The following is a 72,089-nucleotide window of genomic DNA, read 5'->3' as shown; positions in this document are numbered from 1 at the left end:
CCATTAGATCAAACTTCTTTAAAAGATCAAAAATATATTTAGTTTGACTAATGAATATTCCATCACTAACTTGCTTAACTTGTAAACCAAGAAAGTAAGTTAGTTCTCCCATCATACTCATTTCATACTTGCTTTGCATCAGTTCGGCAAACTTTTTACAAAGTTTCTCATCTGTAGAGCCAAAAATAATATCATCTACATAAATTTAAACAAGTATGTTAGAGCCATTCACATTTCTGAAAAATAAAGTTTTATCTACAGTACCTCTTGTGAAGTGACTTTCCAAAAGGAACTTTGATAAAGTGTCATACCAGGCTCTAGGTGCTTGCTTCAGTCCATTAAGTGCTTTAAGTAGATAATAGACATACTCTGGGAAATTTGGATCTTCAAAGCCAGGAGGTTGACTTACATACACTTCTTCCTCCAAATCTCCATTCAGAAAGGCACTTTTGACATCCATTTGATAGACTTTGAAATTGGCATGGGCTGCATAGGCTAAGAAGATTCTGATAGCTTCAAGTCTTGCAACAGGAGCAAATGTTTCATCAAAATCTATCCCTTTTTGCTGACAATAGCCTTTAGCAACCAATCTTGCTTTGTTCCTTACTACTATGCCATTTTCATCCATCTTGTTTCCGAATACCCATTTGGTGTCTATTGGATTCTTTCCTTTAGGCTTGGGTACCAGCTTCCATACTTTATTCCTTTCAAATTGGTTTAGCTCCTCTTGCATAGCTAAAATCCAATCAGGATCTAATAAGGCTTCTTCTACCTTCTTTGGTTCTTCCTTAGATAGGAAGCTGCTGTATAGACATTCTTCTTGAGTTGCTCTCCTGGTTTGAACTCTGGAAGAAACATCACCAATAATCAGTTCAAAGGGGTGATCTTTTGTCCATTTTCTTGGTTGAGGTAGATTAGCCCTAGATGAAGAGACCTCAATGTTGTCTTGATGTGTGATTGAGTTTTGATTGCTAGAAACTCCCCCTGAGTTTGTGGATCTTTGATTTGAGATTGGGGTGCTTTCTATGGGTGATCTGCCTTGACTTCCTGCTCCTTTTGATAAGCCGACGGATGGTGAATTTTGAGTATCGACGGATGAGGCAGGTTGTCTTCCGACGGATAATCCAGATTGCCTTCCGACAGATGAAGCATTATGTAACTCGACGGATGTTGAGTTTTGTGCTTCATTTGTAGTAGATTTTTCTGCATTATCCTTAGACACTTTTTCTTGATCACTCTCATCATCACTTTCATCACTGACCATCTCAACATTGTCGAATTTGAGGCTCTCATGGTAATCTCCATATTTTAGTCCTTCAATCTTTTTATCATCAAACACAACATGTATAGATTCAACAACAATGTTGGTTCTTAGATTGTAGACTCTATATGCTTTACCAACAGCATATCCAACAAAAATTCCTTCATCTGCTTTAGCATCAAACTTCCCATTTTGATCAGTTTGATTTCTCAGAATATAGCATTTACAGCCAAAGACATGAAGAAAGTTCAGAGTTGGCTTCTTGTTTTTGAACAATTGATAAGGTGTCTTGCATTTTCCTTGATTAATCAGAGAGATGTTCTGAGTGTAGCATGCAGTGTTGACAGCTTCAGCCCAGAAATATGTTGGTAATTTTGATTCTTCAAGCATTGTCCTTGCAGCTTCAATAAGAGATCTATTCTTTCTTTCCACTACTCCATTCTGTTGTGGAGTCCTTGCTGCTGAAAACTCATGCAAGATCCCATTTTCCTCACAGAATGCTCTCATGACATAGTTCTTGAACTCAGTTCCATTGTCACTCCTGATTCTTCTAACTTTGAAATCAGGATGATTGTTAACTTGCCTTATGTGATTGATGATGATTTCACTAGCTTCATCTTTGGACTTTAGGAAATAGGTCCAAGAGAACTTTGAGAAATCATCTACAATTACTAGGCAAAATCTTTTCTTTGAGATTGACAATACATTGACTGGTCCAAACAAATCCATGTGAAGCAGTTGCAGAGGTTCTTCAATTGCTGAATCAAGTTTCTTCCTGAAAGATGCTTTAATTTGCTTCCCTTTTTGGCAGGCATCACACAGTCCATCCTTTGTAAACTCCACCAGAGGAATGCCTCTAACCAGCTCTTTCTTTACCAGCTCATTCATGGTCTTGAAGTTCAAATGGGATAGCTTCTTGTGTCATAGCCAACTTTCATCTTGACTTGCTTTACTGAGAAGACAAGTTACAGATTCTGCTTTAGTTGAGTTGAAGTCAGCTAGATACACATTTCCTCTTCTCACACCAGTGAGAACCACTTTGTTGTTTTGATTATTAATCACAACACAGGTTTCTTTGTTGAAGGTTACTGAGTTGCCTTTATCACAAAGTTGGCTGATACTCAACAGATTGTGTTTGAGACCATCTACTAAGGCAACCTCTTCAATGATGACATTGTCCTTTGAAATCAAGCCATATCCCACAGTATAACCTTTGCTGTCATCTCCAAAAGTGATACTTGGGCCAGCTCTCTCTTCAAACTCTGTGAGCAGGGTAGAATCACCAGTCATGTGTCTTGAACAACCACTATCCAAGTACCAAAGATTCCTTCTGTTTCCCTGTACACATCAAAATCAAATCAAGTTGATTTTGGTACCCAAGTTTCCTTGGGTCCTGCCTTGTTAACTTTCTTCTTCTGTTTCTTAGGTCTTAACTCATTTGACTTAGGAATTTCAGATTCTTCCTTAGTCATTTGGGTTGGGCCTTTGAAACCACTAGATGCAACAGAATTATTATGCATGTTATGGCTAACAGGAAATGGCATGCTTGGTGCAAACATGTTATTCCAGTAAGGCATGCTAAATGGCATTTGAGACATATTGTATGCAGCATAATATGGATTAGGTGCAAATGGCATGTTAGCAAACTGTGCATTCATGTTCTGTGTAGGCATAGCATTAACAGGCATATGAGGCATGACATTCATGTTAGAGAATTGAGGCTGAACAGACATGGGAGTAGGCATGGCAAATTTGCAATTATCAGACAAATGATTTACACTACCACATTTGACACAGATTTTTCTAGGAGCATATTTGTCAGGTGTGTAGTTATTATGTTTGTTAATCCCTACTTTACCATTCCCATTGTTTTTCCTTTTAGTCTCTGTTTTTACCTCTATCTTCTCAAGTCTGTCACTCAACTGTTTGACAGTCATGTGACCAACATTAGCCTTCTTCCCTTTCTTGGCTTGACTTGACTCCCCTGAAACAAAGTTCTTGGAAACAGACCCATACTTTTCATTTAGCTTGGTTAATTTGGCTTTGCTAATGGGTTTGCTCACAGCCGACGGATTAGAATTTTTATCATTCGACGGATAACACATTTTGTTATCCGACGGATAGTCCTCATCATCCGTCGAGACATCTGTCAGCAATCCATCTACCAAAATAGGTTCTAGTTTCTCCTTATTCTTTTTCCAGGCTTCATCACAAAAGGACTCAATTCCTTGAACCTTGGTGATTTGAGCATGAACATCTCTGGATGTTTTCCATGCTTTAATCACCTCCTGTTCACGATCAAGCTGCTTCTTTGAAATTTCTTCCTTTTTCAAGGACTCAGTTAATTCCTCCTTAGCAATTCTACACTCAATTTTTAGTTTCTCAAACTCAACAAACTGAGACTCAAGCACATTATTCCTCTCACTCAAAAACAAGTTGTTTTCTTTGATTTTAGCATTTTCTTTAGTGAGGGACTTAAGTGTAACACGCAAATGATACAATTCTGTAGACATGTCATTTATTGCATCATTACACTCAGCTTTAGATAAATGTGCAAGGTTTGTAGTAATTACCTGATTGCTTGAGGAACTTGTCTCTGTTTCATCAGATTTGGCCATAAGGGCTAGATTGACATCTTCATCCAAACCATCAGCTGCTCAGTCATTCTCTTGTGTAATAAAAGCCCTTTCCTTCTGTTTGAGTAGATCAAAGTATTTTTGCTTATAATCCACAGACTCAAATCTCTTCTTACTGGAATCTGACTTTCTACACTCATTTGCAAAATGCCCTGCCAAGCCACATTTGAAACACTTGAATTTTGACTTATCCACCATGTTTCTATTTGGCTTGGCAGCTGCAAAGTTCTTCTTGAACTTGAGCTTGGCAAATCTTCTTGAAAGGAATGCTAGGTGCTCATCAATGTCCTCCATGTCATCTTGACTCAAAGAATCTTCACTTTCTGCAGCTAGCCCTTTACCCTTGCTTTCACAGGCCTTTGAAGTTGATTCCACAACTTCCATCTTCACTTCCTTCTCCTTTTCCAGTTCAGTCACTAGTGCAATGGATCCTCCTTTCTTCTTTCCTCTCTCCATTCTTTCATCTTGTTCTATTTCAAGCTCATAGGTCTTCAGAATGCCATACAGTCTCTCCAAAGTAAACTCCTTATAATCTTGAGAGTTTCTCAATGAGACTGTCATTGGTTTCCATTCCTTTGGAAGAGATCTGAGAAATTTCAGATTGGAGTCTTTAGTCTGATAGACTCTTCCATGTAATTTAAGAGCATTTAGTAGCTTTTGGAATCTACTAAAAATGTCAGTGAGTGACTCACTTTCTTCATTGTGAAAATGCTCATATTGCTGAATCAGGAGCTGCATTTTATTTTCTCTTACTTGCTCAGTACCATCACAGATTATCTGTATTGTGTCCCAAACTTCCTTGGCAGTCTTGCAGTTGATAATGTTATCAAACATATCTGCATCAACACCATTGAACAGAGTGTTCATGGCCTTTTTATCTTTCCTGACTTGTTCAAGATCAGGTTCAGATCATTCATGCCTTGGCTTTGGAACATATGGTTCATTTCCTGTTGCAGCTCTCATTGGAACATGAGGGCCTCTTTCTATGCAGTCCACATAGGCCTCATCTTGAGAAAGCATATGAAGATGCATCTTTACCTTCCAATGATGGTAATTATCTTTATCAAGAAAAGGAATCTTGACTCCAACATCTTTCTTGTTCATCCTGCTGTATTGTTTTGATCTTTAAACTCTTTGTAGATTAAGAGCCTGCTCTGATACCAATTGTTAGTCCCTTAACAATATAGCAAGAATTACAGAAGGGGGGTTGAATGGAATTCTTGAACTTTTTCTTGAAATAAAAATGTTCAAATCGATTATAGATATATTTGTTTTGATTAGCACAATGCGGAATATAAACTTTAATGAATCAAAACAAGAGTAATTAAAAATAAGAGTCTTTAAAAACTTTCTGGTGGATTTAAACAATTCCACCGGAGATATATTTAATATATCGAGAGGACTCTGTGTGCAGAAATGCTCACAGCTGCTTATACAAAATAGAACTACTAAGAACACAGGAAATGCTAAAGATAGTGCTTACAAAGATTTCTCTGTGTTTGTTTCTTAGCTCTCTTAGTTATTTTTCTATTTGCTACTCTCTTGGTTTATATATTACCAAGATTATAAAGTCAAAAGAACTGAATAAATATAAAATCTAACAGTCTTGATCTTTGCTGCTTTTCGTCCTCTATTACCCAGTTAATGGGCTTCCACAGTGTGTTTGTATCCAACTCGACGGCTGTGTGTCAGCTTTCACTGTTCAACTGATGTTTGAATCTTGATATGATCATCCGTCGAAGCTTTGTTAAGCATCCGTTAATAGCTATTTTGGCACTTGACTTCATTTCACTTATACAGAATTACAAGACATTGCTTATGTACAGTTAATCAACCTATTCTGCATATCTAGTTAAAGTCAACATGACTTATATACTACTACAGATTCTATACAAAGGTGCATACAACACTGTGCTACAAACTTATTATTACATAAGCTACTCACTCGATGGATAATAAGTTACTCATCCGTCGGGACTAAAACGAGTTATCTGTCGGGACTATAATTCTTATCCGTCGAGTGCTACATTATTTCACTAAGTAAAATTTACTTAGATGTTTTGTTTAGGTAATCATCAAGTACACAACATATTCACAACAAGAGCAGAGGTCAAAGAAAAGTTTAAGGACAATCTTCTGTTCAGAACAAGTCAAGTTTTGATGCTGTGAATGCTCAAAGACTGAAGTCAAGTGGTGATAAGCAAAGTCTGATGTCAAGTTCTGATATTCTGATTTAGTCAGGATCTGAAGACTCTAAGAGGTTTTTGCAAACTCTGAAGTTAAAGGGGAAGAAGACTACTGTTTATTACAAAGATCCTAAAATCCAAACACTTGATGAGGAGATAGCAAGAAGATTATTTCTGAAACACAATCCAAGAATGTATTTAGAAACTCTTAAAGAGGAAGAAGCTAGATTTGCCGCTGAAAAGACAAATCCTAAGTCTAAAGCTTCTGATGCAAAGAAACCTCCAAGGCCTAAGGAGAAAGGCATTGTGATCAAATAGAAATCAATCACTGAGGCATCTAAAGCCAAAAAAAAATCACAAATTGAGATTGATTCTAAATCAAAAGGAAACGAAAAGGTTGGTGAACCTTTAAAGAAAAAGAAAAATCTTCCATTCCAGTCTATCATACTACATTGCATGATGATGATTTGATAGAAGATGAAACTGTTCAAATTCTGAAAAGAAGAAAGATAAGTGAAGATTCTAAAACAACCTCTGACACTGCTCAAGTTGTTGTTTAGAATAAAGGACAACAAGCTACAGAAGAAACAACAAAATCTGATCAAGTTGATTTGGACAAAATGACAATTGCTGATAAGAAGAAGCTGTTATGGAAGAATGCTACTCCAGTTGAACCAAAATCCAATCTCATGATGAGTCAACTTGCTACATTTGGGTTGAGATCCAAGCAACCTAGAGATACAGCTGGATTAGGTTCTGACGAAGAGAAGATTCAAACAGGAGTAGAGGTTACTCTAAAAGATCCTTTCATATTGACAGACAAGCTATATGAACAAATTAAACAAAGACACCTTGACAAGGTGTTGTCTGCTCAAGTTATGATAGATGCTCATAATAAGGAGAATCTAAAAGAGAAATTGATCTTATTTCTCAATGATGGAAGGGCTTATAGATTAACTGATTCTGATGTATTAAAGAAGTCTATCAGAGAGCTTCAACATATTCATTATCTTCTGGAAGTAAAATATGATGTTACAAGAAGATGGTCAGAATATATTTTGAAGGCTATAAGAGATCTATTCAGAATTTTTGGTACAAAGACTTCTCATTACAGTCCAATGATTACTGAAAGTGATGGAAGAGAAATTCCTATGCTGAAGAATTCTCCTAAGGTAGAAGTTATTCTGAAAGGAAGATGCTTATGTTATAATGAAAACTCTTCACATCCTAAGGTTATCAGACTTGGTGATGGACTTGAAAGAACATCCATTCAAGCTCTCAGAACTGCCATTTATCAAATTGGTGATAGTAAAGAAGAAGAACTGATGCAGGTCAAAGCACAATTAGCTGAAGTTCTGAAGAAAGCTAAAGATAATCTTATAAGGGATTTTGTTAAGAATCATTATAGATTCAGATTGATTCAGTGATGCTGGTAAAGCTGGATGTTTTGTAAGTTATAATTATTTGTTTAGTCAAACTCTTATTGCATTTGAACTTAAATGTTTTTGACATCATCAAATCTATTAACTTGTACATTCTTGTAATAACCCCAATTTTTGAGAAATTTTGAAACCCTTATGAATAGTGTTTTTGCTGAACGAGAAAACTTTTCATGCCACGCTATGTAGGGGTTCTGTTATTGATCTTATGGGATATTATTAGTACTCTATGTGGTATATAAGTGTATGTAAAGATCGTCAGAATCCAATTCCGAACACTTTGATTTTTCCCGGAAATCCACAAGATACGGAGAGAATTGAGTATAAGGTAACAGGATAAAAAGGATTTAAATTAAAGGATTATAGGAGAGGATCATAGAAGGAATACAATATATTGAGAAAGGTTAAGGGAACCTAAGTAATAAGATCCCGGGTATGATCCCTCAAACGATAAACGAAAACGAAAGTTAAGCGAACCGTATAACAGATCAGCGGTCATTAGGCAAATGATTAGGAAGTTAATCAATGGGATTAGTGGGAATGATGTCATCCAACCAATAGAAAGAGGACAAGGAAGGGAGGATGACATCATGAGGATGACATAGGTATGACAAGAAAGGAAGGAGATGTGGTGACTTTTTAACCACACAAAACCAAGGGCAACTAGGTAATTCACTAAAGCAAACAAAAAAAATCAACCAACCAAAAGCAAATCAAGCCAAAACACAAAAATCTCTCTTCTTCTTCTTCATGCTCTCGGGTTTTTTCTTAAGAAATGGGAAGTCCAAGCTCCTCCACTTACTATTTAGCAAGGTAATTATCTAAGCTTCCCCATGGATAGTTACATACTTCCTATAAGTTTAAGCTTCTAATTCCAAGCCAATCTTTTTCTATAAATCATGAAAGAAGATGGTGAATAGTGTTTTCAAGAACTAAAATTTGTGTTCTTGAAGTTTTGTTTAGATTAAGCTTGGATAAGGGCTTTAAAGGTGATTCCAAGCCATTCTCTTGATTCTCCACTCTCCAAGGAAGGTATAAACTACAAACCCTAGCTTTAGTTTTGAGTAATTAGGATTGAATGTGTTTGATATAGCATATGTGAAGCATGATGCTTGATTGGTTGAGGTTTGGTTGAGTTTGTAGAGATTAGTTGGTTTTATTGCATTGTTGGAGTTGTAAATCTTGGTAATTAGTTAAAGAACCTAAGTAAAGCCTTTAGTTCATGTGAGGAATAAGTATAAATGGTTAATGTGGATTTGTTGGGGCTGTTATGATGTGGTTTGGAGGGATATTGGTTGTATGATTGATTTGGGGTTGATTTGTGGTTGGTATTGAATGGTTTAAAGTTTGGGAAATCGCGTAAATATAGCCGTCGTAACGTCCGATTTCCTGTAGACTGTTTTTGTGCATAACATTAGGACCCGAGAACCCCCTTTTAGATTATGACCACTGCCATGTTTAGATAGCTCATGTTACGAGCTTCATTTTGATATGTAGTTCGTTCGATTCCGATGCACGGTTTAGGAGAAACGACCGTTTCAAGTAACGGCGTTTCGCGAACGAAACTTTTCCCCTCGCCTTACTTTGAAACATAGATTAAAGACCAAAAAGGGTTAATTAATGTATGAAACATTTATGGTAAGTGTGTTAGGCAGTTGGTAAGACACTCGCGAAGGAATCGCTTTAAAACTCGTAAAGGTTAAATTATTAAAAATGGTGGAGCCGAGGGTACCCGAGTGGCTTAAGCGAATCAGTGAGCGCAAAACAAGCGTTAGAGTCTAAGTTAGTTAAAGTATAGATTTACAAGTGACTTTGGTTTAATTCCAACTTACTTGTTGTTTATAGGTTACCAGACTCGTCCCGAGCCATTCGTAACCCCAGTCGCTCAGGCAAGTTTTCTACCCGTTATACTGTTGTTGTGATGTAAATATATGTATATGCATTATCTTGTGATATTGCATGATTGTTATTAGCAAATTTTGCGATATATTGGAGCATGCTAATATGGTATATATGCATGTCTGTTTCGTAATCTGGTTATCTATCTGTTGATTTCAATGCTTATAGTTGCATAATACCTATACTAGAAATAAGCAAGTAGTTGCGTATACCCTTAGTATAGGGGATAAAAGGTGAACATATTTCTAAACCGGGAGTCGATGTTCCCGAGTATATATATATATATATATATATATTTTTATTTATTTATATATATATATGGATATAGTTTTTAAAACTATTAATCGAATAAGGTTTATTCGATAACTTTAACTTTATTTTATTATTGAATATTATTTCGAATATTATTCGAAGGCGTATGACTCCTTTACATTATTTATTGAATATTATTTGAATATTCATTTGAGGATGTATGACTCCTTTATTTTATTTAATGAATATTATTTATAATATTCATTCGAGGTATTATGACTCAGCTTATTTTATTTATTGAATATTATTTGAATATTCATTTGAGGATCTATGACTCCGATTATTTGCTGAGATATATTCTTTATTTTATTAAAGAATAAGGTGTCGATAATCAAACTTATTTTTGATTATTCAAATAAAGATATTACTTTCGTATAAGTATATCCTTGATTATTTGCTATTCATTTCAAGTATAAGTTTTAATACTTCTACTTCAATTATTTTATAAAGATTATTTTTTTATGGGAATATTATTTAAATAATAATATTCAGACATTTTCTAAATATTCTAGGGACTGATTTACTTCATTAAATCAGTTTTACTCCAAACACTCTTTAAAGTGTTTTTGAGTCTTTAAAATGATTTTCAAAAGTTAGAGCGGATCCCAAAACTATTTTTATATTTAAGATCTTCCTTTTAAAAAGGGGATTTAAATACTCGCTCAAAACCTGTGGCATGTCACTGTCATTCCTGAAGAGATCTGGAACTCAGTTCCATAAGAGGTTCACACAGACCTCTTATTCTTTTATATGAACTATCATCTCCATTGTGATCGTCTGGAAGAGGAAAGGAGAGAAGCTCTCCGTCAGCAGGAACGAATCATCCGTCTTGTAGTGCTCTTCGTCAGCAGCAATATGAGCTAGTCGATAAGTCTTCTTAGACTAGGACTAAAGTTGTTGATGTTAAGAATCTTAGAATAGGAATATCTTGTAATTTTTGCATATAATTGATAAATTTCATGAAATGTACTCATCTGATATATTAATGAAATTTCCTTTTATTGCAAGATTTGTTCTTTGTTTCTCAAATTATGTGACTGTGCATGTTTTAATTGCAATTTGTTAATCTTTACTTCATCGATTTTTAACTTTATCCTGTGATGAATGTTTTGATTTAATAATGGTCAATAATAAATTTTAATTTGAGGAAACAATTGAAGCACGAGTTCATGCATCTGAACCTGTGATAAATGAAGCTAAGAATGTTACTTCTCAGAAAGTAAAAGCAGCTTAAAGTTCTGATACTTTGAAAAGGAAATCTGTACATTCTGATCATGCTGAAGCAACTCTTTCATTGGCAAGGAGATTGAAGAAAATGAAGGCAAGGAGGTATTTGGCAAAAGCTATCTCAGAAGATACTGAAGAAGCTGAGGAAGGGGATCAGGAATCTCTGATCTCACAGGAACCGATTATCATTGAAGCCCTTCCAGCTCAAGCCAAAGAAACTGCTTCCAGTACAGTTGTTACTCCTCCTGTCTCTCCAATTAAAGCTACAGATGATGCTAAAGAACAAACTGATAATTCTGAAATAGATATGATCATTTGAATATACCTGAAGTTCTTTATCTGGAAGCTCCATCTACATCAAAGACACAAGCTCTGGAGATAAATTCTGCTGATCAGAATTTAGATAATGTTATTCCTGAATCTCCAGTTGCTTCACACACTGTTGAGCTATCAGAACACAATGAGTCTACCTCAAGTTCTGATGACAGTGTTTCTGCTGAGGCTCCAGTACCTATTCTGGGCAAGGAAGAATTAGTGAAGAAATTTGTTAAAAAGGAAGCACCTATTCCTTGGGAGGATACTCACAGAGGTGTTGAGTGGACCAAGAAGTGGAATCAATCTGATTTTATTCCATGTTCTAAAATTCTGACAGAGCATATTGCAAAAGCTGATGAGTTGCTCACAAATGCTGATTTCAAGACACAACTCAAGATCACAGCTCTGTCTACAAAACATCTTCAAGGTCTACATACTGCTACTCATGAAAAGGTTGATACACTCAGAGAACAAGCTGATAAGCTAGATCAAGTACTCAAGCTTGACAAAAACAGGTATATCAGACCTATTTCTGAAAAAGTTGCAGCCATTGAGAAAACTCAAGAGAAGCAACAGGCCCAAATTGCTGAGGTTCTGGTTAATCAAGCTTCTCAGAAAGGTCAATTGGATAAATCCAATCTTCAGTTGAACTTCTTCTTTCTCTCTTACTTCCTGATGATGCCAAAAAGGGGGAGAAGGTAGTTAAGTCCAAATGCTCACCTACTCAAGAACTGAAGAAAAAGGATGATGAAAGTGATGACCAGGGAAACTCAGAAAAGAGCTGTTAGTCCCTTAACAATATAGCAAGAATTACAGAAGGGGGGTTGAATGGAATTCTTGAACTTTTTCTTGAAATAAAAATGTTCAACTCGATTATAGATATATTTGTTTTGATTAGCACAATGCGGAATATAAACTTTAATGAATCAAAATAAGAGTAATTAAAAACAAGAGTCTTTAAAAACTTTCTGGTGGATTTAAACAATTCCACCAGAGATATATTTAATATATCGAGAGGACTCTGTGTGCAGAAATGCTCACAGCTGCTTATACAAAATAGAACTACTAAGAACACAGGAAATGCTAAAGATAGTGCTTACAAAGATTTCTCTGTGTTTGTTTCTTAGCTCTCTTAGTTATTTTTCTATTTGCTACTCTCTTTGTTTATATATTACCAAGATTACAAAGTCAAAAGAACTGAATAAATATAAAATCTAACAGTCTTGATCTTTGCTGCTTTTCATCCTCTATTACCCAGTTAATGGGCTTCCACAGTGTGTTTGTATCCAACTCGACGGCTGTGTGTCAGCTTTCACTGTTCAACTGATGTTTGAATCTTGATATGATCATCCGTCGAAGCTTTGTTAAGCATCCGTTGATAGCTGTTTTGGCACTTGACTTCATTTCACTTATACAGAATTACAAGACATTGCTTATGTACAGTTAATCAACCTATTCTGCATATCTAGTTAAAGTCAACATGACTTATATACTACTACAGATTCTATACAAAGGTGCATACAACACTGTGCTACAAACTTATTATTACATAAGCTACTCACTCGATGGATAATAAGTTACTCATCCGTCGGGACTAAAACGAGTTATCCGTCGGGACTATAATTCTTATCCGTCGAGTGCTACATTATTTCACTAAGTAAAATTTACTTAGATGTTTTGTTTAGGTAATCATCAAGTACACAACATATTCACAACAATCTCCCCCAATTTATGTCTACTGGAATTGTAGCCATAAATTAAGAGATACTTGATGATAACAAAACATCCTAAACATATATCTTTAAAGATAAGTAGATAAAACTGAGAGTGCTTCAATTTAAACAGGATATACAAGGTTTGGCTCACAGTCAGTTCAAGATGCTCCTCTAGCCTGAGCAGATTTTTCTAGTTTCTTGAAGGTCTGGATCTTCTTCCAAGCTTTCTGTTGTTTTCTTCAATTTGATTCTGGAGCTGTCTGTGGAATTCTAATTCATCAGATTCTGAGAGATCTAACATTTCTTACATTTCCAAGAGAGTCTCATTGCTAGAGATACTCAATTGGTCTTCTAATCTGAAGAATCTTCTCACACCCTTGTCATCCATGAATTCCATCAGCCAGTAGGGCCTTAGATGCACTCTTCTCCCTGTGTATGCGATGTTAAGAGTTTTGGGTAGTGCATCTTTGGCTCTAATACTCCTTAGCTCTTCAATCTTCTTCAATACTAATCTTCTTGCAGTTACATTAAACCCAAAGTTTTTCTTGAAGGATGAATAGACTTTGATCAACACAGCTTGGCTTTCTTGAAGTATCCTGTGAAGAGGCCACTGAATCTCTCTTCCTCCTTTGTACTTGAATACCAACCTTTCAGGTAGGTTTCTGTATGCATCAATTGCCCTTACCTCATCCAGCTCCTCCAGATAAAGGTTTAGGTCTGAGAATTCTTTGATGTCACACAAGTACAAGTAGTCTCCCTTGTTGATCTTGAGTTGAGCTTTGACTACTGCCTTGGATTTGAGAGGTGACAGCTTCACTTTCTTGACTGCCCTTGATTTTGTCCTTCTTGGCTTGGTGAGAATTGGCAAGTTGAAGTCAGGAATTGGTAATTTATCCCACTCTATTGGCTCATCCTTTGGCACAATAGGCTCTCCATGTATGTTCCTGTAGGGGTCCACCACCCTTATGTCTTCAAATACCACAGAGGGCTTTGATGCTTGAGTTTCAGCTTTAGTGGATTCCATTGGAAATTGATCTTCCAATTCCTTGTTAATAATATCCAACTTTCTTTTTGTTCTTTTAGCCAGTTCTTTCTTTCTTGGAGATTTCTTCTGTTCTTCAATCTTCTTCTTTGATTCAGTAGCTTGAGTTGGTTGAGAGGGAATTTGTTGAGAAGAGTTCACAGCCTGTAGCTTGGTCAAGATAGCAAACTGTTCTTTCTTTTGTTTAGACTTCTTTGCATCTAGAGCAGCTTGCCTCTTTTCCTGCTTCAATCTGACTTTTTCTTCTTCCTTTACATGAGCAAATTATGGATGTCCAGCTACCACACAAATTTCCTTCCCATTTCTGAATATCTTTGCAATTCTCTTTCTTGAGGCTGAATCAGCTGGATCTTTGTAGAGGAGAATAGATCTTGACAAAAGCTTCTTTTCATCAGGCTTGGGTGTCTCATACACAGTATACATAGGGTTCTTCAAAGATGACTTTGGATAGTTTGCCCTTGGTTTAAGAATTATCTCAGCCTTTTTAGTCTTGATACAGGAAGATTGTCCTTTCTCCAGATAGTTCATGCTCATCTCATTCACATTGATTGGCTTGACATGAGAGTGATGGATGGCTGACTGATCTGGTTCCTTGACTGATTGAAACTTTTTCTGTATTTCCTCATCAATCTTTTTCCAGTTGATCAGAGTCAACTCTTCTTTATCAGCATCTTTCAAATTTGCTGCTGCTGCATTTATAAGATCTATACCATCTGCAACTGGTGGCTTGGAGATAGTAATTGAAGGTACAATTACTTTGCTGATTTGAACTAAAATGTTCTCCCCCTCAGTTGGTCCTTTCTCCCTCTTACTTGATTCTCTCCCCCTTTTTGTTATCATCAAGTGGAGGAGTTAGGCCTTGTGCTTTAGCCAGTTGCATGAGAAGATTTGTCTGAGTCTGTTGATTTTGAAGAAGTAGAGCCACTGAATTCTCAATAACTTGAACTCTGGTCTCCAGCTTGGCTATCTTCTTGTCAGAATATGATTTTCTTCTCAACCTTAGTAATAGATCATGCATGGTACCATATGGCATTATTGAATCCAGCTTCTCAGAGTTGTATGTCTTTAAGTCAGCTATCTCCTTTTTCAATTCATCCACACTGATATTCTGTCTTGAGTGTTGGATCTTCATTAAATGCAAAGAGTCTAGATGAGCTTAAAGAACAGCCTTGGTACCAGCATCTGAAGCTTCTTGAAGGGCTTGCTGAATAGCTGTTACTTGTTTTACCAAAGACACCTCAAATTGTCCTGGTGTAAATTCCTTTTCCTATGCCCATTCAGGTAAACTTAAAGCAGAACTTGGGCCTTCAGCTCCCCCTAAGTCCATGCTACCATTCAAAGAACTAGAGTCATCATCATCAGAATTCACTCCAAATTCTTCAGATGGCTCTCCAGCTTGAGGAGGCATCCTGTTTACAGCAGCTTTATCTTTTTGAAGAGATTATGTGGTGTGCACTAAGTGCAAAGTCTGCTCTGTCTCCACATTGCCCTGAGCAGCCAACAATTGATAGGCTGAAACAGGGTGAGTAAAAGTGTCAGCATCCAAGGAAATGTTATCAATTACAACTTTGTAATGTTGCTGAAATTGTCTTTCCTTTTCAGCATCATCCACAATTATTGACTCACTAGCAATGGCTGGTTCCATCCTTACTTCTCCAGTACCTGCTTTTCTCTCATGTTCTTTCTTTTGTTGCATCAGGGTCTCACCCTGGCTCCCCACCCTCACACCCTCACCTTCACCTACTAAGGTGGGACTCCTCTCACTCACTTTTGCCAATCCTGAATGAATGGATTGCTGAGATTCACTCTTTTCCTCTCCTTTTGCCTGGAAGCAACCCAGCCTCTCACTCAATGCACTCTCCTCTCTCAGTCCTAAGAGTGATTGTATTACCACCAAATCTTCTGCACTTGAAATTATTGAAGTTTGAAGTTGTGCAGAGACACTCGACGGATAAGTGATATCCGTCGGGTGAGTGGTAAAGCTATCCGACGGATAACTGCTGTTAAGCTTATCCGTCGGGATACAATCACAACTCGACGGATGAGCAATATCCATCGAGAGAGTGGAAATGAATGAGGTGGGAAGAGAAACTATTGTTGACTCTGTGTTGATTGAAGTTATTTGAGGCACAGATGTCACAATAGAATCAGAAAGAATTGGCAAGTGATCCAACAAATCATCTAAAAGATGATGCTCACTTGCACTGGATTTTGGCTTCCCCAACAGAGTTAAAGAAGGGGAATCAGGAATTGAAGTGTTTATCATGTCCACTTCCAGTGAGTTGGTTGGTGAGTATTGTGTTTCAGTGGCTTCTATAATGAGAAATTTTGGCTGTGACTCCACATTTATTGGAGCCACATCAATATGAATTTGAGAAGGTGCAGGGACTGTGTCTTTAGCACCAGTTTGCACTAATTGTGTGCCCTGTGCATCCCCAGTTGTTTTGGATTTCTTCTTTCTAGTGTAAGTTTGGTGTGAGCTTGTGTCCCTAACCCTCTTGGCCTGTGCTCTTGGATGAGAGCTTTGTTCAATAGCCACATCCTTTTGGGAGGATGCAGCTAGAAGTGAGCTTCTGTCCTTTTTAAGCACTGCAGTTTGTTGGGAAACTGCAGTGTGGCTAGACTGGGATTCACTCATCTCTCCAAGCTTATCCTTGGGGTTTCTTTGATGTTCACCCCTTCCCTCACTTATCTTACCCTCCTTCACACTCCCCTCTTTGGCTTTGGTAGATTTTTCAACTGGTACCTTTTGAGAGATACCAGAGGGGGTTTTCTTTGATTTGGATTTGGGAGTTGCAGTTGTTTTGGCAGCTTTGACAGGCAACTGTTTGGTCATTTTCACAGTTGCCATAGTTATGCCTGAAGTCAAAGAAATAGAAGAGATTGGAATAGTTGAGGGTATGGATAAACTTACCTTACTTACCTGAGGTGTCAGCATTACAGGAAAATAGAACATTGGCACATCCTTGTGATGGTTGGCTCTGTTCAAGTCTGCAATGATTCTTCTCTCTTGAACCCAACAAGCTAATTTGTTGTTTGGGTTCTCAAGTTCAATCTCTTGACAAAGATGGTTAGCCAAAAGCATAAAAAATCTAGCATAGTAAATATTCTTTCCTCTTTTGGCTAAGTCACCTAATTTAAAACCTAACTCATACACAACAAGGTCACTGAAATTATAATATTTGTCTGTAACTAGCATGTATAGCATGTTAAGCATGGAAATGTTCACAGAATCAAAATTACTGATTTTTCCAGAAAAGACTTTAGTTACTACATCACACAAGTAACTCCATTCCTTCCTAAGACCTAGTCTTCTAATTTCACTTAGTTTTGCAGTAGGAAGTGCATAATGAATGGAATTAAGCATATTGACAATATCAGTGTCAGTGTGTAGTGCAGTTACATTATCATCAGGAATCTTGAAACATGCTTTTATTACATCACTATTGATACAGAAATCATTACCTTTGATGGTCAGAGTGATGGTTTTGTCAGTAAAGTTGTAGATTGTTGTTGTCCACATTTCCTCAACAACTTCACAATAGATTGTGGGTGATTCCGGCATAGCAAAACTTAACTTGTAGTTCTTCACGAAGTCCATTATCTTATGATAGTCTTCAGATTGCTGAATCCCTTTATTGACCAAGGCAGTGAAGTTGTTCTTCTCATAGATGAACCCAGTCTGTGACATGATCTTTACTACGGGTGCCATTGTTAGAGAAGAAAAGCTTGAAGAGAAAGAGGATTTTTGCTTGAGAGAGAATGAAATAACACAGTTGAATTTGAGAATGATAAAAGAAAATGATTAGAATGAAATAGGCTTTTATACTTTGCTTAGACTCAACGGATGAAAATAATAAAGAGAAGTAAATTACCCAATAGAAATTGCCTAAAACGACCGTTTTAAAATAAGCTTTAAAAATTCCACCCATTATCCGTCGTGTAATTCTTATAAACTGTAAGTATACTCGATGGATAATGTTCAGGGAATTAACGGTTCAGATTTAGATACTTCGACGGATGAGGATAAAATGTTATCCGTCGAGCTTTAAAATATTTCAGAAAAGTAATTGATTTTTATTTACAATTTGTATATCGACGGATGACTCAACCCGATGGATAATGGTCATCCGTCGAGATACAAATTTTGACTTAGCCAAAATTTCATCCAAGACTAAAAATCAACTAAATTTCTGGCTTCTTTTCAAATTGCAAGAATAATACAGATAAATTCAAGAGTAATTAAGCATACCTAACTCACTTACCAACCTAGAAAAGGTGGATTCATCCAGTGGCTTGGTAAAAATATCTGCAAGTTGCTTCTCACTTAGAACAAAATGTAACTCTATAGTACCATTCATTACATGTTCCCTTATGAAATGGTACTTGATATCTATATGCTTTGTCCTTGAATGTTGCACTGGATTTTCAGTGATGGCAATTGCACTTGTGTTGTCACAGAAAATAGGAATCCTTTCAACTTGCAAACCATAGTCTAGCAATTGATTTTTCATCCATAAAATCTGTGCACAGCAACTGCCAGCAGCAATATATTCAGCTTCAGCTGTGGAAGTAGAAACTGAATTTTGCTTTTTACTGAACCAGGACACAAGCTTGTCTCCTAAAAATTGACAGGTTCCTGTTGTACTTTTTCTATCAATTCTGCAACCTGCATAATCTGCATCTGAATAACCAGTTAGATCAAAACCAGAATCTCTAGGATACCAAATGCCAAGGTTTGGTGTTCCTTTGAGATATCTGAAAATTCTTTTAATAGCTATCAAATGAGACTCTCTAGGATCAGCCTGAAATCTAGCACACAAACATGTAGCAAACATTATATCTGGCCTACTGGCTGTTAAGTACAGAAGTGAGCCAACCATGCCTCTATAACTTGAAATGTCCACAGACTTTTCAGTAGTGTTTAGTTCAAGCTTAGTTGCAGTGGCCATGGGAGTTTTTGCAGATGTGCAATCCATTAGATCAAACTTCTTTAAAAGATCAAAAATATATTTAGTTTGACTAATGAATATTCCATCACTAACTTGCTTAACTTGTAAACCAAGAAAGTAAGTTAGTTCTCCCATCATACTCATTTCATACTTGCTTTGCATCAGTTCGGCAAACTTTTTACAAAGTTTCTCATCTGTAGAGCCAAAAATAATATCATCTACATAAATTTAAACAAGTATGTTAGAGCCATTCACATTTCTGAAAAATAAAGTTTTATCTACAGTACCTCTTGTGAAGTGACTTTCCAAAAGGAACTTTGATAAAGTGTCATACCAGGCTCTAGGTGCTTGCTTCAGTCCATTAAGTGCTTTAAGTAGATAATAGACATACTCTGGGAAATTTGGATCTTCAAAGCCAGGAGGTTGACTTACATACACTTCTTCCTCCAAATCTCCATTCAGAAAGGCACTTTTGACATCCATTTGATAGACTTTGAAATTGGCATGGGCTGCATAGGCTAAGAAGATTCTGATAGCTTCAAGTCTTGCAACAGGAGCAAATGTTTCATCAAAATCTATCCCTTTTTGCTGACAATAGCCTTTAGCAACCAATCTTGCTTTGTTCCTTACTACTATGCCATTTTCATCCATCTTGTTTCCGAATACCCATTTGGTGTCTATTGGATTCTTTCCTTTAGGCTTGGGTACCAGCTTCCATACTTTATTCCTTTCAAATTGGTTTAGCTCCTCTTGCATAGCTAAAATCCAATCAGGATCTAATAAGGCTTCTTCTACCTTCTTTGGTTCTTCCTTAGATAGGAAGCTGCTGTATAGACATTCTTCTTGAGTTGCTCTCCTGGTTTGAACTCTGGAAGAAACATCACCAATAATCAGTTCAAAGGGGTGATCTTTTATCCATTTTCTTGGTTGAGGTAGATTAGCCCTAGATGAAGAGACCTCAATGTTGTCTTGATGTGTGATTGAGTTTTGATTGCTAGAAACTCCCCCTGAGTTTGTGGATCTTTGATTTGAGATTGGGGTGCTTTCTATGGGTGATCTGCCTTGACTTCCTGCTCCTTTTGATAAGCCGACGGATGGTGAATTTTGAGTATCGACGGATGAGGCAGGTTGTCTTCCGACGGATAATCCAGATTGCCTTCCGACAGATGAAGCATTATGTAACTCGACGGATGTTGAGTTTTGTGCTTCATTTGTAGTAGATTTTTCTGCATTATCCTTAGACACTTTTTCTTGATCACTCTCATCATCACTTTCATCACTGACCATCTCAACATTGTCGAATTTGAGGCTCTCATGGTAATCTCCATATTTTAGTCCTTCAATCTTTTTATCATCAAACACAACATGTATAGATTCAACAACAATGTTGGTTCTTAGATTGTAGACTCTATATGCTTTACCAACAGCATATCCAACAAAAATTCCTTCATCTGCTTTAGCATCAAACTTCCCATTTTGATCAGTTTGATTTCTCAGAATATAGCATTTACAGCCAAAGACATGAAGAAAGTTCAGAGTTGGCTTCTTGTTTTTGAACAATTGATAAGGTGTCTTGCATTTTCCTTGATTAATCAGAGAGATGTTCTGAGTGTAGCATGCAGTGTTGACAGCTTCAGCCCAGAAATATGTTGGTAATTTTGATTCTTCAAGCATTGTCCTTGCAGCTTCAATAAGAGATCTATTCTTTCTTTCCACTACTCCATTCTGTTGTGGAGTCCTTGCTGCTGAAAACTCATGCAAGATCCCATTTTCCTCACAGAATGCTCTCATGACATAGTTCTTGAACTCAGTTCCATTGTCACTCCTGATTCTTCTAACTTTGAAATCAGGATGATTGTTAACTTGCCTTATGTGATTGATGATGATTTCACTAGCTTCATCTTTGGACTTTAGGAAATAGGTCCAAGAGAACTTTGAGAAATCATCTACAATTACTAGGCAAAATCTTTTCTTTGAGATTGACAATACATTGACTGGTCCAAACAAATCCATGTGAAGCAGTTGCAGAGGTTCTTCAATTGCTGAATCAAGTTTCTTCCTGAAAGATGCTTTAATTTGCTTCCCTTTTTGGCAGGCATCACACAGTCCATCCTTTGTAAACTCCACCAGAGGAATGCCTCTAACCAGCTCTTTCTTTACCAGCTCATTCATGGTCTTGAAGTTCAAATGGGATAGCTTCTTGTGTCATAGCCAACTTTCATCTTGACTTGCTTTACTGAGAAGACAAGTTACAGATTCTGCTTTAGTTGAGTTGAAGTCAGCTAGATACACATTTCCTCTTCTCACACCAGTGAGAACCACTTTGTTGTTTTGATTATTAATCACAACACAGGTTTCTTTGTTGAAGGTTACTGAGTTGCCTTTATCACAAAGTTGGCTGATACTCAACAGATTGTGTTTGAGACCATCTACTAAGGCAACCTCTTCAATGATGACATTGTCCTTTGAAATCAAGCCATATCCCACAGTATAACCTTTGCTGTCATCTCCAAAAGTGATACTTGGGCCAGCTCTCTCTTCAAACTCTGTGAGCAGGGTAGAATCACCAGTCATGTGTCTTGAACAACCACTATCCAAGTACCAAAGATTCCTTCTGTTTCCCTGTACACATCAAAATCAAATCAAGTTGATTTTGGTACCCAAGTTTCCTTGGGTCCTGCCTTGTTAACTTTCTTCTTCTGTTTCTTAGGTCTTAACTCATTTGACTTAGGAATTTCAGATTCTTCCTTAGTCATTTGGGTTGGGCCTTTGAAACCACTAGATGCAACAGAATTATTATGCATGTTATGGCTAACAGGAAATGGCATGCTTGGTGCAAACATGTTATTCCAGTAAGGCATGCTAAATGGCATTTGAGACATATTGTATACAGCATAATATGGATTAGGTGCAAATGGCATGTTAGCAAACTGTGCATTCATGTTCTGTGTAGGCATAGCATTAACAGGCATATGAGGCATGACATTCATGTTAGAGAATTGAGGCTGAACAGACATGGGAGTAGGCATGGCAAATTTGCAATTATCAGACAAATGATTTACACTACCACATTTGACACAGATTTTTCTAGGAGCATATTTGTCAGGTGTGTAGTTATTATGTTTGTTAATCCCTACTTTACCATTCCCATTGTTTTTCCTTTTAGTCTCTGTTTTTACCTCTATCTTCTCAAGTCTGTCACTCAACTGTTTGACAGTCATGTGACCAACATTAGCCTTCTTCCCTTTCTTGGCTTGACTTGACTCCCCTGAAACAAAGTTCTTGGAAACAGACCCATACTTTTCATTTAGCTTGGTTAATTTGGCTTTGCTAATGGGTTTGCTCACAGCCGACGGATTAGAATTTTTATCATTCGACGGATAACACATTTTGTTATCCGACGGATAGTCCTCATCATCCGTCGAGACATCTGTCAGCAATCCATCTACCAAAATAGGTTCTAGTTTCTCCTTATTCTTTTTCCAGGCTTCATCACAAAAGGACTCAATTCCTTGAACCTTGGTGATTTGAGCATGAACATCTCTGGCATGCTTTAATCACCTCCTGTTCACGATCAAGCTGCTTCTTTAAAATTTCTTCCTTTTTCAAGGACTCAGTTAATTCCTCCTTAGCAATTCTACACTCAATTTTTAGTTTCTCAAACTCAACAAACTGAGACTCAAGCACATTATTCCTCTCACTCAAAAACAAGTTGTTTTCTTTGATTTTAGCATTTTCTTTAGTGAGGGACTTAAGTGTAACACGCAAATGATACAATTCTGTAGACATGTCATTTATTGCATCATTACACTCAGCTTTAGATAAATGTGCAAGGTTTGTAGTAATTACCTGATTGCTTGAGGAACTTGTCTCTGTTTCATCAGATTTGGCCATAAGGGCTAGATTGACATAGCTGACATCCTCATCTTCATCCAAACCATCAGCTGCTCAGTCATTCTCTTGTGTAATAAAAGCCCTTTCCTTCTGTTTGAGTAGATCAAAGTATTTTTGCTTATAATCCACAGACTCAAATCTCTTCTTACTGGAATCTGACTTTCTACACTCATTTGCAAAATGCCCTGCCAAGCCACATTTGAAACACTTGAATTTTGACTTATCCACCATGTTTCTATTTGGCTTGGCAGCTGCAAAGTTCTTCTTGAACTTGAGCTTGGCAAATCTTCTTGAAAGGAATGCTAGGTGCTCATCAATGTCCTCCATGTCATCTTGACTCAAAGAATCTTCACTTTCTGCAGCTAGCCCTTTACCCTTGCTTTCACAGGCCTTTGAAGTTGATTCCACAACTTCCATCTTCACTTCCTTCTCCTTTTCCAGTTCAGCCACTAGTGCAATGGATCCTCCTTTCTTCTTTCCTCTCTCCATTCTTTCATCTTGTTCTATTTCAAGCTCATAGGTCTTCAGAATGCCATACAGTCTCTCCAAAGTAAACTCCTTATAATCTTGAGAGTTTCTCAATGAGACTGTCATTGGTTTCCATTCCTTTGGAAGAGATCTGAGAAATTTCAGATTGGAGTCTTTAGTCTGATAGACTCTTCCATGTAATTTAAGAGCATTTAGTAGCTTTTGGAATCTACTAAAAATGTCAGTGAGTGACTCACTTTCTTCATTGTGAAAATGCTCATATTGCTGAATCAGGAGCTGCATTTTATTTTCTCTTACTTGCTCAGTACCATCACAGATTATCTGTATTGTGTCCCAAACTTCCTTGGCAGTCTTGCAGTTGATAATGTTATCAAACATATCTGCATCAACACCATTGAACAGAGTGTTCATGGCCTTTTTATCTTTCCTGACTTGTTCAAGATCAGGTTCAGATCATTCATGCCTTGGCTTTGGAACATATGGTTCATTTCCTGTTGCAGCTCTCATTGGAACATGAGGGCCTCTTTCTATGCAGTCCACATAGGCCTCATCTTGAGAAAGCATATGAAGATGCATCTTTATCTTCCAATGATGGTAATTATCTTTATCAAGAAAAGGAATCTTGACTCCAACATCTTTCTTGTTCATCCTGCTGTATTGTTTTGATCTTTAAACTCTTTGTAGATTAAGAGCCTGCTCTGATACCAATTGTTAGTCCCTTAACAATATAGCAAGAATTACAGAAGGGGGGTTGAATGGAATTCTTGAACTTTTTCTTGAAATAAAAATGTTCAAATCGATTATAGATATATTTGTTTTGATTAGCACAATGCGGAATATAAACTTTAATGAATCAAAACAAGAGTAATTAAAAATAAGAGTCTTTAAAAACTTTCTGGTGGATTTAAACAATTCCACCGGAGATATATTTAATATATCGAGAGGACTCTGTGTGCAGAAATGCTCACAGCTGCTTATACAAAATAGAACTACTAAGAACACAGGAAATGCTAAAGATAGTGCTTACAAAGATTTCTCTGTGTTTGTTTCTTAGCTCTCTTAGTTATTTTTCTATTTACTACTCTCTTGGTTTATATATTACCAAGATTATAAAGTCAAAAGAACTGAATAAATATAAAATCTAACAGTCTTGATCTTTGCTGCTTTTCGTCCTCTATTACCCAGTTAATGGGCTTCCACAGTGTGTTTGTATCCAACTCGACGGCTGTGTGTCAGCTTTCACTGTTCAACTGATGTTTGAATCTTGATATGATCATCCGTCGAAGCTTTGTTAAGCATCCGTTAATAGCTATTTTGGCACTTGACTTCATTTCACTTATACAGAATTACAAGACATTGCTTATGTACAGTTAATCAACCTATTCTGCATATCTAGTTAAAGTCAACATGACTTATATACTACTACAGATTCTATACAAAGGTGCATACAACACTGTGCTACAAACTTATTATTACATAAGCTACTCACTCGATGGATAATAAGTTACTCATCCGTCGGGACTAAAACGAGTTATCTGTCGGGACTATAATTCTTATCCGTCGAGTGCTACATTATTTCACTAAGTAAAATTTACTTAGATGTTTTGTTTAGGTAATCATCAAGTACACAACATATTCACAACAAGAGCAGAGGTCAAAGAAAAGTTTAAGGACAATCTTCTGTTCAGAACAAGTCAAGTTTTGATGCTGTGAATGCTCAAAGACTGAAGTCAAGTGGTGATAAGCAAAGTCTGATGTCAAGTTCTGATATTCTGATTTAGTCAGGATCTGAAGACTCTAAGAGGTTTTTGCAAACTCTGAAGTTAAAGGGGAAGAAGACTACTGTTTATTACAAAGATCCTAAAATCCAAACACTTGATGAGGAGATAGCAAGAAGATTATTTCTGAAACACAATCCAAGAATGTATTTAGAAACTCTTAAAGAGGAAGAAGCTAGATTTGCCGCTGAAAAGACAAATCCTAAGTCTAAAGCTTCTGATGCAAAGAAACCTCCAAGGCCTAAGGAGAAAGGCATTGTGATCAAATAGAAATCAATCACTGAGGCATCTAAAGCCAAAAAAAATCACAAATTGAGATTGATTCTAAATCAAAAGGAAACGAAAAGGTTGGTGAACCTTTAAAGAAAAAGAAAAATCTTCCATTCCAGTCTATCATACTACATTGCATGATGATGATTTGATAGAAGATGAAACTGTTCAAATTCTGAAAAGAAGAAAGATAAGTGAAGATTCTAAAACAACCTCTGACACTGCTCAAGTTGTTGTTTAGAATAAAGGACAACAAGCTACAGAAGAAACAACAAAATCTGATCAAGTTGATTTGGACAAAATGACAATTGCTGATAAGAAGAAGCTGTTATGGAAGAATGCTACTCCAGTTGAACCAAAATCCAATCTCATGATGAGTCAACTTGCTACATTTGGGTTGAGATCCAAGCAACCTAGAGATACAGCTGGATTAGGTTCTGACGAAGAGAAGATTCAAACAGGAGTAGAGGTTACTCTAAAAGATCCTTTCATATTGACAGACAAGCTATATGAACAAATTAAACAAAGACACCTTGACAAGGTGTTGTCTGCTCAAGTTATGATAGATGCTCATAATAAGGAGAATCTAAAAGAGAAATTGATCTTATTTCTCAATGATGGAAGGGCTTATAGATTAACTGATTCTGATGTATTAAAGAAGTCTATCAGAGAGCTTCAACATATTCATTATCTTCTGGAAGTAAAATATGATGTTACAAGAAGATGGTCAGAATATATTTTGAAGGCTATAAGAGATCTATTCAGAATTTTTGGTACAAAGACTTCTCATTACAGTCCAATGATTACTGAAAGTGATGGAAGAGAAATTCCTATGCTGAAGAATTCTCCTAAGGTAGAAGTTATTCTGAAAGGAAGATGCTTATGTTATAATGAAAACTCTTCACATCCTAAGGTTATCAGACTTGGTGATGGACTTGAAAGAACATCCATTCAAGCTCTCAGAACTGCCATTTATCAAATTGGTGATAGTAAAGAAGAAGAACTGATGCAGGTCAAAGCACAATTAGCTGAAGTTCTGAAGAAAGCTAAAGATAATCTTATAAGGGATTTTGTTAAGAATCATTATAGATTCAGATTGATTCAGTGATGCTGGTAAAGCTGGATGTTTTGTAAGTTATAATTATTTGTTTAGTCAAACTCTTATTGCATTTGAACTTAAATGTTTTTGACATCATCAAATCTATTAACTTGTACATTCTTGTAATAACCCCAATTTTTGAGAAATTTTGAAACCCTTATGAATAGTGTTTTTGCTGAACGAGAAAACTTTTCATGCCACGCTATGTAGGGGTTCTGTTATTGATCTTATGGGATATTATTAGTACTCTATGTGGTATATAAGTGTATGTAAAGATCGTCAGAATCCAATTCCGAACACTTTGATTTTTCCCGGAAATCCACAAGATACGGAGAGAATTGAGTATAAGGTAACAGGATAAAAAGGATTTAAATTAAAGGATTATAGGAGAGGATCATAGAAGGAATACAATATATTGAGAAAGGTTAAGGGAACCTAAGTAATAAGATCCCGGGTATGATCCCTCAAACGATAAACGAAAACGAAAGTTAAGCGAACCGTATAACAGATCAGCGGTCATTAGGCAAATGATTAGGAAGTTAATCAATGGGATTAGTGGGAATGATGTCATCCAACCAATAGAAAGAGGACAAGGAAGGGAGGATGACATCATGAGGATGACATAGGTATGACAAGAAAGGAAGGAGATGTGGTGACTTTTTAACCACACAAAACCAAGGGCAACTAGGTAATTCACTAAAGCAAACAAAAAAAATCAACCAACCAAAAGCAAATCAAGCCAAAACACAAAAATCTCTCTTCTTCTTCTTCATGCTCTCGGGTTTTTTCTTAAGAAATGGGAAGTCCAAGCTCCTCCACTTACTATTTAGCAAGGTAATTATCTAAGCTTCCCCATGGATAGTTACATACTTCCTATAAGTTTAAGCTTCTAATTCCAAGCCAATCTTTTTCTATAAATCATGAAAGAAGATGGTGAATAGTGTTTTCAAGAACTAAAATTTGTGTTCTTGAAGTTTTGTTTAGATTAAGCTTGGATAAGGGCTTTAAAGGTGATTCCAAGCCATTCTCTTGATTCTCCACTCTCCAAGGAAGGTATAAACTACAAACCCTAGCTTTAGTTTTGAGTAATTAGGATTGAATGTGTTTGATATAGCATATGTGAAGCATGATGCTTGATTGGTTGAGGTTTGGTTGAGTTTGTAGAGATTAGTTGGTTTTATTGCATTGTTGGAGTTGTAAATCTTGGTAATTAGTTAAAGAACCTAAGTAAAGCCTTTAGTTCATGTGAGGAATAAGTATAAATGGTTAATGTGGATTTGTTGGGGCTGTTATGATGTGGTTTGGAGGGATATTGGTTGTATGATTGATTTGGGGTTGATTTGTGGTTGGTATTGAATGGTTTAAAGTTTGGGAAATCGCGTAAACATAGCCGTCGTAACGTCCGATTTCCTGTAGACTGTTTTTGTGCATAACATTAGGACCCGAGAACCCCCTTTTAGATTATGACCACTGCCATGTTTAGATAGCTCATGTTACGAGCTTCATTTTGATATGTAGTTCGTTCGATTCCGATGCACGGTTTAGGAGAAACGACCGTTTCAAGTAACGGCGTTTCGCGAACGAAACTTTTCCCCTCGCCTTACTTTGAAACATAGATTAAAGACCAAAAAGGGTTAATTAATGTATGAAACATTTATGGTAAGTGTGTTAGGCAGTTGGTAAGACACTCGCGAAGGAATCGCTTTAAAACTCGTAAAGGTTAAATTATTAAAAATGGTGGAGCCGAGGGTACCCGAGTGGCTTAAGCGAATCAGTGAGCGCAAAACAAGCGTTAGAGTCTAAGTTAGTTAAAGTATAGATTTACAAGTGACTTTGGTTTAATTCCAACTTACTTGTTGTTTATAGGTTACCAGACTCGTCCCGAGCCATTCGTAACCCCAGTCGCTCAGGCAAGTTTTCTACCCGTTATACTGTTGTTGTGATGTAAATATATGTATATGCATTATCTTGTGATATTGCATGATTGTTATTAGCAAATTTTGCGATATATTGGAGCATGCTAATATGGTATATATGCATGTCTGTTTCGTAATCTGGTTATCTATCTGTTGATTTCAATGCTTATAGTTGCATAATACCTATACTAGAAATAAGCAAGTAGTTGCGTATACCCTTAGTATAGGGGATAAAAGGTGAACATATTTCTAAACCGGGAGTCGATGTTCCCGAGTATATATATATATATATATATATATATTTTTATTTATTTATATATATATATGGATATAGTTTTTAAAACTATTAATCGAATAAGGTTTATTCGATAACTTTAACTTTATTTTATTATTGAATATTATTTCGAATATTATTCGAAGGCGTATGACTCCTTTACATTATTTATTGAATATTATTTGAATATTCATTTGAGGATGTATGACTCCTTTATTTTATTTAATGAATATTATTTATAATATTCATTCGAGGTATTATGACTCAGCTTATTTTATTTATTGAATATTATTTGAATATTCATTTGAGGATCTATGACTCCGATTATTTGCTGAGATATATTCTTTATTTTATTAAAGAATAAGGTGTCGATAATCAAACTTATTTTTGATTATTCAAATAAAGATATTACTTTCGTATAAGTATATCCTTGATTATTTGCTATTCATTTCAAGTATAAGTTTTAATACTTCTACTTCAATTATTTTATAAAGATTATTTTTTTATGGGAATATTATTTAAATAATAATATTCAGACATTTTCTAAATATTCTAGGGACTGATTTACTTCATTAAATCAGTTTTACTCCAAACACTCTTTAAAGTGTTTTTGAGTCTTTAAAATGATTTTCAAAAGTTAGAGCGGATCCCAAAACTATTTTTATATTTAAGATCTTCCTTTTAAAAAGGGGATTTAAATACTCGCTCAAAACCTGGGGGATCCGGCTCGGTGGTGTGTTTTATATTCGCAACAAGGTTGCTGTCTTGGTAAAAGAGTTTTTGATTACTTACCCAATATTCGGGAAGTAAAATTCTTGGAACAAGTTAATCCATTAACAGGCATCGCCTGGGAAATATCGGTGAGTTTTCCTTTCCAACTAGGTACGACTTCTTGGTGGAGACGTATCAACAAGTTTCTACTTGGGGAAAGGGGAAACGAGCTTTACGTTTCAGAGTCATGGATTTCATCTGAACTAGGAGTGGCGTAAGTGGTCGAGTAGCGCCGGCCCAGCCTTATTATATTGGCCCAAATGGCCTGGAAGTTCCGCTAAGGCGGTCCATTCCTTAGGAGTTCAGTGTTCGGTTGACAAGTAAATCCGACAGGTTCTCCTCTACATGTAGAAAATGGTGGGGTTGTACTACTACGACTGATCATCGTAAGTGGTCTTCCTGGCGCGGCAAACTCCCGTAATGAGTTCATCATCCAATTGGATAATTTCTGCAACACTACCCAGAGCACTTCGATAGAAAGGCTACGGTTGGGCGATTGTTGAGTGTTGGCAGGGTCAAGTTTTCAAAATGATGTTTACATCAAATGAAGTATCTCATAACTTCATTTTATTTTGATGATATTTTAAAGGTTGAATCTATTCAAGTATTATCTTGTAGTCTCATCTATGTGATGAACTTTTGAACTAATTATAACTTGAACGGTGGTAGTTCAAGTAGTATTTGGAAAAGATATAAGTATATTGGAGTATCTGGTAACTTCATCTTTTAAACTTATATCTAGTAAATGATTATCTTATGCATGATAAAGATTTTCAGAATAATGTTGAGACAAGGTTAAATATATGAGATCACCTTGCAACAATATTTTTATACAGTTATACACTGGAACTCTGTGTGTATTATGCATGGAAGAGGACTTCCAATATTTTGAAAAGTATATATGAATATATATATATACACTGAATATTTTGCGACTTCATCGCATTAAGATATCAACTTGGTTCATTTCTTTTGACCAAGACTTTCATGAGTACTATGAGAAGACTCATATATTGTTAATCATTATACATATTATTTTGGTGGGCTTGCTGCTCACCCTTGCTTTATTTCTTCATCACACAACAACAGTTAGGAAAGATGGCCAGACTCCAGCAGACCCAGCGCAAGTGCGTGGGAAGCGTCCTGCGTCTTCCCGTTGATGTTGTAGCTGCTATAGCTGCAGAGGTAGATCTATTGTAGATCAGATCATCTACTTTCGAGAATCAATTATGTATAATTATAACTTGTGGCAGATAATGGCAATTAACTGTAAATTTATCAAGTAATCATTTTGGGTTGTAATAACTTTTAAATTGTGGATTCAAAGACTTGTACTTATTTAAATTTCATCTCTGAGACTATAACGGGTTGTGGTGTGTGTTAGTGTGGGGTCACAGCATAAGGTTATTTATTAATTAAGTGAAGTGATATTGTGGAAAGAAAGACCGTGACGACCCGGATCCCCGACCCCGGATCTGGGGGTGTTACAATTCTTGCATAATTTACAAGTTGAGGGAGATTGTTGAATATATTTGAGATGTCATGTCTAATATGTTTCATGTTTAGTTCTCAGAACTTAACTAACAGGAAATATCAGTACTTACTGGAATCAGGACTTATCGGAAGTCAGAACTTAAGGATATCAGAACTTAGATTATCAGAAGATAATATCAGAAGATGGATATCAGAACTTAAGTACAGGAGGACTTATAGTTAAGGAAAGAAGCTGATTTACAAGAAAGAAGATCGAGACTAATACAAGAAGAAGATATGCAAGGAAAGAGTTCGAGGACTAGAAGAATTATAAGATATATGGTTGATATATTTTAGGAGACAGAATTATATTCCATATCAACTAGAAGTTATCTTGTAACTGTGTTTCTATATAAACACAGACATAGGTTTACTCTAAAAGAGTTATGATCATCGAGAAGATCATATAATTATAATCTAGCAGCTCTCATGATATTTGTTCATCACTGAGAGAGAACAGTTCCATTGTAACAGAGTTTGTTATATCGAATACATCTGTTTTCTGTTACTTGTGCTTTAAATCGATTTGATTGTATTCTACGATGTATTCAACCCCCTTCTACAGTGTTGTGTGACCTAACAAACTGGATCCTCCCCCATGATCCATGTTGTCTCCATCAGTATTTTCTGATGCTCCCCCTGTAGTTATGCTCTCTGAGACTTCAGAATATGAATTTGATTTTTCAGAAATTGAAGAATCAGAGCTTCCAGAATTATCAGACTTTGGCTCATCAGAACTAGATGAATTAAAACTTGAAGAGCCAGTGACAGGTTCTGATGCTTCTCGAGAGTCTTGAGATGTGGTAGGATCTTCAGCTTGCTCCCCCTGGACAGGTGCATTTTCCTTTGGAGTTGTTACCACAGTTTCAATGACATCAGAACTTAATCCATCAGAACTTACAGGAACAGAATTTTCAGAATCAGAATTTAAATCTTCATTCTCAAATCTCAGCTGATCATGATCATCAAAATCTTCAAGTCCAGTAATCTTCTTATCATCAAAAGAGACATTGATAGATTCCATGACAACTCTTGTTCTTAAATTGTAGACTCTGAAGGCTTTTGTGGAAAGTGGATATCCAACAAAAATTCCTTCAACAGTTTTTGGATCAAATTTTGACAGCTGCTCAGTATGAGTCTTAAGAACAAAGCACTTGCAACCAAATACATGAAAGTATTTCAGATTTGGCTTCTTCTTCTTCACCATCTCATATGGTGTTTTTCCATGCTTGTTTATGAGTTGTATTTTGTGTAAAACAAGCAGTCTACACAGCTTCAGCCCAAAAATAGGTTGGTAGCTTTGCTTCATCAAGCATTGTTCTTGCAGCTTCAATGAGAGTTCTGTTCTTTCTTTCTACAACTCCATTTTGCTGTGGAGTTCCCGGTGCAGAAAATTCATGTTTAATTCCATGATCTTTGCAGAACTCTTCCATGATTTAATTCTTGAACTCAGTGCCATTATCACTCCTTATGATTTTAACAGAATCTTTGATCAATTTATCCAGCTGTCTGACATGATCAGTTAGGGTAGATACAATTTCAGTCTTCTTGTGCAAGAAGTACACCCATGTGTACCTTGTGAACTCATCCACTATAACCATAGCATATTTCTTCTTTGCAATAGACATGACATTGACTGGACCAAATAGATCAACATACAGTAGGTGATAAGGCTCAAGAATTGATGACTCAGTTTTGCTCTTGAAAGAAGATTTTCTTTGTTTTGCCTTCGGACATGAATCACAAAGGCCATCAAGAGAAAATACTATTTTTGGCAGTCCTCTCACAAGATCTTTCTTTACAAGCTCATTTATATTGTTAAAATTTAAATCAGAGAGTTTTTTGTGTCAATTCCATCTTTCTTTAATTGATGCTCTACTCAACAGACAAAATGCAGAACCATCAGTACTTGTTGAAAGTATGTCTTCATAAATATTATCATGCCTATATCCTTTCAGAACCACTTCGCCTGTTGAATTACTTATAACTTCACAGTGTTCTTCAAAGAAATCCACATAATAACCTCTATCATAGATTTGACTTATACTCAACAGATTGTGTTTAAGTCCCGAGACTAGAGCTACTGATTCAATGATGACATTCCCAAGATTGATCTTGCCATATCCCAGAGTTTTCCCAATGTTGCCATCTCCATAAGAAACTCCTGGGCCAGCTTTCTCCACAAAGTCTGATAGCAGGGCTTTATTTCCAGTCATATGTCCTGAACATCCACTGTCCAGAACTAGGATGTTCTTCATGTTGCCCTGTAATCACAAAGACCACTAAAGGTTAGTTTTAAGGACCCAGACTTGCTTGGATCCTTTGGCCTTTTTAAGTTTGTTAACATTTACAGCGGATTTAACATCAGAGTTTATGCTAACAATTTTCTTATCAGTATTAACATTTTCAGACTTTACATCATGCTTTACACTAGAAGGAATTAAAGTAATTTTCTTCAAAGACGGTTTTATCTGATAATAATCATAGTACAAACTATGATATTCCTTACAAGTATAAATAGAATGCCACACACTACCACAATGAAAATAAGGATTTTGTGGCTTAAACCTAACAGACTGACTCTTAACTCCTGACTTAGAAGGTAATGAGTTTATATTCTTATTCTTCTTGCAAAAAGAAGCAAGATGGTTAGTATTTCCACAGTTATAGTATTTCTTTCTAGGAGCATTAGGAACAGGCATATAATTATTGCTTTTATTCACACCTTCCTTTCCATTCCTATTTTTCCTAGCTTCCTTTACCTTGTTTACACTGGTAATCTCTTTCAGCTTATGTTTAAGCTGCTTTTTTTTATTAAGCCTACGTTAACTTCAGTTGGTTTATCCTGTTCTAATTTGTCAGAAGTTGACTCTGCTATCACTTCTGTCTCAACATCTTTCATCTTTTCAGAATCAGACATTACAGTTTCAGTTACAAATTTAACAGGATTTACCTTTATCTTAGTAGTCTGTTTAACAATAATTGGCTTAACTTGTTCAAGTCCTTTTTCACTTTTTTCATCTCCATAACCTAAGCCCTCTTTCCAGTTTCCACTACTTAGTATATCCTGAGTTGCTCTGCCACAGTTAGTCCAAGTCCTGATAATCTCTCTCTCCTTTTCTAACTCAATTTTTAGAGATTTATTCATTTTTAGCACTTCATCTCTAACAGAGAAAGCATCATCTCTATCCTTCTGAGTTTGATTGAACATAACTAACTCTTTTTCTAAATAATCATTCCTCTTTTTAAAATCAAGATTTTCATAAGTTAATCTTTCACATGTTAAAGTTTGATCTCTATAACTAATAAACATGGTTTTAAGATATAATCTCAACTCAGTAATATCATCAGTATGAAAGGCATAAGTTGTTTGAGGTACCTTTAACTCAGCAACATCAGAACTGCTATCAGCATTTGCCATCAAGGTATAGTTCTCCTCATCTTCAAAATCTGAGGTGTCTGTCCAACTTTTCTTCTTTGTGACAAGTTCCTTGCCTTTGTCACTCTTTCCTTTCTTACAGTCAGAAGATATGTGGCCTTTCTCACCACAGTTGTAGCATTTGACATTTGAGTAATCTCCTCTGTCAGAATTTCCTCCTTTGCCTTCAAATTTTCTGAAACCCTTCCTATCAGAACTTCTTCCTTTCCTGGAAAACTTCTTTCCCCTTCTGAATTTCCTGTAGGCTATCTTTGTGATACCCTTCACCATAAGAGCACACAGCTTCATCATCTCTTCATCATCATCTACTTCAGGTAGACTTTCAGTTTCTGAATCATCATCATTAGGACTTGATGATTCTGAATTAGACTTTATGATAAGAGCATTTCCTTTTCATTTCTTTGAGACAGCCACTTTGGGGGATTTCTCCTCAGCATTAAGAGCAACTTTTCTTGACTTTCTCCCATGTATCTTGCTTCTTTGATCCATCTCAAGTTCATAAATCTTGAGCATTCCATAAATTTCATCAAGAATAGTTTCATCAAGAGCATAGTTATCTCTTATAATAGTAGCTTTCAAATCCCAACTTTCAGGAAGAGCTAAAAGGAATTTTAGATTTGAATCTTCAATGTCATATTCCTTGTCCACCAGTGACAGATCATTTAATAGTTTGATAAACCCGTCATATAAGTCAGTTAATGACTCATCACTTTTTGAGTCAAAGTGCTCGTACTCTTGAGTGAGTATAGTCCTCCTGTTTTTCTTGATTGCATCAGTTCCCTGACACATTGTCTCCAAATCATCCCATATCTCCTTTGCAGTTTGCATTGAATTACCCTCTTTGACATGACATTATTAATGGCACTATGCAGCAAATGCCTTACCTTTGCATCCTTGGCAATATATGAGATATCTTCAGCTGTGTATTCACTTTTCTCCTTTGGTATGGTCTTTGCTGGCTGATCTGCAACTACAACAGAAAGCTTGGTTGGCTTATGCAGTCCTTCATAAATTCTGTCAAGATATTCTGGATTTGTAGCTTCCAGAAACATATCCATCTTCACTTTCCATATGGGTTACTCAGACGGTCTCAGCATGGGAACCCCGATAGTCTCATATCGACTATGGGTTTGAGTCTTTGGAGTTTTTTCAGTTTTAGCGGGCTTGGTTGGATTTTCTGCTTCTTCAGACATGATTGTTTTGGATCTTTACTGTATGTGTGTTAACAGATAAGCTCCGATACCACTTGTTAGGTCACACAACACTGTAGAAGGGGGTTGAATATAGTGTAAAATATAATCAAATCGATTTAAAGCAATAGTAACAGATGTATTCGATATAACAAATTATGTTACAATGGAACTATTCTCTCTCAGTGATGAACAAATATCACGAGAGCTGCTAGGTTACAATATATGATCTTCTCGATGATCGTAACTCTTATAGAGTAAACCTATGTCTGTGTTTAAATAGACACACAGTTACAAGATAACTTCTAGTTGATATGGAATATAATTCTGTCTCCTAAAATATATCAACCAGATATCTTATATAATTCTTCTAGTCCTCGAACTCTTTCCATGCATATCTTATTCCGTATTAGTTTCGATCTTCTTTCCCGTAAATCAGCTTCCTTCCTTAACTGTTAGTCCTCCAGTACTTAAGTTCTGATATCCATCTTCTGATATTATCTTCTGATAATCTAAGTCCTGATATCCTTAAGTCCTGACTTCCAGTAAGTCCCGATTTCCGTAAGAACTGATATTTTCTGTTAGTTAAGATCTAAAAACTAAACATGAAATATATTAGACATGACATCTCAAATATATCCAACACATAAAATGAGGATGGTATTTGTTGCTTCTACACCAAGACATCTAAAGAAAAAAGTAAGTTGTGGCATAAAAAACTTTCTCACCTGAATTATAAGACAATCAATACTCTAGTTAAAAAGGAGTTAGTGAGAGACATTCCAAATCTGGAGTTTGCTCAAAATAAGGTCTGTGAGGCTTGTCAAAAAGAAAAAAATGAAGAAATCAAATCACAAGAGTAAAACTGTGAATTCCGTAAGTGCACCTTTGTAACTTATTCACGTGGACTTATTTGGATCGATAAATGTCTTATCAATTTCAAGAAAGAAGTATGCACTTTGTGATGGTGGATGACTACTCAAGGTACACATTGGTAGAATTTATGCATTCTAAGGATGAGTCTTCACACATCATAATTGAACTAATCAAGAAGATTGAGAAGCAGGATAAAGATCAGGAATGTGTAAAAAGATTGAGGAGTGACAATGACACATAATTCAGAAATGCAACCTTAACTGATTTCTGCAAAGACAAAGGCATTATTCAAGAATTCTCAGCTACTAGAACACCTCAGCAAAATGGGGTAGTTGAGAGAAAGAACATAACACTAGTAGATGCTACTAGAACAATGTTGCAAGATGCCAAATTTCCAACAAGTTTTTGGGAAGAAGCTGTCAACACTGCATGTTACACTCAAAACAGATATCTCATTAACAAGAATCTTAGCAAATCACCCTACTCAATCTTATCAAAAAGAAAGCCTACTGTAAAGCATCTTCCTGTGTTTGGAAGCAAGTGTTATGTTCTAAAGGACAACTCTGAATATGTGGGAAAACTTGACTCTAAGGTTTTTGAAGCAATTTTATGGGATATTCATTGGAGAGAACTTCCTACAGAGTCTATGTGATTGAATATAAGAAAATTATGGAAAGCACATATGTGACTTTTGATGATTACAAATCTTCACGCTTGGAATGACTTGATGAAAATGAAGATGAGGCCCTTAAATTTGAATATCTCAATATAGATTGTGATTCTGAAGATGAAGCTGAAGTCAATACAAGCAACCAGATGGATGAAGAGTCAACTGAATAAGTGAATCATAAAAATCGAAAGAAGAAGAAAAATAGAAATGGAAAGATTGGGATAAACAAAAGCAATAACTTTGCATTTATTGCAGATGCTCATAGAAAATAGTGTCAAAAGTGTGGCTCTACAAATCATCTAACTCACCTTTATAAAAAGGTTGTTAGTGAGCCAATATTAGGAGCATGTAAATATAATAAAGAAAAAATTGAAGATCCCTATTCCTTCTGTGATAAGTTTGATTGCATTCCTTGCAACATGAAAGTAATGGAAAGATTGGGATAAACAAAAGCAATAACTTTTCATTTGTTGCAGATGCTCCTAGGAAACAGTGTCAAAAATGTGGCTCTACAAATCATCTAACTCACCTTTGTAAAAATATTGTTAGTGAGCCAAGATTAGGAGCAAATATAATGAAGAAAAAACTGAAGATCTCTATTCCTTCTGTGATAAGTTTGATTGTATTCCCTGCAACATGAAAGTAATGACAAGTTGCCACAAGCTGAGAGTAGACCTCAAAGAAATCAATTTTGGGTCTATAGCCAAAAAGGAACATGCAAATCAAATAATGAACACCATTCTTTTTGAATCAACTCATTCTAATTCTGCACATTCTGTTAACAAGAAAAAAATACCCAACACTGCTTGGATAGCTAAAAACACTTAATCCTCATTGTGTTCAGGGCAAAGTGTAGAAAGTCATATGGATCATAGACAGTGGATGCTCAAGACATATGATAGGTGAAATGGCCCCGCTATCACAATTTCAGGAAATGGCTGACCCATTAGTGACTTTTAGAGACAACAATAAAGGTTTCACCATGGGAATGGTCCTTTCTATTTGATGATCAAAAACCTTCTGGCTCAAATCCAAGTCAATCCTACAAAGCAACTGGCAGCAAAGAAAAGAAGCAGGATAAGAAGAAAGGAGATGATAAGAAAAGAGGTGATGTGAGGAGAAGGAAGAAGAAGAAGGATGGTTCGGAACCAAAGCAAAATATCCAGTCAATTCAAATCAAAAATGCTCAAACCACTAAACCTATAAGCTCAAACATTCAATTATCCTTGATCTCAAATCCCAAGTTCTTGCACAAACCAACTGCAAATACCCTACTCAAAATACCAATCACATCAAGCTAATCCACCTTGAAGAAAAACACAAACCTACCCTCATTCAAGTCACCAGTCAAAACTCATTACAAATTTGTTCGAAGAAAACCAAAAAAACTGCAAGTTACTGAAAGGGCTATCTGGAATTGTTATGATCAATTTGATTTTCTGCCACTAAATTGGTGCATCATAGATGAAGAATACTTTCAACAGTTGGATGAAGAAATAGTAAGAGTCTGGGTTGTATCTTACATAAAGTCATGATATATTATGAAGATGGTACCTTCACTCTACTTGGCAGCAATTTAATGGACACACTTTCAACCACAAAATTCAAAAGAGCGATCAGCTTGATGAAGGATAAGGATACTATTACAAGGGCTTGGAAGGCTGTATTATGTGTATGGGTGAGAGAAAGGGATGAAATAAATGCAAGAGCAAAGGCTGAAAAGGAAGAAAAATATAGAAGATATGTAGAACTTTCAAGAATTGAACAAAGATCAAATGAGCTCAAGGCAAAGGTGTTGAGCAGACTTTCTAAGGATGAACACTTTCTGAATATAAAAGTTGGCAGATATCAAGATTTAGAGCTAGTTACCTGAATGGTTATTCATTAGATGAGTGGCTCAAGCTTGTGAAAGCTCTAAGAGGTACTGAAATTATAGAGGAACTTCAAGTGTTAGTAAATCTTAAATACCTCATTAGAAAGGAACCAGGATATGAGGATTTCATGTAATGAATGTACCTGTCAAACTCATGTAATCAATTTATGTATAAAAAGTTGTACTTATATTTCTGTCAATTTTTATGTAATATATATTGCTTCATTGTAACTTGGAGTTAGTCTTGTTATCATGTATGAATTTGTGTTAAACAATCTTCTCACAAATTGGGGGATATTATTGTGCAAGCATTCCTGTACTATAACAAGACTTAGTCAAATTGACAACTCTAAGAATTAGTTATGTAATAATCTAAATTTGTATTAATTGAGTCTGTAAAAAGGTCAAAGATTAGACTGGAGTATTTTTCTGTAAACAGTCTCAAGCCTAAGAATAAACTCTGAAAGAAGATAAAGAAGATCATGCGTCAGAGAAATTATGAAGAAGCTTGGAGTTGAATAAATCTGTTTTGGGAAAAATATTCTAAGTCAAGATATCTACAAGTCACAGATCAAGTCATATATAGAAGTCATTTGAGAACTCCAGAATGACTTATCGATAAGTACAAATTGGCCTATCGAGAAGTCGCATAGATATCAACAAGTCAAATGAAAATATGAAGATTGAAGATATCGACAAGTCACTTTGCATATAGAGAACTCAAAGATATCGACAAGTTAAAATGAAGACATGAAGATTGGAGATATCGACAAGTCAAATATTTCATTAGAGATCTCAGAGATATTGATAAGTCAATATGCCTATAGAGATCTCAGAGATATCGACAAGTCATTTTTACATGCAGAGTTTTGAAGACCTCGACAAGTCAAAGTTACCTCGAGAACTTAGAGACCTCGACAAGTCAAAGTTATCTCGAGAACTCAGAGACCTCGACAAGTCAAAACACTTGTACAGAACTAAGTGATCTCGATAAACCATTATACTTATCAAGATGTCAGTTTTCTATAACAACAACTGGAGATCTCGATATGAAGCTTAAGTACAGAATGCAAACAAGTTAAATATTCAAGATTATCAATCAACAAATGATCTAATCACTTAGATTGAAAAGTCTACAAAAGCAGCTTGAAGAGTACAAGATCAAAGGCCAAGATTAACTGACAAAGGAAAGTTACAGATTCATAGGATTTGCAAAGATACACTAAGCCAGAAATGGAAAGCTTTAGAGATAACATAAAGTAGGTTTTAGTACATTATATTGCATATTGTGTAAACATGTGTTCACTAATCTATAAAGTAAACACTGGTCCTTTGCTTTTAAATTGTATCAAACAAATTTAATTTTTCTTTTAACTCTCTCAAGGAAGAAGCTGAGTTCTTTACTTACAAAGAACCCAGGATTTATAGCAAAACACTAGCTTGATTTTAATAAAAATTAAGTGAGTTTTGAAATATTGTGTGCACTATTTTAATTTCAGTTAACGTAATATTACTGCATTTCTAATCTGCTTCGTTCACCAAGTAACAATTATTTTAAAACCCTTAAATATAACCAAAACACATTCACCCCACTGTGTTGTATTCATTACCTAAAAACTGTGGTGCATGAAAACCAGGTTGCATCTATTGTAGTTAACTGCTCCATTAGAGGCCAAGTGGAATTTCTGAGGATGATGTCAATGTGGCTTTGGGCATCCCTACTGACAAAATGATGGAGGTTCCAACTCAAGAAGAGCTAACTGAGTTCATGGACTTCATCAACTACAGTGAAAAGATCAACTTAGCAAGCCTGAACAAGAAGAACTTGAGGAGGGAATGGTCCTTTCTGTTTGATTCCATTATGAGGGCCTTCACTTGTAGAAAGACATGGTATGACAACATATCAAGTGTTGTCCAGAAGCTGTTGTTCTCAATGGCCCACAACAGACACCTCAATGTAGGTCATCTCATCATGGAGGAGCTGAGCACCAGGCTCATAATGCCCTTGACATCAAGAGGTAAGGAATTTTTTTTCCTAGATTTATAATGTCTGCTTTAAATCATAAAGTGCATGACATTCATACGCTTAATAGTATAGATAGAACTAAAATAGGTAACTATAAACAAGTGTCCAAAGTTCTATTCGGTTCACTCATTACAAAGAACAAGGTACCTGTAAGTCTTAGAACCACTCCATTTATGTTGGAGAGATTCAAGACTTACCCTTACCCTATGCCTAAAATGAGGTCTCAAATTGAATCTAGTGCAGTAATGGTCCTTGTCCCTATGGAAATACAAACATAGGAACACCAATAGGGGCCTTCCCATACTGAGACCCTTTCTTCTTTACCTATAGCATCTAGGAAATCAACCACTTCACCCTCTAAAAAGGGTGAAGTGAGTAAAAAGAAAAGAACAGACACCATTAACTGTAATAAATGAGAGTGGTGAGGATCAAACAGAATCAGAGTCAATCTTGGTCAAGAAACCAAAGAAGGCAAAATAAACTGAGTCGGCCACTCAAGCTACCTCTGCATCCTCCCAAAAGGATGTAGTTGAAAAAGAGGGATCAAAACAGACTCTAGGGGAATCCTTTCAACATGGTGTCTCTATGGAAAATAGCACTCTCCCTAGTACACCATGTAAAGAGTCTGCACCAACACTTGAACAAATTCAAGTGTATGAAAGAAAAAATAAGGATGGAACATACAAAGAGAGCACATCTTTTGAAGCTCCCTCATCTGTTCAGGGGGAGCTGCCAACACTCAATTATGAAATTCAAAATCTAATCTCTTAAATTTCTTCTTCATTCAATCAAACACTTGAATCTGATTCTCAAGTATTGCCAACATCTTGTGACATGGTTCATGAAACTGTGCTCATCACCCAAGACCCAATTTAGTTGGTGAGAGGCTACATGCTGGGGTAGACCTTGATTACATTAACACAAACACATGGGTTTCATCAGTTTTTGCTGAAGACCCTGTGGTAGTTTCAAATACACCCTCATGTGTAAATCAACCTTCACATGTTGTAAGGTTTGAGGGTAGTACTCTTGAGGGGTATCTATCTAAATCCTCTCCAATTCAATTGGAGGTTCCTCTTGAAAGAACAACTCCCCTAAAAATCCTAGCTGAAATTGCTCTCACATTTGAAGCTAGGAGTTCAATTTTCAATGATCCTACTATGGGGAAGAAAAGTACATCACATTTAAGTGATAGTGCTTTGAAAGAAGTACAAGGGTTTGAGGCTAAGGTACATGACCGTAACCTAGTCAACTCCCCTCCAATTCCAATGGAGATTCCCACCACAAGTGGAGAACAACAAACTATCATAACCACATGTTAACCTGTGAGTCAAACTGTGACATCTGTCAAGGGTGGTTCTATTGAGTCTCTACCCTCCACCTCAAATCCAAATGACCAACCATCTACCTCTAACCCTTCTCGACAAGCCAAATTCACTTATAGAGAACTCAGAGATCTCGACAAGTCAAAGACACTTATAGAGAACTAAGAGATCTCGATAAGCCATTATACTTATCGAGATGTCAGTTCTCTATACATCAAACTGGAGATCTCGACATGAACCTCAAGTATAGAATGCAGACAAGTTAAATATTCAAGATTATCAATCAAAAAACGATCTAATCACTTAGATTGAAAAGTCAACAAAAAATAGCTTGAAGTGTGTAAGATCAAAGGCCAAGATTAACTGACAAAGGAAAGTCACAGACCTACACGATTTGCAAAGATACATTAAGCCCGAAATGGAAAGTTTTAGAGATAACTTAAAGTAGGGTTTAGTACATCTTATTACATGTTGTGTAAACCTCTGTTTTACTAATCTATAAAGTAAATAATAGTCCTTTGTTTTTAGTTGTAACAAAACAGATCTAGTTTTTTCTTATACTCTCTCAAGGAAGAAGCTGAGTTCCTTATTTACAAAGAACCCAAGATTTGTTGCAAAACACTAGCTTTATTTTAATAAAAAATTAAGTGAGTTTTGAAATATTGTGTGCACTATTTTATTTCAGCTAACATAATATTATTACATTTCTAATCTGCTTTGTTAACCAAGTAACAAACATTTCAAAAAGACTTAAAAATATCCAAAACACATTCAAACCCCCCTCTATGTTGTATTCATTACCTAACAGCCACTTATAATTTAAACCCAACAGATATACGATAACTTGGCTTAAGTTTACCCACAAACATTATTGTTATCTAAGTTATAGTTAAACTTAAACATTTGGTTAATTTTCTTTTCTGAGGGTGGAGGGCCAGACGTAGAAAATTTTGTCATAGCATGTACTGAGGTGACGTTATGTTGGGTGTAGAGCTTACAATTTGGTATATATGACACGATAGAACGATACGAGAATGACACAAAATAAATGGATTTGTGTTTGACAATTCGGTACATGAACACGAAAGTATACGACACGATGAAATACGAAATCTAAACGAATACGAATATGTGTTTACCCTTGGGTACATGACATGATACGAAAGCACACGAAATAAAAAAATTATTAATAAATATTTAAATATATATAAGAAATTATATATTCATTTATATAAATATACATATTTTTTAATATTATATGTATATATACATATATATTTATAAAAATATATTCAAAAATATACAATTATATGTAAATATATATTTTTAATATATTTATATATATAATTATATCCAAAAATATAATATTTTTATATATTTATTCTTTTATTCATTCATTTATTTATTTTTATACACGAAATGTACACGAAACGTACACGAAATAATTGGTCACGAATATCTATTTACCCTTCAGTACACGAATGCTAAACGAGTCGGATATGTGTTTACTCTTTAATACACGAAATACAAAAGTACACGACACAAAAGTATACGAACTGAGTCGTGCCTGGGGTGTACGAGTAGTTCAACGGAACAGGACCCTCAAATTTTGAGGGGCACATTTATATATACAAATATATATTATACTTTGTCTAGAAAAATTAAAAATAGGCATAACTTTTTTTTAATAAAAGTAATGTACAAATAAAAAAAAGATCGGAAAATAGTAAAGGTAAGAAATTAAAATTATTATATTGAGCAAAATTATAAGAAATTATCTATGAAATATGAATTTTTTTGGTAAGTAATTTATATTATTGGTTTTAATAATAAAATACAACGGCGAACAATAATTTTCATTTATAAAATTTGTACACTATATCATATTTCAATAATTCTTTTTAGGGGATTATTTAATTTAAATTATATATATGTAATTAATGTTTATTGAAAAACTTTAATTCAAAAATTAAATTAATTAATTGATGTTCATATATAAATTTAAATAAGTTTACTATTTATGTAGTTAAATATTTTTTTTAATTTTTAGTTTAATAAAATTATGTTAAAAATATAGTTTTTAAATATTTCTATTATTTTTTACTTCAAAATTCTCTGGTTAGGGCACATTTTTTTGATTTTGTACCGAACACCGAGGCACGGCTCTGTATACGAACGACATTATATCTTATACTAAATGTTTAAATAAAGTTATTATATCTTTATTTTTTCAAAAACAAATACTTTGTTTGGATATAATAGGAAATAAATGAGATATGATAGAAATAACTTTTTTTTGTTAATAAATGTAAGGACATAATAGAAATTACGAATTACACGAAATTTGATGTAAAAATTTTATCAAGTGTATTTTTGACACCAAATTTGGTGTGCACTATTTATTTGATGTAATTTGGCACTATTATAATATTTGGTTGAAGTTAATTTTATACCAAAACTTGCACTATTATAATGTTATAATGTTGGGTTGACAAGACTTTGAAATAGACTTTTCATAAATTTTTATACTGGTTTACAATTTTTTATTTTACATCATGCGCTTCAATTTTTTTAACTCGATCGAACCCAATATTAGGACGATTATCATAACTATACCCTGAATTTGTAATATTTGGATGGCCATGTCGAAGACGCCTCAGGTTATTTTTGTTCATAATCTAACCAAAATTTAACCTATTTGCATGATTGCAAATGGTTGCTTTCAAAATGCCCCTCCCATATGTGCAATGGACCGAGTTGAGCCAATTAAGACTCGAAATCAAACCCGATTATGATGATTGAACTCGAGTTCGAGTAGAGTGCGAGACATCCTCTTAAGCTAAAAATTGTATTTGTTGAATAAAGCAATTTTTTTTCTTTTGCTATTTACACTTAGTTATTCTCAAACTCCATACATTTAGGGTTTATTTCTTTAATTTGTAAATTTTGTATATTTTTCTATGATTTTATTCATATACTACAAAAATTAACAAAACTCATGATTTTTTTTATTAATATGTATCTTGGGTTGTTCGTGAGCCTTAACTTATAAAATATGTTTGCTAGATGTTCATAAAATATTTACTAAATTGTTACTTTTTCTTAATTACTTATATACAAATAAAAGCTTTACCTCATATAAAAACAGAACTGGAATTCAAATTTGAGAAAATTTTAAGAAAAATAATAAACAATTAAGAATGTAATTAAATTTAAGTTAGACAAGCCCCAGTAGATTTGGTTTGCCCCTTGGGCCTTAAACTGGGGACAAGCTCATTACATTGTAAGAGTTGGTCCTTCAAATATGTAAGGGCTTGGCCCATATCTATCTAACATATAATCAAACATAATGAAATGTAGTATAATGATATTTTTGTTGAGTGGAGTACTATTTATTTTATGATATTCATGTCAGTACAAAATGACACGAACAATTAATGAACGGTGTCATTTCTATTCATATTTAATATCAAATTTATAATCATATAAGAAAAAACAAGAATAAGAAAGTATAGTAACTATATATAGAAACTTACTTTTGCATTTATTATATTTTTAATCAAGAAATTGCTCTTCAAAAGATTATAACACGTGTAGTAAATGTATGAACAGATGATGATTCACTCTTTTTTTCTTAATAAAACACAACCGTTTAAAGCTGTCCAAATTTTAAAGTTAACATGTAACAAAAGAACAAGAACAAATGAATTGTGATACCATTTCCTCCGTGTGTGTTTATGTCATTAATAGAATGAAGCATCCATCTGCTTGAATTGTGTAGCAACATTTTTGATACAACATTAAGTTTAGAGCTTTATTACAACCCTGATTCTTGACAAACTCATGGGCTTCCCTTTGGACATAATAGCTGGTTTACAGCTAGTGTTGGCCCTGTACATTAGTTGTAACATTGTTGGTTCTGTCTCAAAATCAACCATCAGGACACTTCCTGGTTTCTCTGGTGATCTGCCTTTCAATCTTGAAACTGGGTAATTTCTTGTTTTCTACTGCATCTGCATGTGTTATTTGTACTTGTACATGTGTGATTTTTAATTTATGTTATGTTTTTTTTTTTTTGCAGATATGTGAAAGTTGACAGATTGAATGATGTGAATCTGTTTTACTATTTTATTGAGTCTGAAAAGGACCCTGTAAATGACCCTCTTGTGCTTTGGTTTTGTGGAGGCCCTGGTTGCTCTGGTTTTTCAGGCCTTGTTTACGATACTGGTAATCAATTCAATTATATTTGATATTTCCCTACTACTTTTAATTTTCTAATAAGACACAATTTGTAAATTTATTAACTATTTAGTGTATAGGTGATTTGGGAAAAAATTAATTTAAGATGGTGAAAATGAAGTCCAGTGAATTCGAGAGCACAAAAAAATTATAAATTTGTCGAAAGTGAATGCAATGTATGGTTTGTAACATTTGCAGGTCCATTAAGATATGATTTTACTGGTTACAATGGAGGCTTACCGTCACTCACCCTGAACCCCTACTCATGGACCAAGGTGCTATTGCTAGCTGCTACTATCAACTTAATTACCTGGTCTTTTCTCTTACGTTTTTTGTTACTATAGAGTTTGTTTTGAACATCAGATTGCGAGTTATATAATGGATTATAAAGTGACATGAAACACCTAATTTGTCACTGATCGTAGTTTAGATAAATTTATATGTCTAGACTTGATGATTATTCTTGCTGTAACCTAATCTAATTTCGTAGTGCGTGATTTTTTAATCTGAGCAGGTTGCAAACATGCTCTATTTAGATACACCAGCAGGCACTGGATTTTCTTATGCAACTTCAGAGCCCCACAACTCTGATACAAAAACGGCAAGGGATACTGCCAATTTTCTGATAGAGGCAAGCTAAATAATCTATAGATAACAGTGATATATTATCAAACTTTCAGTAAAACAATTTCTAAAAATTGAACATGTTCGTGTACTATACAGGTGTTTTCAGATGTTCTTTGTATTCTATTGACTATTAATGTAAAATGACTATGTTTGATAATTTGACATACATCTGTAAATGATAATATATTTAGTGACATATGTTTGTATGCTAATGCGTGAGCCAATTTTATCCATAATCTGAATGTGAAAAGTCTGTAATGTTTGCAGTGGCTACTGGATCATCCAAGATTTTTAAGAAACCCCCTTTATGTTGCTGGTGACTCCTATGCTGGAAAACTTGTACCACTGGTTGTTCATGAACTAGCGAAAGGTGTTTTAAGCTAGCGAGTAATTTATGATAGTAAAAGTTTCAAATTTTAGTTGTGCAACAAGTTAATAAAGTTTCATAATGCTCATATTGCAGGTGATGAATCATGTGATATGCCATCCCATTCTCTACAGCTCCAGGTACATAATCTATTATCTATCTAATCTACCTTTTCTATTTCCTTGTTTATAAGAAGAGCTTGATAAATAAGGGTATTGACAAGTACGAAACATTTAGCTTTCGACTAGCATTTGTTTTGACAATATATATGCGACTGCCTTTCTAGTCATGCTATATGTGATTGCAATTGAATTTACATTTACCACAATTCAATGTCAAATGTTACAAGTATCAGCAATTCTTAACTTCTCTCTTTTCAACTGTTCGCACTTGTGAATTTTTTGACAATAGGGGTACATACTTGGCAACCCATTAGTTAGTCCTCAAATGGCGGTAAATTCACAGTTCACTTTTGCACATCGAATGGGACTGATTTCAGATGAATATTACGAGGTAATAAAGTCTTTATCCTTGTATATTTAGACCAATTTAGTAAAGCATTTTCTCGAACAGCTAAAGGCATACCCGATCATTTTTTTGGTTAAATAACACATTCTCATCACTCTTTCTAGCATCTTAACCATTCCCAATATGCTACGATCCACCTTATGTATGTATATATTTTTTGATGTCATGATTCTGCTAAGTCTCACTCTCACCATCCAAACACAGTGTAACTCTTGTTTATATAAAATTTCAATGTATTCAACTCATTACTTCCTATCTAGTTCCTATTTGTACAAGAGTTTGTCCATGTATATATAGAAAAGCACTTCTGTTTAGATCAAATTCCCATTAATTATTTAAACTTGTTCTTCTAAGCTTGATAGTTATTTCATTGTAAATGTGAAAAACACTACAACTGGATCTATGGTTTGATTTTGGTAATAATTCCACAGATCAGCGAGTTACTGACAATATTTCATTTTGTATGTCCATAGTCGGCCACAAAAAAATGCAATGGTGAATTTTTTAATGTAGACCCCAACAATGTTTTATGTCGTGATGCAATTGAGATTATGCAAGAGGTACGTAGGACAACCAAAGATCTTTAATATATTTTGACACAATAAGATTCTGATTTCATTATTAACTGATCTTATCTCTCTGATATTTTAGTGCATTTCAAGACTTGATGGTCAACATATTTTGGACGTGAACTGTGGTCTTGATCAACCAGAGCCAGATGAGATACAATCGGATTACAGAATAACTGGAGACAACCTTTTCCCATCCTGGCACGATAAACCATGGTGTCGGGTAATTTACTTCTCCTTTTGTCTGTTTACTGCTTTATAACTACTGATCAAATTTTATCAGTATGTAACATATGTCATCTTAATGTTTTTGATATTCTGCAAAAAGAATGATTTATCATAGACTTGATAATATACCAAGGCAAACAAATTCGCGGAAGATTCAAGAAAAAGAATACTCGCAGTACAAAGGAATTTTAGAATTAACCTGATACTAAAACACCAATTTTAAAACCATTTCACGCCATCTTTTATATTTTCAACCATTGAACCGTCAGATCAGTCAGAACCTATTTCTATAACTTTTCATTTGGCATTTGCAGACAAATTGCGGAATTTTTCTTGTTGATGACCTCAGTCTTTAATACAATACCTCTCCTTAGTTCCTGAAACCTTCAGTAGTTGAAGTATCTAAAATTATTAGATATATTGACATGGTGATTACATACTTGTCTGCAGAAATATAACTACCTGCTATCTTATGCTTGGGCAAATAATCCACACGTTCAAGAAGCCCTTCATGTTCGAAATGTAAGTTACACTTTACAATATTTTACTTTCTTAGGATAAATGGAAAATGTTATTTCCAGAGCTATTTTTTAATTTCCAGAGCAACATTAGTGTGAAAAGACAAAATTGCCCTCCCTGCATTTACAATCAAAGCCCTGAAAATATGAATATAAGGGTAATTTGGTATTTTTGCAATTTTTTTGCTCTGGAAACAAAAAAAGAGCTCTGGAAATAACATTTCCCTAAGTAATTAGACCTTTTCTCACTTCACTTGCCCCGAATGTTTCAGTAAATGATATCATAATTTTGTTGCCTGCGTAGTATACCGTATGGTTTGATTAAAGTCATTATCTATTTGGCATTCAGGCCACAATAAGTAAATGGAAGAGGTGCAACTGGAACATATCTTATGTCGAAGATGTATCAGACGTGTTCGAGTATCATTTTGTTCTTACTAAGGAAAAATATCGAGTTCTTGTATTCAGGTATTACTCATAATTCTCATCTTCATTTAGTGATTGTACGCAAAGAATTGGCAGTCAAAATGATTTGTTACATAGCTGATAGTCTCTTCAAGGTACTTTAAGGTACAACTACTTGAAAACTGCTTATACATAATTTTAATCACATGTTGATAGAGTATAATAGAAGCATGATTATTAAAGTTTGATCAAGTGATTGGGTCATTTTGAAACACAACGATGAGATTACAAACTGCTAGATTGAATTAAGCCTGATGAGTAATGATTGTTCCACATTAGGTAACTTTGGTGGCGTTCGGTCGGGTGGTTGATAGGAATGGAAATGAACAGGAAGGGAATTTAAATGGTCTTCAATCCTTTTTTACTAAATAATGGTCTTCAATCCCGCAGGGGTATAATGAGGAATGATTTACCCTGTTAGTAGAAATAATTTCCCCACTCCTACCAAGTAAACACCTCAACAAAACATGAACACATAGGAATAATGTTCTGATTCCATTAACCGGGTGCAAATAAAACAAAACAAATGGCCCTCTCGGCCTCTCATGTGCACACTTTGCATTGCTTCTGGTCACTAAAGCCTGAGGCCTAGTATGCAGATGGATATATTTTCTTTTAGGACCAATCCACCCAGAGCAGGCATAGCCTTAATTGGTATCGGTATGTTATATTTATTTTTATATTATTTCAATAAATTGGTACCCAGGTAAACAATTATGGCCTTTTTTATATAGTAAGATAAAAGCCTCTTGAACCGGAGAATAAAAGATGTGAAATTTGTTTTAAACAAAAATGTTTGCTAGTTTTAGAGAAAAGTTTGTACAAGTTTCATGAGACTATTATCAACTTCGTGTAATTGAATACTGATGAACTTAGTACCATTATTACCCTTGTTGCAGTGGTGATCATGACATGATAGTTCCGTACATTGATACAATACAATGGATAAGATCTCTCAACCTTACAATGGATGTGAACTGGAGACCTTGGTTTGTTGATGATATAGTTGCAGGGTAAGTTGTCCGAATTCATCAAATTTTCATCTCACTCTGCATCACATTTCAGTTTGCTGCAAACAAAAACTACGGACCAACTTACTTGAATTTTCTTCCTAAGAACTTTGGAGTTATAATACAATCTGTCTCTATGCTATACAGATACACCGAGAAATATGAGCTACATGGGTACAATATCACTTTCGCGACAGTTAAGGCAAGTACATTTGTAATAAACCCCTGCAAGAAAAAAGAGAGCCTCTGTAGACCTTTTTTTATTTTTAATGCAACTTATACTTGCTTCCTCTAGCAGCAATCTATGTAGAAGATTAACCTCAATTATAAGCTATAGCATTAGCTTATAAGCACATGATCTCACCAGTTTTCACATTTGTTTTTTTCCATAGGGAGGAGGTCACACATCTCCAATGTACAGACCAAAGGAATGTTTGGCTATGGCTGCTAGGTGGCTATCTAATGTTCCATTGTAGTGCAATATTCTAAGCATACATGACCATATCCAAAAACTCCCATAGAGACATTCATCTGTACTATAAAGAGCAGAGCTTAGTAAAACTCAGGCATCTTGGCATATAGATGATTAAGTGCCAGAGAGATGACCATGCCAGCATCCATGGATCATGAGATTTTATATTCTAAAATTACTGAAATTGCTTTAAAGTTTCTATAAGTTTTATTTTGTTATTTAGTTTTGTTTTTTTTTTATTATAAAAAAACATAATTTATTTTCCAATCCCAAAAACTCTAAATAGTAAAGGTTCTTACGGGTAAGCAAATTTGGTGCAAATTATGCTCCGACTACTACATGTACATGCCTATAAGTATCAGGTATAGTAGTAATACATTTTGTTACAAAGGACAAAAAATTTACTCATTAATAACCAAATAAAAATTAGAGAACATGGATCCTGAGAGATTATTTCTCCTGAGATCATAAAAAAAACACATCTACACAAGTAATCTGTTTTAATATTTACTTACCATTTTTGCTTTTGTTTTTCAATTAGAAAAATATATATTAGAATATTAAACATAATACACACAGGTGAATCATTATTACAGGAAAGTTTCCTCCTTATAATCCTTATTCTCTAACAATTATTATATAGAAACTCAATAAATAAGAAATTTATAAATTTTAACAGATTTAGCACTTAATTCGCCTTTGTAAGAAAATGCAATACTTTTGAAACATTTAAAATAACAGTTCTTTAAATAATAAAAACTATAAATTTTCAATGTAATTATAAATTTTAATAGAGGAAATTGACCGTAAGTTTCAACATAGAAAATGTATTTTAAAATCGGATGTGTCATCATTAATATTGAATATTCTATTTACAAATATGCATCGAACGAGAAAAAGTTAAAATTTAATAAAATAGTAATATATTCAGTATATAGAATACTTATTCATGTTCCCTTTCTAAATCAAATGACACCATATATCACATTATTTATTCTTATCACTTATTTTAAATTATGCAATATTTATAAATGCTTTTCCAAAATATCACTATGTACTCACATTTTTCTAAATAAAAAATATTTTTCTTTTCGGTTTCTAAAATTGTACTTCATAGTTGGCATTTACCTTATTTATTTTTTCGTTCTTTTTCCATATCATTTTTCATCTGGGTCCATATTTTGTGGGCCCATTTCGGGTGTGCTCTATATATATATAAGAATATGTAGCCGATTGAACAAAAATATTACAACACAAAGCTATGGGTTTTTCTTTGAGAATATTAACTAGTTTTCAACTGGTACTTGCCCTGCACATTGGTTGCAACATTGTTGGTTCTGCCTCAAAATCAATAATCAAGACTCTTCCTGGTTTTTCTGGTGACTTGCCTTTCAATCTTGAAACCGGGTAACTTTTCATTTTTACTGTTTTATACGCAAAAGTTTTAAGCAGTTTCGATTATATTACTGAAAATGTGTGTGTTCTATTAATATGTGTTTTATTTGTGCAGATATGTGAGAGTTGATAGATTGAATGATGTGAATTATTTTTACTATTTTATCGAGTCCGAAAACGATCCTCAAAATGACCCTCTCGTGCTTTGGCTTAGTGGAGGCCCTGGTTGCTCTGGTTTTTCAGGCCTTATTTATGAAATTGGTAAACATTTATTTGAGATTTTAACAAGTCAAATTCGAATAGCTCGAATGTTTATATTTTTGTGTGGAAGATAGCGAATAGGATGTTAGTAATGTATAGTTTATAACATTTGCAGGTCCATTACAATACACTGATTTTCAAGATTTTAAAGGAGGCTTACCATCACTCACCTTGAACCCTTATTCATGGACCAAGGTGCTATTGCTAATATCAACTTAATTACCTGGTCTTTTTCTTTACATTATGGGTTACTATAGACATTTTTCCGAAAATCAGATTGCGAGTTAATTATATAGTGACCTGAGACACCTAATATGCCACTAATTTTATCATTTCTATTTAAATAAATACACTTAGTGAGTAATGGCAGCTGATTAAATTTTATAGTAACTGATTTTTTAATCTATGCAGATTGCAAACATGCTCTTTTTAGACGCACCTGCAGGAACTGGATTTTCTTATGCAACTTCAGAGCCCTACAACACTGATACAAAAACGGCACAGGATACTGCCAAGTTTCTGATAGAGGTATTAATAAGAGTTATATATGATCAAACTTAGTGAAACAGTTTTAAAAATCAAATGTATGTGTACTGTTTGAGTGATTTCAGATGTTTTGTATTCTGTTGACTAATTACATATTTGATAATTTGACATACTTCTGAGAACAATACTAGATTGAGTAAAATTAGCATAAGTTTGTATGCTAATGTGTGAGCTTGTTTTATGCATTTTCTGAATTTGGAAAGTCTGTAATGTTTGCAGTGGTTACTGGATCACCCAAGATTTTCCAAAAACCCCCTTTATGTTGCTGGTGATTCCTATGGTGGAAAAATTGCACCACTGGTTGTTTATGAAATAGCGAAAGGTGTTTTAAGCTAGCGATTAACTTTATGATAGTGACATTTTCAAATTTTACTTGCGGTAAGTTAATAAAGTTTCATTATGCTCGTAGCAGGTGATGAAGCCTGTGATAAGCCTTATCAGTCTCTACAGCTTCAAGTATTTTCTCTGTCCACTCTATATTTTTCTTCTTCCTTGTTTATAATAACCATTAATAACTAAGAGTATTGGCAAATGGCAAGTAAGAAACATTTAGCTTTTGAATTGTATTCGTGCTGATAATAACTACGTGCCTGCCTTTTTAACCATGTTATATGTGATTGCCATTACATTAATTTGATGTTATCTGGAGTTGCATTGTGAGGAAATAACTCAATTCATTAGCAGGAATATGTCATAAAAAATGTAATGGTTCAGATGCCCGGGTTTTACATTTCTTTCATGTCAAAGTTTCACGTATCTAACTACAGCTATAATAAATTGTTAAAATTTATCTTTTAAACTGTTAGTGCCTGTATCATGAATTTTTTGATGACAGGGATACATACTTGGCAACCCGTTAATTAATCCTCAAAGCGCAGTAAATTCAAAATTCACTTTTGCACATAGAATGGGACTGATTTCAGATGCATACTACGAGGTAACAAAGGCTTTATCCTTGTATACTGAACAATTTAGTTGAATCTTTTCTCGAACACTTTAACAAATGCCCAAGCATTTTCTCTTTTTGCTAAATAACACATGCCCAATCATTCCCCTATCATCTTAACCATTTCTAATATAGTATGATTCATCTTATGTACGTCTATTCTTTTTACGTCATGATTCTGTTGAGTGCCACAGTACAAAGCATAATGTGTTACTTGTGTTTATATTGATATTCAACATGTTCAACTCTTTGGCCATTTAGTTCTTTTTAGATCATATTTTTTGTTATTTATTTGTACTACTTCTTAGCTTAAATATTTTTTCATATTAAATGTAAGAAAACATGAATTTGCTAGACCTGGATCTATGGTTTGATTATGTAACTTTCATTCCACAGATACAGGGTATCATTAGGTCACTAACAATATCAATTTTGTGTATCTGCAGTCGGCCAAAAAACACTGCAATGGCGAATTTTTTTTTGTGGATCCCAACAATGTTCTCTGTCGTGATGCAATTGAGCTTATGAGAGAGGTACTTAGGACAACAACAAAAATCTTTGACATTTAAGGAAAAACGATTCTAATTTCCATTCCTAATGGTGATATTTCCGCTCTGATTTATTAGTGTGTTTCAAGACTTGATTTTGAACATATTTTGGAAGTGAACTGTGGTGGTGATCTACCAGAGTCAGATGAGATACAATCGGATTATAGAATCACTGGAGACGTCCTCTTCCCATCATGGCACGATAAACCTTGGTGTCGAGTAGTTTACTTCTCCTTTTGTCTCTTTAATTCTTCTTTCAAACCCTCGAAAAGATTTATTTCTATCGGTATATAAAATTTGCCATCTTAATGTTCTACATAATGATTAGTCAAAGCCTATTTCTATAACTTTTCCTTTTGCATTTGCAGTAACGTTCTAAAAATTTTCATGTTCAGGAACTAAGTCCATAATACAATTCCTCTCCTTGGTTCCTGCAACCTATAATTGTCAACGCTATAGTTTGATTACAAACTTTGTCTGAGGTCAATTTTCATATAGTATCTTGACTGGTAAGACATTGTGACATGGTGATTGCATATTTTTCTGCAGAAATATAATTTCCTGCTATCTTATGCTTGGGCAAATAATCCACACGTTCAAGAAGCCCTTCATGTTCGAAATGTAAGTTGTACTTCACAACTTTCTCGGCTAAGTAATTAGGCACTTCTCTTGTCCAGAATATTTCAGTAAATGAAATTATCTATTTGGAGTTTCAGGATACGATAAGTAAATGGAAGAGGTGCCACAGGAACATTGCTTATGTCAAAGATGTCCCAGATGTGCTCGAGTATATTCATGTTCTCAGTAAAGAAAAATATCGAGTTCTAGCGTACAGGTTTGACCGATAGTTCGTATCTTTGTTTAGTGATTTTACACTTTAAAGTGGCAGCCAAAATGCTTTGTTAAATACTGATAGTCTGACAGTACTCCAACTTGAAAACTACATACACATGTGAGACCAAGTGATGGATCAGTTTGAAACATATATAAGAGAGTTTAAACAGGTAGAAAAAAGTAAGTCACAAATAATGATTATTCCATATTGGGTAAATTTGGGGACATTTGGGTGGGTGATAATGTTAGAATATAAAACGCTCATCGGACTTTGAGGTTTTAGGAGAGGTAGTAACTTCAAAATTTTACAGGGAACACTCTTGATTTTACCTCCAATATGTTTTATAATTTAATTTGGACACTATGGAAAATTATTTCTGCGAAGATATCCATTTTTCAGACCCAAAACTTGGCTTTGAAGTGTTAGAATAATATTTATGATCCCGATTAGCACTCCTCCTAACCTTGAGGTTTTAGTAAAGCGAGTAACGTAACGTATAGGCATGTGAATGAAGAGAAAGGGAACTGGAATGGTGTTCAGACCCATGGGGTACTGTGTTAACAGGAATGAGTTTCTCATTTCTAGTTTCTACCAAGTAAAGCCCTCAACCAAACATGGACGCATACAGGGGCAGATCCAGAATTATTTATTTAGGGGGGCACCGAGTAAATTATGGGAGGCACCCTCTTGTTTTTTAATTTCTATGGGGGCACTTTCATAAAAAAAAAAAAAAAGTTTTTGCAAGTTTTATGAGACTAACTATCAAGTTCTTGTTAATGATGAACCTAAAACAATTATTACCCCTATTGCAGTGGTGATCATGACTTGGTAATTTCGTATATTGGTACGTTAGAATGGATAAGATCTCTCAACCTGACTAAGGATGTGAACTGGAGACCATGGTTTATTGATGATCAAGTTGCAGGGTAAGTTGTCAGAATTCACATTTTCATCTGCTCTGCGTCATGTCAGTTTTCTGAAAACAAAAACAAATATAAACACACACTTTGTCAATGCTGAATTGAATTTTCTTCATGAGAAATTTCAAGTTGTAATACAGTCCGTCTATGTTATGCAGATACACGGAGGAATACAAGCTAAATGAATTTAGTATCACTTTTGCGACAGTTAAGGCAAGTACATAATGTAATGCACGTCGAAAAGAAGCTGAAAAGCTTTGTAGGCTAGCTGCGGTGGTGATGTCAACTATTTTCTTAATCCATTTTTTTAAAATTTTATAAATTTGAACTTCGTTGTTTTCCATTGGTGTATAAAAATAGGGAGGAGGTCACACAGCTCCGATGTACAAACCAAAGGAATGTCTGGCAATGGCTGCTAGGTGGCTGTCCGATGTTCCCCTGTGACCAATTCTATGCATTTATGATCGTGTCAGAATTTTCCCATATATCTTTCGGATTTAGTAAGATGGCCATTTTGTACCAGATCGATGCGCTGATATATTTTGCTCTGTACTATAAAGAGCAGAGCTTGGAAACTTGCCATATTGGCATAGAGATGATGCAGTGTAGAGAGATGAATGTATCATGAGTTTCTATTTACCAAATTTAGTGAAATTTCTTTATTTATTTTTTTCTTTATAGCATACAAACTGTTTTCAGTTTCCCCACCGTCATCTACCATTGTCTGAATATTTGGACCTCTCGTCCTCTCCTCACCAGTTTCACGAAAACAATCGATGTTTTCTTTTGAGCTGGCTTATATATCTTATAATCAACTTATAAATAAAAATAATAATTAACCTAATTTTGACTCATGTGCCTCATGTCAACTTCCGAAATAAGAAATAAACCGGTTCTGGCAAATAAATGTATTCTTTAGAAAAATTATATTCGGTCCCCTGATTTTCATTAAAAATATTAATAATTTCTCTTTTAGTATTTAAATGTCCAACCAAGTTAACTAAGCTTTTGCCACAGCTTTATATTTTTTATTAACAAAATTTTGATAATTTTTAAACTTATATACGTATACAAAATATAATTTCAAATTCCCGAAATCTGTGACTAATTATCACTTCACCCAACATGATAACACAAGAAACACATCAATTTCAAGTTCCTGAAGTCATGTAAGTGCTAAGGGCAACTCCACCCATTTTACACCAATCCAGCAACTCAGGAATTAACATCCAATTTTGCAATTTTTCATCGACATTGATTTATTTGTAATCGACAAATTGATGGACTTTAACCTATCAACTTTTCGTTTAATGGTCTCCAATGGAAGTAAAATAATTATGTTCAATTGTAACAAATCAACTAGAAATTTTCTGCATTTCCACAAACGTATAACCATAAATTACAGTCATCCATATAGATGGTAATCCCAGACTAGTAAGTGTAAACAAAAAAAAAAATATTCACCTACTTCATCAAAAGCTTCATTCTTTAAACTTCTAAAAGTATACAGATGACATAACTGTATCCACCAGTTGTATACACCTGCATACACCAATCTTCTCTTGGTAACAAGATAAGAGGGTTCATGCGGATACCACTCCCCTATTGGGGTATCAAGAAGTCAAGGGTTCAAGTCCCATTGAAGTCACTGTGTGATCTAAATTTCTGAAATTGACAATCAAATGATAATAATGATAATAATAAGAATCAATTATCAAATATTAGTATTATTTCAAATAAACATACATACAGAACAAGTACATGAGGGTTTTTGAAATTCAAATAAGCACGAATAGTCAAAATCTTCAACCACCAATAGTTAGGCCCCAAACCATTGAATAATTTCATCATCTAGAAAAAGGTTTAAATCCTCGTCATCTAGACTTGGATCTGTTATTCCAAGATTAAACGTACTGTCAGAATCTATAAAATTTAACGGCAAGCTACTTGCAGGAGATCCATAATCATTCTGAACAGGTTGAGCTTGCTCATTGCGGAACGTATTTTTCATATAATGATTAAATTCATGTCCAGCTAATGAACCTCTGGTTTGAACTGGTACTGGCATATGGACTCCAGAACTATCTGGCCTAGTCTGGAGTTCATTATTTAGCATATGAGACTGTTGTTCAGCATTCCTAGCAGGAAGGCTGACCGGTGAATTTAGAAAATCATACGGCCTACCTTGACGTAACACATTATTTTCAGCTTCATGATGCAAAGAAGGATAAGAGCCATACACATGAGGCAACACAGATTCCTGAGGCAACACAGATTCCTGATGTACTACGGAATATCCAGATTGTTGAGGTCTTTGAGTGAACTGTTGATTATTAAGCTTATGGCCTAGCATCATCGGATACTGAACAGACCTGTCACCCGAAAAGGTGCTTCTTGCATTTACTTTGGCAGAAGCATGCATGAAGTAATTATTACTGTTCAACTCTGGGACTGGCAACTCCAACTGTCTGCAGGTATCTGTATCAGGAAGACCCAATTCTGCAACCATATCAATTTCATGTTGACTAGAATGTGAATTATTATGTAAAACCAACTGTGCATCACATTGATTTACATCGGTTAAAGGGTTTTGATGCTCATCATTAGGGTCAGTGACTGATAGCACAGCTTGTTGTATAGAAACATTTGATTTTAATTTTCGCCTTTTTCTCTTAGGTTGCTCATCTGCTTGCTCTTTCCCTTGGAGTGGCGGGAATATAATATGAGAAGGAAGCGATGGTTCCACAATCATCTGCTGATCTCTACTTCCATCCTTAGATGAAACGGACCCTAAACAATCTTCAACACCTTCAACATCATAGTCGCTGTCACTACTGTTGGAAGGTTTATTCTTCTGAACATGACCACCTGAAGGTGTCTGAGTGATCCCAGATCCTCCATTTTCACTAACAAGCTGGTGGACGAGGGCTTCCTCTCTACTTAACACCCCTAACCAAATCGAGCTCTCCTTAGCAGTCATCTTATCTTGCAAACATTTTGACTGCCTAATGAGCCTCCTGATCTTTGCAAAATTAGGTGACATATGCTTTATGACAGAGGTAAGCACTGCTACTTTCCACATCTTTTTCAAATCATGTGGCTTCTTATATGGGGGACTCTGGCCCTTTGACAACCCTAGTCGTAGCCACCAATCTTCATGTCCAGATGGCCACCATGGGGGAGGTATCCCTTTCTCTAGTGGATACTTCCTCTGAGGTGGATCACAATGCTGCATCAAAGACGACAACAGAGACCCCAAAGTTGCATCTTGCAAGTCCTGTAGAACACTTTGGGTGTTTCCATTTTCACAACCTACACCCTCAGCTTTCGCAAAATACTCAGCCTCATACTTGAGTATAGCTGCAGGTCCATTCTTGTCAAACTTCACCTTTTCTTTCCACCAAGCTCTAATATTATCCGAAGCTCCACTAACAGCCTTACCCTTCTCAGGAATAATCCCATACACAAATCCTCGAGCTTTGCACACCTCCATAAGCTTCAACATATACTTCAAAATCCCATCTTGAGCTCTTGCCATTTTCTTCCGTCTCGCCTGATCAGTAATCTGCTGCTTATTCTTCTGCTGCTCCGCCACCTGCTGAGCTGCAATTTTCTGTTTTTCTTTAATCCTCTTAAGCTTAATACGGTCTTTCCACATCCGTCTCTCCAAATCTTCGGCTTCAATCTCTTCATCACTAACATCTTTATCCGCTATATTTCCACACCTCAAATCATCACCTTCAACATCAGAACTGTCACCGATCACAATACCACAACCCATTAAACAATTTATCACAATTATACAAAAATCAAATCCCTTTTAACTAAACATCAATAAATCACATTAAAATCCAATCTTTCAACTGAACAAGATCTTTCTTGAAAATCTCATATAAATCAATAACAAGCAAACCCAATTCTCATACAAACATACATATAAATTCAATTGACAAAAAGGGTAACCAAGATTTTCAAGAACCAATACAACAAACAACAAAAAATTAAAAAAGATATGAACTTTATTATTAAATAAAAAATAATAAACATGCATAAAATTGTTAATTAAAAGTGAAAATAAAAGATGGGTTCAGAAAAAAGTAAGAAAAGAACCTGATATCTGCAACAATATCTTCCATCATACCCATGAAATCTATCAATTTGACTCGAACCCTAACAAAGCAAAAATAAAATTATATACAAGATCTTATGTGTGTATTATTTTGTGTGCCAAGTGCAGCGTATCTGGAAAAACAGACAGAGAGGGGTATACTAGTAATTAAAAATTGTTTAATGAGTAAAAAATATAGAGGAAGGAAGGAGAGAGTTAAATTCCTATTTTGACTCTTCGGGTTTTAAGAGTGCGTTTGCTTTTTTGGCATTTGTTTTACACTTGTATTCAACTGCTTGGACTCGTAATATAATTATCTTCTTTATTTTTGTTGATACATAACATATATTTGTGATGTCTAAAAAAATATTTGCTTATAAATCAAATTTGAGAATAAGAATTTTGAGGTAGATGCCGGAAACGTCAAATGAGTCTGTTTGTGTGCGATCTTTGAACGACATGGGGGTGTCTGCTAGTTGAAATGGGGTACGGAGAACATGGATTAAATCGAAATCGGATGGAAATGACATGATATTCAAATAAGGAGGAAATGATTTAATGTCAATTAAGTTCTCGTAGAATTAAGTTCTCGTTCCCGCTAGCTATGATGGCTCAGCCATGATCGCCTACAAGATCATCACCCTACGGCCTTCCAATTTTCCTGGCCTTCAACTCCCTCGATGTCTCATGCCTACTGATGTCTTCTGCCTACGAATGTCCCTTTTTTCCCTCCCAAAGGCAATATAAAGAAGTAGCTGTAGGCTTCCCCTTCAGCCTAACAAAACCTTCAGCTCTATTGTAAGAAGCTGCTGGACACGTGTCATGAAGAGAAAACCGGTCATCCCTTAAAATCTGGAAAGACTGTGACCTTACTCCTTTTGACAACTAATTGTTAATGACTCATCCAAGCTATTATGATTCATCCAAACTATTATAAATAACTTAGCAATGTGTCAAATGGAGAGGAGGACACCCATGCTCACAAAAGCATATAAACACTCTTGAAGAAAGAGAAGAGGAGGAGGGACCAAAAACAAGGACACATACCCAATAAACGTATTGGAAAAATAAATCTTAGCGATAAGAAGAAAATATATGATCAGATAAAATCTTCTAGTGGTGGTTGGATAGTTCCTACGATTCTATCTGGGAAAATCCTACGACCATCACCGCTCATCACTAAATTGTAGTAATTTAAATATATATATATATATATACATATATGTATGTTTGAGATTTCAATTTCCGTTAACCGATTTAAAATTTTAATTTTCGTTAATCAGGATTGAGCTCATTAACCATTAACCAAATTAACACCTAATTTCTATTTCTCCAGTGCTTCTCGTGAATATGTTGCTTTTATGGTTAGAAGTGGAAGATGATACTGGGCGTCAAAAGAAATAATTATGAGCCTATTTGACTTATCAAATAAATAATTTATAAGTAGAGTATATTTTTAACAATGCGTGTAAAGAGCACAAAAATACATGTGTTGGTTATAGTCCCAATAAGGCCCATTGAACGAATGCCCATTAAGCGGTTAAGTTATCGGGCCGAAGGACCTCCAGGCCCGCGTAACGAAGGCCCACGGAAACTCAGGCCGAGGCCCACTACTCGCGGACCGTTGGACAGAACAAGGGACATAACGCCCCCTTTTCCCTCCCTCCTTAATGATTTATAACGGATTGGCATTCATTGCAGGATTGGGTATAAAAATCCTTGCGAAGTAAGACAAAATAGATACATTCTCAACACTCTACTTCTCTTGTATTACTACCCTAATTTTACAGCCAGATTCTGATTCTCACACTGGAGGTGAATCGGGGGTACAAACCCTCGCATTCTCTTCACTTTCAGGTACGGCCGAAGCCATCTTCAATCCAGCCGAAACCTGTTCATACGACCGAAAGGATCTGGGCGTAACATTTGGCGCCGTCTGTGGGAAATACGAGAGTTACAAGTTGGGAAGACTATGACAGAAATTCCTGAGCACTCACCGCCACCTGGTTTCACCGATAAAGGACAACCATCCTCCCTAGTCGACGAAGACGGGGTTATCACGCTAACCCCTGAAGAAGAGGCCTTACTCCTAAAGATCCGGGCGGAAAAAGCCGCGGAGAAGGTTAAGACCAAAGTTGATCAGATTGACAAAGAAGCGGAAGCGCGAGCCAAGAAAAGAGAAGCCGATGCGCTCCGGCTGAAAGCCCTGCAACTGCAGAGGGAGGAAATTGAACTGCAAGAGCAAGCCTTGAGGGAAGCGATGCGGGCCGAAGAAACCGGCAGAGCACATAAAGATAGAAGGGAACGTAGGGCGTATGATGAAGAAGATGAGTCTGACTCTGATTCGCATCCCCGAAGGAAGAGGGCTAAGCAACCCTACTCTTCCGATTCAGATGAAGAGCCCGATGGATCCCGCCTCAGGCTCAATCGCTTAGAGAAGGCCCTGTTTGGTGATAGGAGGCCCGATCGAGAACCTGTTGTAACACAAGAGATTGAACTGTACCGACCCCCTCCGGGCGAAGAGAGACAATTCCCCAAGATGAGCGAGTTCAACGGGAAAGGGGACCTCGAGGACCACTGTGAAAAGTATGAACTTCTGATGGTTAGGATGGGCCACAACGATATCATGTTGTGCAAAATGTTCAAGACTTATCACAAAGGGTCTGCCTCGATGTGGTACAAATCCCTGAAGCGTCGGTCCATCGGGTCTTACGAGCAGTTGAAGAGGAAATTCTTAAAGTACTACTCGCACCTGTGCCGAAAGGCGAAGGATACCGAAGCCTTGGTCCATTGTCGGCAGAGGGCGAATGAAGAGCTGGGGGATTATCTCGCTAGGTTCAAGGAAGAAGCGGGGATGGTCACCAATCTGGATAAAATCAAAGCAATGGGCTTCCTAACGGCGGGGCTAGACCCCTATAAAGGTAAAAAGCTTCGCTCATCTCTTTACGATTTTCCCCCAAAATCCCTAAATGATATATATGTAAGAGGCGAGAATATTCTCCGTAAGATGGAAAGTATTGGGGGATATAAAGACTAAAGAAGGGACGACTGATCAAAGCGAGCCGACAGATTTGAGGGCTCAAGATTAGGATCTGACCGGAGGGATAGCAGAAAGGAAGGAAGGAATCAGATCGTGGGGCCGAACGACGTCGAGATAGAGATTCGGCCGTGTTCACTCCTTTAAATGTGCCGATCTCCAAGATTCTCCATGAGATAAAGGGAAAACCATGATTCGTTCGCCCTGCCAAGATGAAAGTCCCGAACCACAAGAAAAATCCCGATAAGTATTGTGACTATCACAGGGACAAGGGGCATAACACTGATGAATGCTATCACCTCAAGAAGCTCATTGAGCGCATGATCAAAGACGGCAAGCTTAATCAGTTCATCCGAGATCTGAGAGATAGATTGGGGCCGAAGGAGAACCCAGAGGAGGAAGTAGAGGCCGATGAGCCAGAGCAAAGGGACAGGATACGGGGCGAAGTGAAAACTATATCCGGGGGAAGCATCCTGGATAAGGATAGCAAGACAGCAAAGAAGAAGTACGCCCGACAGGTGTGCAATCTGTATCAGTTCGGACAGGCAAAGCCCCACATGCCCATGACCTTCAGCACTGAAGACTATGAGGATGTCATTCGCCCACACGAGGACCCTCTGATCATCAATCCTATCATCGGGCAGAACAAGATATGGAAAGTGATGGTGGATACGGCAGCTCGGCCAATATGCTATTCCACAAAACCTACTGTAAGATGAACTTGGCGGGAGAGCAACTAGAGCCCTGTAACGAGGCTCCCCTTTATGCCATCGGAGGACATCCTATTCAGTTTAAAGGAACGATTACTCTTCCGGTCCTCCTGGGCAAGTTGCCATATACCGCCGAGAAGCTGGTGAATTTCTATGTGGTTCGGATTGAAAGCCCGTACAATGCAATATTTGGCAGGCCCTTCTTATCAACTTTCGAAGCAGTGGAGTCTATACCCCACCTCAAACTCAAGTTCCCAACTGAAAAAGGGGTAGGAGAAATGAGGGGCGATCAGAAAACCGCCCGAATCATAATGCTCGAAGTCCTTGAGAAGGATCAGGAATATGAAGGACCGGACGGAACCGGGAAGAAGAAGCGGGCAGAGTCCGAACCCAGCGGAAGCAGGGAAACATTGAACATTGAGTTGGAGAAATTTGGGGCTGATCTCTCAAGCCCAATTGCCGAACCCGCAGCAGAAACCGAAGAAGTGGAATTGTATGCGGGACATTCGAGAAAGATGGTCCGAATTGGAAAAAATATGGGGGCGGATCTGAAGGCGAAGGTAATAGCTGTCATCCGGCAATACCATGATGTGTTCGCCTGGGGGCCCGAAGATATGCCCGGATTGGATCCCAAGACGGCAACGCACTGCTTGAATGTGCAGCCTGAGGCCAAGCCGGTAAAGCAGAAGAAGAGGACGTTTGCAGTCGAACGACAGAAGGTAATAGAAGCCGAAGTGGAAAAACTTTTAGAAGCCAAATTTATCGAGGAGATCAAGTATCCTGACTGGCTAGCCAATGTGGTGGTCGTGAAAAAGTCGAATGGGAAATGGAGGATGTGCGTGGATTACACTGACCTCAACAAAGCATGTCTGAAGGATCACTACCCTTTGCCTAACATCGACCAACTAATAGACGCAACGGTAGGATATGAGGTACTTAGTTTTTTGGACGCTTTTTCTGGTTATCATCAAATTGCTATGAATGATAGGGATGTGCCCAAGACAGCGTTCATAACTCCGAAGGGGACTTATGCTTATATTAAAATGCTCTTCGGACTGAAGAACGCTGGAGCCACATTCCAGCGAATGGTGAACAAGGTCTTTAAAGAGCAGATCGGGAGGAACATGGAAGCATACGTGGATGATATGATAATGAAGTCACTATTCCGAGATCATGCCGAAGACTTAAAGGAATGCTTCGAAACTCTCCGAAAGAACAACATGAGGATCAATCCAAACAAATGTACCTTCGGAGTCTCTAGTGGAAAGTTTCTCAGGTACATGGTCAGCGCCCGGGGAATAGAGGCGAACCCGGAGAAGATCAAAATAGTTATCAATATGGAACCTCCCAAATGCATCAGAGATATACAGAAATTGACGGGCCGGCTCGCCAAACTTCGGCGTTTCATTTCCCGGTCAGCCGAGAAAACACTTCCCTTCTTCGCCGTGCTCAAAGGGTCAAAGAATTTTGAGTGGGGGCCCGAATGCCAAAAGGCGTTCGAAGAAGTAAAAGAATATTTGACGAAGGCACCACTCTTGATGAGGCCCGATCCGAAGAAAACTCTTCAGCTTTATCTAGCTGTATCCGACAGAACTCTGGGGGCCGTCCTTGTGAAAAATTATGAAGGTAATCAACATCCTGTGTTTTACGTGTCCCATGTCCTCAAGGACGCAGAGACAAGGTACCCCAACGCCGAAAAATTCGCATATGGGTTGGTTATGGCCTCCCGAAAATTGTGACATTATTTCCAAGGCTGGACGGTCCAAGTTGTCACCAGCCAACCTCTGAAGAAAATTTTGACTAGGCCCGAAGCCTCTGGGAGAGTCGTAGCATGGTCCATCGAACTCGGGGAATTTGATCTCGAATACGTTCCCCGAACGGCAATTAAGGCCCAGGCTTTGGCCGACTTTATGGTTGAGTGCACATTCTCGGGTCCGAAGGATCTTTCGCCTGATGAACAACTAATCCGGATCCCAGGAAAGTGGAAGCTCTTCGTAGATGGGTCGGTAGCCGGAAAAAAGTGTGGGGCCGACTTGATCCTCTCCAGCCCCGAGGGATTTGAAATATGCCAAGCTATAAGGTTCGACTTCCCCTTGACAAATAATGAGGCCGAATATGAGGCCCTCCTCGCAGGAATGAAGCTTGCCCGAAGTCTCGAGGCGAAGCACCTAAGGGCCTTCAGCGACTCCATGTTGGTCGTGAAATACTTCACGGGGGAGTATGAACAAAGGGATCCCCGAACAAAAGCCTATGCTGCCAAGGTACGTGATGCTTCTTTACCATTTGAAACCTTTGAACTAAGTCAAATTGGCAGAGAGAACAATTCTGGGGCAGATGCCCTTTCCAGGCTAGCTTCGGCCGAGACACAAAACTTAACTGGTTCCATTTACCTCACCGAAGCCAAGACGCCTTCGATCGAGAAGAAATAATGGAGATTCACCAGGGGAGCGACTGGATGACCCCCCTCAGGAACTTTTTGGAGAAATGCATTCTACCACCCGGCCGAAAGGATGCGCTGAAAATTAAATACAGAGCATCGAGCTACACTATAATCAATGGGCGGATGTATCGCCGATCAGTCAGTCAACCCCTTCTGCGCTGTTTGAACAACGAAGAACAGCAACAGGCTTTGGAGGCAGTACACGAAGGAATTTGCGGCGAGCACCTGGCTGGTCGGTCGCTCGCCTTTAAAATTCTGCGGCAGGGATTCTTCTGGCTCACTCTGAAGGCAGACGCCATCGACTATGCAAAAAGATGTGTACAATGCCAGCTGTTCTCCCATGTCCCGAAGCAGCCTCCAGAAGAAATGACCTATGTACTAAGCCCAATTCCATTCGCCGTATGGGCCGTGGATATAGTTGGCATACTGCCCACTAGCACGAAGTAAGCGAAATACTGCATAATCGCCATCGACTACATGACCAAATGGGTCGAAGCCCGTCCTCTATCGTCCATAACCGAAGAAGCCGCTAAAAAGTTCTTCTTGGAGCAGGTCATTCTCCGGTTTGGCATTCCGAAAACCTGCATCTCAGATAATGGAACTCAATTCATTGGAAACAAATTCCGCAAGTTTCTGCACCACTTCGGAATTGAACAGAAATTTAGCTCAGTCGCCCACCCGCAAGGAAATGGGGCAATCGAGGCGGCGAACAAAGTGATATTTCGGGGAATCAAGAAGAGGTTGGGCGAGGAAAAAGGAAGATGGGCAGAAGAACTCCCTTGGATCTTATGGGCCTACCAAACCACCCCCCGGACATCGACCGGAGAAACTCCTTTTAGAATGGCTTACGGCACCGAGGCCCTAGTTCCTGTTGAAGTGGGCTTGGAATCATACTGAACCGAGACCTACAATATGGAAACTAATAGCTTCGGATTGAAGGTGAACGTAGACTTGCTGGAGGAAGAAAGAGAAGCCGCACATCAAAGGAATATGAGGTATTTACTGCAAGCGGCACAGCACTATGACTCCAATGTGAAGAAAAGGGCCTTCAGAGTAGGAGACCTAGTACTAAGGGAGTTGGCCGCATCTATGCTGGCCAAACAAGGAAAGCTCCAGCCGAACTGGGAAGGGCCTTACAAAGTGACTGAAGTCGTTCGCCCCGGAACCTATAAGCTCGAAACATTGTCAGGCGAATCAATCAAAAATACTTGGCATGCCAGTCACCTTCGAAAATTTTATCAGTAAGAAATTTCTTAAAAGCTTGTATTTCAATTATATGTGAAAAATGTAAGCAATCTGATTAAATAAAGATGCATTTCCTGTCAAAATTTCTTTATTTATACGTGCTGCGGCCGACCGAGTATTATCTGAGGCGGTCCCGAAGAGGATAAACCCATCGGTCGCCGCCCTTGTCTAATTTGTTAATTAAAAGACATAAGGGGAAATCGCCCAAAAATCGAACATCACTACGCTATTATAACAACTTGAAATTGGTAAACACGAATTAAGGGCCTTAAGGGGCAATCCTGGAATAACGCCCTATCATTCGTCTTCCCTTAATCACTATTAAAAAGGTCTAAGGAACCTCTGTCCCGGGGCGATCAAAAGAAGAACATGGTCCTTCGGCCTCACTCAGGTATTGAAAATTAAACCAAAAACCGGGCTCAGGGGCGATCCGAAGAAGGCCTCCACTTGGACGAACGAACAATAACCTGCTGATCTAGGGGCAATCGCTTACAGATCAGCACCCATGTTCCCTCGCCTGAATTCAGTAAAAGGATTAACAGCCCGAACTCACCTTCGACCTTTAACCTTTGGGGCCTTGAGGGGTAGTAAGGCAGTAATTCATTAAGATCGTTGAGGTGGATGAAGCCGAAGATACAATTCATTTTATTATCAAAATTGTTGAGGCAGATAAAGCCAAAAATACAATTCGATAAGATCGTTGAGGCGAATGAAGCCAGAGATACGATTCATTTTATTATTGTTGTTGTTAAGGAAGATAAAGCCGAAGATACAATTCGATAATTTCATTAAGGCAAATGAATAAGCCGAAGATACGATTCATTTTATCCAAATTATTAAAATTGTTTAGGCGAAAGAAGCCAGAGATACGATTCATTTCGTAAGATTGTTAAGGCGAACGAAGCCAAAGATACAATTCATTTTGTAAGATTGTTAAGGCGAACGAAGCCAAAGATACAATTCATTTTTCGTTAAGGCACCAATAATGCCGAAGGCTAGTTAAATTACAAAGAGTACCAACTACAAGTACCAATTACAAAGAGTACCGATTACAAAAAATAGAAATACAGGAAGACGAACGAAGAATGCCGCTACAAGAATTGGGTACGACCATGGAAATACCAACGAAAAACTTCGCAACAAGATCATCTTCCGTCATATCAAGCACCTCAGTGCTGAAGGTTTAGGCTTGAGGGTCTTCATCCGAGAGCTCTTCGTCTTTGCCGGAGGAGACAGGAGGGACTTCGACTGCTGGACGGCCGATAGGATCCTCCAGGCTGTCGTCCATCAACTGGTTATAGTCCCAGTTCAGGCCATGGGCCTTCTCCAGGACATAATCAGCACCGAACTGGAAACAGCGTTCCTCCGTCCGGTTCAGCTGCTTCTGCTTCTTCCGAAGCTCCTTTCGGGACCTCTTCAGATGGACGTTCCGATGGGAGATCCTCCGATTCGCCCTCTCCAGCTCGGTCTCCAGCCGAGATCTATCCTTCTTCAGCTCAGCGGCTTCGACCTCGTTCTGGGCTTTCACCCGTACAAGTTCCTCCTCGACCGCCGTAGCCCTCCTCTCCAACTCCTTCACCTCGACCATGCGAGTCTCCATATCCTTAACCTTATCCTCCACGACTACGACCCAAGGGGCAGCCTGCAAAAGGACGATAAAAACATTACTAAAAGATGCCGAAAGGAAAAAAATGGAAGAAAAATAGAAAGATTAAAAACGTACCAAGGACAGGAAGGACAGAAGCTCCGTGCAGGCTTCGGTAGCAGAGGCCGAAGCAAAGGTCGGATGATCGACCGGGAGCTGAAGGCCATGGCAGAGATCCGAAGCCACCTCCTTCGTGGATTGCCGGGCTGGATACACAGTATGGTCGGACGTGAGCACGCCCCACCCCGGGAGATAAGAGCGCATAATCCCCTCCTTGCTCCGGGTCCTCTTGGAAGGGTTCCCCTCTCCCATGTACTCCAGATCGTCCCCCTCCTCGGCCTCAGAGGCCACTCGAGATTGACGGGGCGACGAAGGCTTCTCGGTCTGGGTCCTTTCGCCTGTGCCCTCCGAGGGATCGGGCGTAGCCCCTTTATCGGCAGCCTTCTTCGCCGCCTCTTCGGCCGCCCACTTCTCGGCCGCCCTGGCCTTCTTTCTCTCGATCAGAGCCTCCCTGGAAGACACTGAAATAAGAAGGGAAAACCAGTCAGTCCAAGCATATATATAATCGAATGCATAACAAGAAAAAGCAAATACAGGTGCTGGGACAAAACTAAAGAAGAGACCAAGGAAGAAGTTTTGTTACCCCCACCCCACAAGCTGAAGAGCCAGTCCTTGTCCCGAAACTCTCCGGGACCCAGCTTCTTCACATTGACGTCCACCAACGTCGTGTAATTTTCCTTCTCCTCCAAGGTTAAGCTCGGCATGAGAAGCAGTGCGGAGTTTACATCCCGCCAAACCGACATGGTCGCCAACCCTGGACCACTCACATAGCACCAATGAGTGTGAGTGGATTTATTGTTCGAATTGGTCGCCGTCCAATCAGGTCGCCCTGCCCGACGGGGGTGTAAAAACCAACACTCTTTGGATTCCTCCTAAAATCATAGTGATACCAGAATAGGCGAGTGCTGGGTGCGATCCCGGCGTGAAGACACCTGTTCCGAAAACAGTTGATATGGATGAACCCGTTCGGGTCCATCTGACCGATGGCGATGCCCATCTGGAAGAAGAGGTGCTTAATCAGCTTCGACGGTGGCACTCTTAAGCCACATTTGAAGGCCGCCTTCGAAATCCCTACGGCGCAGCCTTCATATCCGTCCGGTACCCCGGGAGTGTCGTAGATTCTTTCACCCTCTCTCGGCGCGTACAGCCAACAAAGCCCTCGGGGGATAGAGTAATCATCATACATCTGAACTACGCGCCCTTTCGTCAGTTCAGATCTATTATTAGTTGCGGGATAGTCGGCAGCCGAACCGTATAGGGCCCGTCCCGTCCGCTCGGGGCGAATGGAAGACGTTCCCACCAAGCTGTTGGATAAGGGGTCCCAAGAATCTGGGGGACGGTCTGCTCGGTCCATGTCCCTGTATCAGGAACAGAGAGACATTAGTCCATGTACTCGGATTAGCAGATAAAAGAAAAAGTAAACACCCGAGTACACGTCCCAGGACCGAACGAACCAGAACCCCGGAGGCTGTTTCCGAAGGCTGCTCCTGAGCCAAGCCCACTCGAAGGATATTCTTACCTACAGAGCCTTTCGCAAACATCACTCCAGACCACCTGTTTAAGCCCTGGGTCGGCTCCCGAAGGGCGTTCTAAAACCAAGAAATCCCGAAGAACGTTCTTGGTCAGAAAACGCCTCGCATGCCATCTTTAAACCCTTGGGGCCTCCTCAGAATTGGTAAAACCCAGAAACCTATATTACCTACCCAGAAATACCCAAAACCCCCAGAAAAACGTAATGGCACAACGCACAAGACTCAGGAAAAACTCCATGAACCCAGAATAAACCCACAGTCCACATACAAACTCCCTAAAACACAGAAAACTAGCATGCAAATTCAAAATTGGGAAACAAGAAAAGAGACTTACTTATTTGGAGATGTTCTTGGATTGAAATGGGATGATTGGGGAAGATGGAGTTGCTGTTGCCCATGATTCAGAGATTCACCGCAATTTGTCACTGTGT

The 72,089-nt window shown here is 36.9% G+C and overlaps 5 protein-coding genes across 5 annotated transcripts; 3 read left to right on the top strand and 2 right to left on the bottom strand.

Annotated features, from left to right (window-relative positions):
* The first annotated feature begins 46,111 nt into the window (after positions 1–46,111).
* On the top strand, positions 46,112–57,325 carry LOC141691562 (uncharacterized). Its single transcript, XM_074496292.1, has 28 exons — positions 46,112–46,396; positions 46,489–46,634; positions 46,845–46,921; positions 47,161–47,277; positions 47,541–47,643; positions 47,737–47,780; positions 48,052–48,153; positions 48,642–48,728; positions 48,820–48,960; positions 49,416–49,487; positions 49,833–49,951; positions 50,848–50,961; positions 51,106–51,160; positions 51,351–51,430; positions 52,709–52,837; positions 52,941–53,086; positions 53,202–53,281; positions 53,498–53,614; positions 53,852–53,954; positions 54,045–54,088; positions 54,468–54,569; positions 55,025–55,111; positions 55,205–55,345; positions 55,676–55,747; positions 55,843–55,961; positions 56,774–56,887; positions 57,040–57,094; positions 57,242–57,325. The coding sequence occupies exons 1-28, from the start codon at positions 46,251–46,253 to the stop codon at positions 57,323–57,325; spliced, it is 2,796 nt and encodes a 931-aa protein (XP_074352393.1). The 5' UTR covers positions 46,112–46,250.
* A 1,245-nt stretch (positions 57,326–58,570) lies between these two features.
* On the bottom strand, positions 58,571–61,965 carry LOC141690184 (ETHYLENE INSENSITIVE 3-like 3 protein). Its single transcript, XM_074494860.1, has 2 exons — positions 60,992–61,965; positions 58,571–60,633 (listed from the first exon to the last, which is right to left on the bottom strand). Exons 1-2 carry the CDS (start codon positions 61,024–61,026, stop codon positions 58,701–58,703), a joined length of 1,968 nt encoding a protein of 655 aa, XP_074350961.1. The 5' UTR covers positions 61,027–61,965; the 3' UTR covers positions 58,571–58,700.
* A 2,273-nt stretch (positions 61,966–64,238) lies between these two features.
* Positions 64,239–64,745, top strand: LOC141691561 (uncharacterized). The gene has a single exon (XM_074496291.1). The coding sequence runs from the start codon at positions 64,239–64,241 to the stop codon at positions 64,743–64,745; it is 507 nt and encodes a 168-aa protein (XP_074352392.1).
* Positions 64,746–67,164: 2,419 nt separating this feature from the next.
* LOC141691560 (uncharacterized) lies at positions 67,165–67,623 on the top strand. The gene has a single exon (XM_074496290.1). It carries the CDS (start codon positions 67,165–67,167, stop codon positions 67,621–67,623), a length of 459 nt encoding a protein of 152 aa, XP_074352391.1.
* Positions 67,624–69,331: 1,708 nt separating this feature from the next.
* On the bottom strand, positions 69,332–71,480 carry LOC141691559 (uncharacterized). Its single transcript, XM_074496289.1, has 4 exons — positions 71,089–71,480; positions 70,761–70,880; positions 70,145–70,676; positions 69,332–70,063 (listed from the first exon to the last, which is right to left on the bottom strand). Exons 1-4 carry the CDS (start codon positions 71,478–71,480, stop codon positions 69,605–69,607), a joined length of 1,503 nt encoding a protein of 500 aa, XP_074352390.1. The 3' UTR covers positions 69,332–69,604.
* Between the last annotated feature and the right edge of the window lie 609 nt (positions 71,481–72,089).

The sequence above is a fragment of the Apium graveolens genome, chromosome 10, assembly GCF_009905375.1.
Source record: "Apium graveolens cultivar Ventura chromosome 10, ASM990537v1, whole genome shotgun sequence".
Taxonomy (NCBI): Eukaryota; Viridiplantae; Streptophyta; class Magnoliopsida; order Apiales; family Apiaceae; genus Apium; species Apium graveolens.
This window is presented reverse-complemented; position numbering and strand designations above follow the sequence as displayed.

What these genes read in the sequence shown, in the direction of transcription:
- LOC141691562 (XM_074496292.1), top strand. Translation starts at nt 46,251, where the DNA reads ATGGGCTTCCCTTTGGACATAATAGCTGGTTTACAGCTAGTGTTGGCC. An exon ending in CAATTGAGATTATGCAAGAG is followed by an intron (nt 48,729 to 48,819) that starts GTACGTAGGACA and finishes CTGATATTTTAG; the next exon opens with TGCATTTCAAGACTTGATGG. An exon ending in ATTGATGATCAAGTTGCAGG is followed by an intron (nt 56,888 to 57,039) that starts GTAAGTTGTCAG and finishes TATGTTATGCAG; the next exon opens with ATACACGGAGGAATACAAGC.
- LOC141690184 (XM_074494860.1), bottom strand. Translation starts at nt 61,026, where the DNA reads ATGGGTATGATGGAAGATATTGTTGCAGATATCAG. An exon ending in GATATTGTTGCAGATATCAG is followed by an intron (nt 60,634 to 60,991) that starts GTTCTTTTCTTA and finishes GATCGGTGACAG; the next exon opens with TTCTGATGTTGAAGGTGATG.
- LOC141691561 (XM_074496291.1), top strand. Translation starts at nt 64,239, where the DNA reads ATGAAAGTCCCGAACCACAAGAAAAATCCCGATAAGTATTGTGACTAT.
- LOC141691560 (XM_074496290.1), top strand. Translation starts at nt 67,165, where the DNA reads ATGGAGATTCACCAGGGGAGCGACTGGATGACCCCCCTCAGGAACTTT.
- LOC141691559 (XM_074496289.1), bottom strand. Translation starts at nt 71,480, where the DNA reads ATGGACCGAGCAGACCGTCCCCCAGATTCTTGGGACCCCTTATCCAAC. An exon ending in GGTCAGATGGACCCGAACGG is followed by an intron (nt 70,881 to 71,088) that starts GTTCATCCATAT and finishes TGAGTGGTCCAG; the next exon opens with GGTTGGCGACCATGTCGGTT. An exon ending in CGTCAATGTGAAGAAGCTGG is followed by an intron (nt 70,677 to 70,760) that starts GTCCCGGAGAGT and finishes TCTCTTCTTTAG; the next exon opens with TTTTGTCCCAGCACCTGTAT.